The sequence below is a fragment of the Henckelia pumila genome, chromosome 3 (genome assembly GCF_033568475.1).
Source record: "Henckelia pumila isolate YLH828 chromosome 3, ASM3356847v2, whole genome shotgun sequence".
In the NCBI taxonomy this organism is placed as follows: Eukaryota; Viridiplantae; Streptophyta; class Magnoliopsida; order Lamiales; family Gesneriaceae; genus Henckelia; species Henckelia pumila.
The window spans coordinates 158,929,131-159,001,219 of record NC_133122.1 but is presented as its reverse complement, the minus strand read 5'-3'; the positions used below and the strand labels follow the sequence as shown (position 1 = coordinate 159,001,219).

General features: G+C 36.7%; 2 protein-coding genes and 1 long non-coding RNA gene across 3 annotated transcripts; all 3 read right to left on the bottom strand.

Moving 5' to 3' along the window:
* Window positions 1-41,327: 41,327 nt before the first annotated feature.
* Window positions 41,328-42,367, bottom strand: LOC140889839 (protein FAR-RED IMPAIRED RESPONSE 1-like). Its single transcript, XM_073297572.1, has 2 exons — window positions 42,185-42,367; window positions 41,328-42,074 (listed from the first exon to the last, which is right to left on the bottom strand). The coding sequence occupies exons 1-2, from the start codon at window positions 42,365-42,367 to the stop codon at window positions 41,328-41,330; spliced, it is 930 nt and encodes a 309-aa protein (XP_073153673.1).
* Window positions 42,368-42,549: 182 nt separating this feature from the next.
* Window positions 42,550-44,067, bottom strand: LOC140886593 (uncharacterized). Its single transcript, XR_012151613.1, has 3 exons — window positions 43,966-44,067; window positions 43,793-43,864; window positions 42,550-42,761 (listed from the first exon to the last, which is right to left on the bottom strand). It is a non-coding gene; the product is annotated as an uncharacterized lncRNA (long non-coding RNA).
* A 2,149-nt stretch (window positions 44,068-46,216) lies between these two features.
* On the bottom strand, window positions 46,217-46,906 carry LOC140886113 (metallothionein-like protein type 2). Its single transcript, XM_073292617.1, has 3 exons — window positions 46,831-46,906; window positions 46,567-46,641; window positions 46,217-46,421 (listed from the first exon to the last, which is right to left on the bottom strand). Exons 1-3 carry the CDS (start codon window positions 46,890-46,892, stop codon window positions 46,328-46,330), a joined length of 231 nt encoding a protein of 76 aa, XP_073148718.1. The 5' UTR covers window positions 46,893-46,906; the 3' UTR covers window positions 46,217-46,327.
* Between the last annotated feature and the right edge of the window lie 25,183 nt (window positions 46,907-72,089).

The window sequence follows — 72,089 nt, the reverse complement described above, 5'->3', positions numbered from 1 at the left end:
TAAAGGCTTGGAACCTAGGATCCTACTAAACTTGAACTAGCCTAGAGGTATGTACACATTGACTGAGATTTCCAACGAGTATTCATATTTATATGTTGCATTTACTTGGCATTATTATATGGCATGATATATGATTTACCGCTTTGCATATTCATATTTCATGTGCATATACACGTTGTGCCTATACCTTGTTATACCTGATTATAGAGCCGCTCAGCTCTATACTTGTTAGTCTGTCACTGAGAGTACCGCAACGGCAGGGACATGTATGTATGACTACTCTGGTGTTCTATACGAGTGTGGTTGTACCCAGAGGTTGATCCGCGAGGTTACAACACTCATGTGGCGCCTGTACTGAGCATGACTTATCAGATGACCCTTTACCAGTCATCACGGTTGCATCATATACATATGTTTATGTACTGGGCATTAGCGCTCACGTCCTAATTGTTATCTTGGACACCCTATTCCATGGGGTAGGTCGCAGGATGGATGGAGCCGGTAGTTCGAGGCAGGACTAGGGAGCCGGAGCTTTTCAGGGGATTTTATACAGCAGGATTTGTTTAGCTGTATAATGTTTTAGACAGTCGTATTTTAAGCTTTTTGATATGGTTGTATTACTACTATAATATGCATGAATATGTTTTACTAAGTTGATATGTAAATTATGGGTTATGTTTCCACACGTTTTACTCTGTTAAGAAATTTTGATTTATTAAGTTTAAGCATGTTATTAGTTGCCAGTTAGTATGTGATTCATTGCTGGGTCACTACATTTTTGGTATCAGATCATGCCTAGATTTTGGGATTAGTACTTGGGACTTAGTCTAGACGTGAGTAATTATTGCGCATTTGGGATATTAATGTGCAACTCTTTTCAGATAATGGCTGATGGAAACAAGATTCATGGTAATGTTGGCCAGGGAAGTGGTCATCATCATCATCACCATCGCCATCATCATGAGGTTCAACATCATCCTCACGAGGGTAGACGTCTCTACACTATCAATAAGTTTATGCAAGTAGGACCGAAATCCTTGTTAGGAGGTGAGAATCCAAAGGAAGCAAGGAACTGGATGTCCAAGTAGAGAGTTCTTTTCGTGCTTTTGAGTGTACTGAGGTGCAGAAGATAGAGGTTCTAGAATTTGTTCTAGATGGGCGTGCACGTTTATGGTGGAAGGGGATGAAGCGGAGTGTATATCAATTTGTTTCGAGATGTCTTATATGTCAACAGGTCAAGGCTGAACACCGACGACCAGGTGGATTACTGCAGAATCTTGAGATTCTTGAATGGAAGTGGGAGCACGTGACTATGGATTTTGTCACCCACTTGTCTATGACTTCACGTCAGTGTGATGCTATCTGGGTCGTTGTTAACCGTTTGATGAAATCAGCACACTTTATTTTTACAACCGGGAGTATTCTTATGATCGCATGACACACTTACATATCCAAGAGATAGTGCGATTGCATGGGATTCCAGTGAGCATAGTCAGTGATAGAGACCCGTGGTTTACCTCACGTTTCTGGGGTAGTTTTCAACAGGCGTTGGGTACCACTCTGAGTTTGAGCACTTCATATCATCCGGAGACTGATGGGGAGTCAGAACGGACGATTCGTACGTTGGAGGATATGCTACGTTCTTCTGTCATGGATTTTGGTTTATCTTGGCAGGATCAGTTACCTTTGATCGAGTTTGCCTACAATAACCGTTATCATCGCAGTATTGATATGGCACCTTTTGAGGCATTATATGGTCAAAAATGTCGTACTCCATTATTCTGGGATGAGATAGGAGAACGACAATTTAAGGGTCCCGAGTTGGTGCAGAAGATTGTAGACAAGGTAGATTTGATCAAAGAAGAATTAAAGCTACTCAAGATCGGCAAGTCGGTTATGCTAATATTCACCGCATGCCACTTCAGTTCGAGCCTGGTGAATATGTGTTCTTACGAGTGTCACCTTTCAGGAAGGTGATGAGGTTTGGGCTAAAAGGCAAGTTATCACCTCGATATATTGGGCCTTTCTAGATACTGGAAAATATCGGAGATGTTGCATATCGTTTGGCATTACCTCCATATCTTTCCAATATACATGATGTTTTTCATGTGTCGTTACTTCGACAGTACATAGCTGATGAATCTCATATTATCCAACCTACTGATATTCAGCTAGAGCCACATCTTTCGTATGTTGAACGACCACTCCGTATCCTAGACAGGAAGGAGAAAGTTTTTGGAATAAGACTATACCACTTGTGATGGTACAGTGGCAGAGCCGAGGTTCCGAAGAAGCAACTTGGGAAACAGAGATCCGTATTCGAGCAGGATATCCTGAGTTGTTTTCTTTATACTTTTGATTACCATGTAAAGATGTAATTACAGTTGTTGTAATAAAACATGGTTAATGTTTCATATTGTTATCTTGATTTGTATTTAGATTTTATTTCGCGGATGAAATATCTAAAGTGTTGGAAACGGTGTTCAGATCAATTAAGAATTGATACCCGGTGCAGCGGAAGTTTAAAAATTTTATTTTATTGTATGGAACGATTCCATATCATGGGTATCAAAACTTCTACGATTAAATTGTGCAAGTAAAAATAAAATCACAATTTAATTTTTACCTCGTCAAGCAAAGGCTTGATTGTGGACTCCAACAGAATTTAATCTGCTCTTCTTGTAAATCCCGGGAACCGATGACTGTCACGATCTATCTCCGGAATCAGGTCCACGAAAGAAAAACAGAAACCCTCTGATTGATTGCACTAGAAATCAATCAGAAGTTTTACGTAGAGAATAAACAGATATGATCTGTTAATTTGGATTGTAATTTTTCACAAAAATCACAGTCCGAATTTTTCTCAAAAAGGATAGAGGATTTCGAAAATCCCCTTGAAAATTCTAGAGTGTATTTTCGAAAATTGCAATATACAATACTTCGAATTTTTGAACCCAACACCTCTATTTATAGATAATTTCTAGACTAGATCAAGTTATAATTATATTAGGACTCTAACTCCTTAGGGCCCACAATCCATAACTTAAGCCCAACAAGCCAAGCCCGTTGTTATAGAAATTAATATAAAATTCATCGTGACTCCGATTGATAAACTGATTTTACCAATGTGCACAGAAACCATTTCTGCATCTTTTAAAGTCAAGATAATTTTTCTGAATCAGAATTCAGTGATTTCCAAAAATGTCCATCCCTATGTCATTTTAGGAAATCCCACTCCCTTTAGTTAAGAAGTCCAACTTCTCTTTCATTAAATTTAACTCTTTAAATTTAACTATCTCTACGGGATTTAGTAATCCATTACTTGTGTGACCCTCAATGGTTCAGGGATACAGCTAGCCGTGGGCTCACAACTCCTTGTGACTCGAAACAACAATTTTCGACTTGCCCAACGAATCATGGTAAGAGCGTCTAGCAACATCGCCCCATGATTTCCTAGGTATCACTGATAGTGCCTGCAAGAACCAGTAGATTTTGGTTAGCGTACAGTACGGTCCCTTCATCCATATATCCCAATCAAATCAGCAACCATTGGTGCATCGAGAGTCGTTCGAGATTCGATAACTATGCATTACATCTTGGAGATCAAATAGTGACATCGCATGTGTTACTAGGAAAACCGAGTAACCTAAAACACATCATGTACTCTGGCCAGAGATTCTTCACACTAATATCTCCTCAGATCGCATAGGATATCCACACTCGCAAGTATGTGGTGAATCCTTGACAACAAAGCATCGACTCCTATATGTGTCGTAACTGTACCCAATCCCGACACCTGATGACCCCAATAGAGTCGGTAAACGAGTCAAAGTACAGTACTAGCATATAGAGTCTCAATGATGTTTCAAGTAGTAAGGACTAATGGTGTACAACCAAAACCGCGGACTTTATCCACTCGATAAGTGATAACCACTTGGAAAGTCCGAATAGGGTAGTTCGATCATTCATCATATGAATATCCATTTGCATGCTTTGAACATCTCCATGTCCATTACCAATGAAACGTGGTACTTGGCATCACAAATGCTAGTCTCAATCTCGAGCGATCCTTATCCTTATTAGCGGACGGCTCAATTGACTAGGAACTGTTTAGAATATACAGTGACTATAAGATGTGTTTCATAATAGTGATCTCTCTTTATTCACTATATCATATTACTTACACTATAGTATATTCAAGGTCTTTATCAAAACAACAATAGTATATCACAATATAACAATATGAAAAAAGACAAAGATAATGCCATTAATGAATGTAAATTATATTAAACAAAGATTGTTTATGCATAGAGTCACAAAAGCCCTTAGCCACAAGTTGGCTAACCGGGCACCCACTCTTTCAATCTCCCACTTGCCCTAAAGCCAACTAGTCACACTACGCAATCCCATTGCTTCGCGATGTTTGTCAAACAATGGTCCTGGCAAGGGCTTAGTAAGTGGATCAGCGATATTGTCTGCAGAGGCCACTCTCTCGATAGTGATGTCTCCTCTTTCCACGATCTCCCGGATGATGTGGTATTTCCTCAGTACGTGTTTGGATCTTTGATGAGACCTTGGTTCCTTTGCCTGAGCAATGGCACCCGTGTTGTCACAGTACACCGGGACTGGACCAACAACTTCAGGAATGACGCCCAACTCTTGGACGAAATTCCTCATCCAAACGGCCTCTTTAGCAGCAGCTGATGCTGCAATGTATTCTGCCTCAGTGGTGGAATCCGCTGTGGTGTCCTGCTTGGAACTCTTCCAAGAGACAGCACCGCCATTGAGCATGAACACAAATCCAGAGGTTGACTTCGAGTCATCCACGTCACTTTGGAAGCTAGAGTCGGTATAGCCTTCCAATTTCAATTCTCTTCCTCCATAAACCATGAATATATTCTTAGTCCTTCTCAAGTACTTAAGAATATCCTTCACGGCTTTCCAATGCATTTGACCGGGGTAGGCCTGATATCTGCTCGTGACACTTAGAGCAAAGGCTACATCCGGTCTGGTAGATATCATCCCATACATAATACTACCTATGGCTGACGCATATGGTATGTGTGTCATTTTCTCTATCTCTTCGTCAGTCTTGGGACACATAGACTTGGATAGAGAAACTCCATGACACATAGGTAGATGTCCTCTCTTGGACTCATCCATAGAAAACCTTTTCAATATGGTGTCGATGTAGGTTGCTTGAGTGAGTCCTATCATTCTCTTAGATCTATCTCTATAGATCTGTATCCCTAGAATATAGGATGTCTCACCCAAATCCTTTATCGAGAATCTACCTGATAACTATATCTTTGTTGACTGCAACATCCCTAAGACATTCCCAATGAGTAGGATGTCATCAACATAAAGCACTAAGAACATCACCGCATCCTTAACTACTTTCTTGTACACGCACGGTTTCTCCGGGTTTTTGATGAAACCAAAGTCTTTTATTGTTTCATCAAATTTCTGGTTCCAACTTCTTGATACTTGTTTGAGACCATAAATTGATCTCTGAAGCTTGCATACCTTATGCTCGCTTCCCATGGATGTGAATCCCTCGGGCTGCATCATATAGATTTCTTCCTTAATGTTTCCATTAAGAAATGCAGTCTTCACACCATTTTCCATATCTCATAGTCATATCATGCTGCTATGGCAATAAGGATTCTTATGGACTTGAACATTGCGACTGGTAAAAAGGTTTCGTCATAGTCAACTCCTTGTCTTTGAGTATAACCTTTTGCTACCAATCGTGCCTTGTAGGTAAGTACCTTACCATCAGGCCCAAGTTTTCTCTTGTAGATCCATTTACACCCTATTGGAACAATTCCATCGGGAGGATCTACTAAAGACCAAACTTGGTTTGTATGTATCGAATCTATTTCCGACTGCATAGCTTCAAGCCATAAATTAGAATCCGCATCAGAAATTGCTTCCTTGAAGTTTCTTGGATCACATCCAATGTCGGGTTCACTTCGATCTCCTTCAAGAAGAAGACCATATCGAATAGGAGGTCTAGAAGTCCTTTCGGATCTCCTCGATATAGGCATGTCAATCAATGGTTTCTGAGGTGTAGGATCGTTATTTTGTATCTCGGGTTCTTCTCGAATTTCTTCGAGTTCCATCATCTTGCCTTTCTTATCTAATAAGAACTCCTTCTCTATGAAGGTGGCATTCCTTGAAACAAACACTTTTGTTTCAGTAGGATGATAGAAATAATATCCGATTGAATTCTTCGGATATCCTACAAAATAACATAAGGTGAATCGACTATCCAACTTATCTCCCACTATCTGCTTCACGTAAGCATGACATCCCCAAATCCTGAAGTACGAATACTTAGGAGATTTGCCATTCCATAACTCGTATGAAGTTTTATCTACAGCTTTAGTGTGGACATTGTTCAACAACAATACCGCCGTTTCAAGTGCATAGCTCCAAAACGAAGGTGGGAGCTCAGTGAAGCTCATCATAGATCAAACCCTGTCCAAAAAAGTTCGATTGCGACGCTCCAAGACACCATTCAGCTGAGGTGTCATAGGAGGAGTCCACTGAGAGAGAATCCCATTCTCTTTTAGATAGCTCAAAAACTCGGTACTTAAGTATTCTCCACCTCGATCCGATCGAAGTGCTTTAATACTTCTACCTTGTTTGTTTGTACTTCAGCCTTGAATTCTTTGAACTTTTCAAATGATTCAGACTTATATTTCATTAAATATAAATACCCATACCTCGAATAATCATCAGTAAAGGTAATGAAGTAGGTGTGACCAAATTTAGTACCGGTAATGAAGTAGGTGTGACCAAATTTAGTACCGATACTAAATGGTCCGCAAACATCTGTATGGATCAAATCCAACAGATTTTGACTACGTTCAGGCTTTCCTTTGAAATGAGATTTAGTCATTTTTCCTTTTAGGCAGGACTCACAAGTAGGTAGAGAGTTAATATCAGACATATCAAACATGCCCTCTCCCACTAGCCTGTTCATCCTCCTTGAGGAAATATGACCTAGCCTAGCATGCCAAAGGTTTGCCGGGTTTTGACTATCATTTTTCCTTTTATTTGTTGTTACCGGTTTATCAACATAATTAATTGGAACGTCTTTTAATTTTAAGTTATATAGATCGTTTTCAAGTTGTTCATTTCCAATCAAACATTCATTCTTGTAAATATTGCAAATCTCATTCACAAAATTACAAGAAAAACCATCTCTATCAAGCATAGAAACAGAAATAATGTTTTTAACTAAATCTGGCACAAATAAAACATCTCTCAAAAATAACTTAAAATTGTTCTGCAAAACTAAATAAACATCTCCCACTGCTTTGGCTTCAACTCTGGAACCATTCCCGAGCCTCAGCTGGGTCTCACCCATCCTAAGCTTACGACTTCTTGTCATCACCTGCAAATCATTGCAAATGTGAGATCCACATCCGGTATCCAATACCCAAGAAGTAGTATTAAGTGAAACATTTATTTCAATGTAAAACATACCTTTTGCAGTTCGCAACTGCTCGAAGTATTCCTTGCAGTTACGTTTCCAATGACCGGGTTTCTTGCAGTGATGGCAAACATCTCCGGATATGTTCACGTTTGAAGCTTTTGTCTTGGCCTTCTTTTGTGGTACAATTTTCTTGGGTGGGGCAGAACGTTTCTTACCCTTTCCACTTGGCCCCTTCTTGGAATAAGAAGAGGAGCCAACCAAGAGTACCGGTTTATCCTTCTTTAATGTGGCCTCATAAGATACAAGCATATTGGCCATCTCTTCAAGGGTGGCCTCTATCTTGTTCATATTGAAGTTCACCAAAAATCCGTCAAACGACGAAGGAAGTGAAAGAAGTAACAAGTCCGCGTTTAGTTCATGCTCCAATGTCAAATCGAGTGTTACCAATTTTTCAATGAGCTCAATCATGTGTACCCCATGCTCACGGACCGAATTCCCATCTCGCATGCGGCATTTCATGAGCTCTTTGACGGTGGCATACCTCTCCGACCTTGACTGAGCTCCAAAAAGTTCCTTGAGGTGCATGTGTATGTCAGCAGCATTCACGGCATCCTCAAATCGCCTCTGGAGTTCATCAGACATTGAAGCTTGCATATAGCATTTAGCCTTGATATCATGGTCCCACCATTGATCAAGTTTTGCCAATTCTTCCGAACTTATATTAGCCGGTGCTTTCTTTGGAGGATTCTTTTCTAACACGTAGAAAATTTTCTCCGAGTTTAGAACAATCTTTAATTTACGGAACCATTCCGTATAGTTTGCGCCAGTCAATTTGTTTTTTTTTTAGAATTGAGTATAGTGGTTTTCGCGAATTCATTGTAATGAAATACTGAAAAGAAACAGACAATAATGAGTGATTGTTTAATTAATTTACTAAGACATAAAATATGGCAAAATTTAATTTTATGAATTTCACTCCCACTATTTTAACGATTTCACTACCCTCTAATGAAAACGGGAATCTCCTTTCTTTAGTGGGAACATGGAGTCCAATTCACAAATCATAGTCTCGAATAATATCAGCCAACCATAATTTTCAAAAGGTAGAGCCCAATTACTTCCAAAGTAACCCCCATGTTTTTACCTCATGTCCAATAAGGGCCCAATAATATGACGCCGTTTATTGTGACATGTCAAGATAACCCATCAATATTAAGTTGTGATGGACGGTCGCCATGTGGATCCCCCAATAATATGAGCCAATCCCATGAGAGTTCCACCCAACTTACAACATGTGTCGATCCAATGTACAGCTTTCCGACGAACGGGCCCCCCCAATAATATGAGCCGGACCGTATTCACGGGTAGCATCTCATACATTTATCGTTGATGAAAGGTAGGAACATTTAAACAATATTTAAATTCCCTTTTATAAATCTTGATATCAATTTTAAATCATATTTAAAATGAGGGATTTTAATTTTTTTTTGAAAATTTGTCTCATCATGCAATTTATGTATGCTTGCGGGATTCATACAATTTTGTCTAAATATGCATACATCAATAATATCATATATTAGTTAAGGATGATCGATCCCATTATCTAATCGACCCGTGGTTGCCAATCACGAGTCCAGGTCCAATCCTAGGTGTTATGCAAGTATGCAATGCAATCCTATTATATTGAGCTTCCATTTACATTTCTTCGGTCTTTATCGTCTGCTGGGCCCACCATTGTCTTCAAATCTTTATCTCCCACTAAGTCTAACAAATTTACAATAAATTTCGATGACAAGTAGGGGATACATATTTAAGGGGTGGGAACGGGCCATAAACCAAGCCCACTTTTTATTACAAATGACAATTCAAATTGGGCTATAAACCAAGCCCATTAATAAAACCCAACAACAATAAAACCAAATGTAAATTACCTAACATACACCTAAAACATTGGTCATGACAATCGATCATCCTTTTATCCAATAATTAATTTAATAAATAAAACATTGAATAACATGCAATGGCATCATAATTTAAAAGATAAAATCATATTTTATCCAATACTTTCATAAGATCATATCTTATCATCAATTGTACCAAAATAATTAATTTTATAAAATCTAATTTAACGGATAAAATTTATAAATTTTCCAAAAATTCAAATTTATCCAAAAATCAATTTTAAAAATTTCGGACTCGAACAATTCGATCCGATGCCTCGTGGACCAATCAAAAACAATTTTCGATCGGGCCAAAAACTAAAATTCCAAAATATTAAAATTTTAATTAAAAATTAATTTTAATTTTTCCCGGGCTACCCGGGACAATATCGGGCAGCCCGCGCCCCAAAATGGGCCCGGGCTGGGCAGCGATCAAATTGCTGCCTATGGGCAGCACCGTGCGCTGCCCGATGTGCCCTTTAAATTTCAATTTTTAAAAATTCATTTCGTTTCAAAAACCGAGGCCAAAAATTTTGTACAATCGATTAATTTAATCGTTTGATCTGAGCAACCTGGCTCTGATACCACTGTTGAAAACGGTGTTCAGATCAATTAAGAATTGATACCCGGTGCAGCGGAAGTTTAAAAATTTTATTTTATTGTATGAAACGATTCCATATCATGGGTATCAAAACTTCTACGATTAAATTGTGCAAGTAAAAATAAAATCACAATTTAACTTTTACCTCGTCAAGCAAAGGCTTGATTGTGGACTCCAACAGAATTTAATCTGCTCTTCTTGTAAATCCCGGGAACCGATGACTGTCACGATCTATCTCCGGAATCAGGTCCACGAACGAAAAACAGAAACCCTCTGATTGATTGCACTAGAAATCAATCAGAAGTTTTACGTAGAGAATAAACAGATGTGATCTGTTAATTCGGATTGTAATTTTTCACAAAAATCACAGTCCGAATTTTTCTCAAAAAGGATAGAGGATTTCGAAAATCCCTTTGAAAATTCTAGAGTGTATTTTCAAAAATTGCAATATACAATTCTTCGAATTTTCGAACCCAACACCTCTATTTATAGATAATTTTTAGACTAGATCAAGTTATAATTGTATTAGGACTCTAAATCCTTAGGGCCCACAATCCATAACTTAAGCCCAACAAGCCAAGCCCGTTGTTATAGAAATTAATATAAAATTCATCGTGACTCCGATTGATAAACTGATTTTACCAATGTGCACAAAAACCATTTCTGTATCTTTTAAAGTCAAGATAATTTTTTTGAATCAGAATTCAGTGATTTCCAAAAATATCCATCCCTATGTCATTTTAGGAAATCTCACTCCCTTTAGTTAAGAAGTCCAACTTCTCTTTCATTAAATTTAACTCTTTAAATTTAACTATCTCTACGGGGTTTAGTAATTCATTACTTGTGTGACCCTCAATGGTTCAGGGATACAGCTAGCCGTGGGCTCACAACTCCTTGTGACTCGGAATAACAATTTCCGACTTGCCCAACGAATCATTGTAAGAGCGTCTAGAAACATTGCCCCATGATTCCCTAGGTATCACTGATAGTGCCTGTGTAACGCCCTGTTTTTATCTTAAATGAGTTTATTTGAGTTAATCGGAGATTGCAGAGTTCACGAGCCGACTTGATTTTGATCAGGGTCCTTTTTGCAAATTTTGGAAATTTCAGGGACTAAAGTGCAAATTTGGAGTTTAATATATTATCTACACTTAGATTTGTAATGAAATCACTTCTCCTCCTCCACACAACCGAGCTCCACCATTGAAGACGCCTCCAACTTCTTCCAAGCTTTCTGATTTCAGTCCGAGCTCGATCCGGCCGTTGGAATTTATTTCTGAAGGCAGATTAGTGATCACTGCAGTGAGAGCTCTGTTATATCGTAAGTTCTTCTTCGATCCGATACATTATAGTTTTTGGATGTTGTTAGAATCATTTGAGATTCGAGTATGTTGTTCTCTACAGAGTTCTGATCGTTTATTATCTGTCGGTTTTGAATTAGAGCGACGTTCGGAATTGTTATGATTTTTGGAAGTATTATTCGAAAATGTGGGTTTTGAGATTTGTTGGGTTTGTCTTGTTGTTGTTGTTTTGGGCATTGAATTGAGTTGTTATCAGTATTGAACTGCTGTCTGCATTGCCGGTTTGTTCAGTTTATAGCCGTTATGCCGTCGGTTTGAGTTTTGGTTTTTCGAATCGTTTTTGTAATGATTGAAGTCTTGGTGTGTGAGTGATCGTGGTTGTTGATCATCTCTTGTATCTGAACAGATTCGTTTGGAGTTGTCAAGCCCTGAGTTAGCAGCTGATTGATCGTTTCAGAGTTGGACGAAGATCGGTAATGAGATTTACCTTGATCCGTAGTTGTTGTTTAGATTGTTTAGTTGTTGATACAATCTTTTGTTGTAGCTTTCCTGGAGTTGGAACTACTGCATTGAAAGATAAAAGCAGTCATCGTAGCGGGATAGCATACTCGGGACTGTTGGTTCTCGAGTTTCCCTTTTTAAATCACATATTACATTGATACTTGTTCTAGCACGTGGAACTTGTAATTGTTGATTGATTGAGTTTTTGTTATGTGGCTTATGTTTATGTTTCTGTTATGCATTCATCTTGAGCCTACTTTGATTTCAGCGGGCAGAACCGCCCTTTTTGTTAGACGTTTGGGAACTATGATTGAGTGGCCTAGGTTGTAGTATTTCGCCTAGTGCTAGCATACTCATTATGGTTGCTCAAAGTCTAGAGGAGTGGGATACGTGGCACCACCTCGATTGGGAGAGTCGGTGAGTTGTTACGTGATCTCATCCTCGGGATCCCAAAAGCAGAGCAATACTCTCGTGTTTATCAGAATCGATATCCTGGTTTTAAAGACATGCATATCATTAACTTCGACTTGAATATGTGTTTTGATAGCATGTTGTATATTCATTACTTGATATGTTGTTTTTACTGGGATTATCTTTCTCACCGGTTATCCGGCTGTTGCTTTGTTTTGTATGTGTACTTGGCAACAGGTGGGGCAGGAACAAGTCAGAAGAGGCATGGTTAGCTTCGAGGGCAAGTAGTAGAAGTGAGACTCGGTTTAGAAGTCGAATTAGCATGTAGATTGAAGCATGTTAGAACTCGAACTTGATATGTTTTGTTATTCGAATTAGTTTGTATTCGGATTGTAATCTGAAATCGAAGTATGTTGTTGTTGTATCGATTTAGACTTGTGGTTGTTTTTAGGCCTTCTGAAAGCATGACTTGTTATGCCATGTTTCCCTACACCTTGTTATTGTAATTGTATTTGAAGGCATGTCGGACCAAGCGCGGAGATCCCTTTTCCTTTTTCTGCAGCCTGAGCATTTCTGCCCAGGCCTTCCGCGCGCGGGCGAGGCGTTCCTCGCGCGCGCGCGAGGCCTCCGTTGGGCCTCTGAATGGTTTGCCCGCGCGCGCGCGAGCTTGGTACCTCGCGCGGGCGCGAGCCTTTGGTTGGTCTCGGGATCGTTTGCCCGCGCGCGCGCGAGCTTGGTTCCTCGCGCGGGCGCGGGCGTTTTAAAAAAAAAAAAAAAAAAAAACTTTTGATTTGTTTTACTCTTGGATTCTTGTTCGCTTACTTGTTGTTTAATCCGAGATTAGTGGTTTAGAATCGAAGTCTCACATTAAGTGGTATCAGAGCCTTAAGAATCTTGGTCGAACTAGAGTGAGCGGGGTAGATCGAGTCGGTGTGTAATGACTCATCGCATGGGTTTGAATTATTTAATTGTGTACTTAATTCCATGCGAGCATGCTTTATTGTTTGAGCATTATTTGAATTACATGGTTGTGTGATTTAAATTAATAAAGCATGATCTACTTGAGATATAACTGTTTCTGTTCTCGACTGGTATTCGGTATTCCAAGCGGTTGTAAGGGCACTGATGGTAGCGATTGAGATATCTCGTGTGCTAACCTTTGATTATCAGATGGGTCCTCGTCGAGTGATAAACAGAAACACACCACCAGTTATCCCTGCGACTGAACAAGCTAGCACTGAGGTTGATCAGTTGGATGCTTCAGCAACTCCTATGGAAACCTTGCTGAAGAGATTTCAGTCGTTCAATCCACCATTGTTGATGGGTTCAGAAAATCCAGTTGACTGTGAGAGTTGGTTGGATGATATGGATCAGTTGTTTGATTCCATTGACTACACAGATGATCGCCGAATCAGGTTAGTAATTCATCAGCTGCGTGGTGGTGCTAAGAGCTGGTGGATCATGACAAAGAAAGCATTTGAGAGTAGAGGTACAGAGGTTACTTGGACTCTTTTTAAATCTGAGTTTTATAAGCGGTTTTTCCCTATCTCGTATCGTAAGGATAAGGGAGCAGAGTTTGCAAATCTGAGACAAGGGAATCTGAACATTGAAGAGTACGTGGCTAAGTTCGATAGTCTGTTGCGTTTTGCACCGCTAATTTCCGGAGATGAAGAAGCTAAGGCAGATCAGTTCATCAACGGGTTGAACCCCGATGTCTTCACGTTGGTTAACACCAACAGGCCTAGCAACTTTGCGGATGCCATGAATTACGCAAAGGGAGCAGAAGCAGGCTTGTGGAGGCAAAGAGGTAATCAGGGGGCACCTCAGCAGCAGAGGCAGTATCAGAACCAACCATCTCAGTACCAGAATCAGCCACCTCAACATCAGAACCAGCAGCAGAGGTATGAAGGTGGAAACAGTGGGGGAAACAGAAAGGATCAGTACAAGGCAAGAGGTAAACAGTTCAAGAGACAGGGGAACAGTTCGTCCAGTTCCAGTGGTTCGAAGCAATTCGGTTCAGGACCGAGTTCTGGGTCATCATCCTTGTACTGCAGCAAGTGTGGAGGAAGACACTCACCGAATCAGTGTGTGGGAGTCTTCGGCAATTGTAACACATGTCAGCAACCGGGACACTTCTCTAAAGTGTGCCCTCAACGTAATAGAGATAGAGCTCAGAGTGCGAGTTCGTCTAGACCTGCAGCTCAGCCGGAGAGGCAGTCGTCTGCAGTGCACTCTTTCCAACCCCAGCAACAGCAGAACAAACAGGGAGGTAGCTCTAGTGCAAATCAGCCTCCGAGACAGCAAGCACGAGTCTTTGCATTGACAGAGGATCAGGCTCAGGCAGCACCTGACGATGTCATAGCAGGTAACTGTTCGATTTTCGGTCATTCTGCTCATGTCTTGATAGATACAGGTGCTTCCCATTCCTTTATCTCTGAGAAATATGTGTTATTGCATGCTTTGCCAACTGAATTGTTGCCTACAGTAGTAGCTGTTACTTCACCTTTGGGTGGAGGAATTGTTTCTGTCCAACTAGTCAGGAACTGTGAACTTTGTTTTGAGGGGAATTTGTTGGAATTCGACTGTATTGTGCTTGGGTTGTCAGATTTTGATTGTATTGTCGGGATAGATGCTTTAACCAAGTACAGGGCGACAGTTGATTGTTTTCTGAAGGTTGTCAGGTTCAGACCTGAAATGGCAGACGAGTGGAAATGCTTTGGTAAGGGTTCTCGATCTAGAATTCCTTTGATTTCAGTGTTATCTATGACTCGTTTCTTACAGAGAGGTGCAGAAGGATTTTTGGTTTATGCGGTTGATGTACTTAAATCTAGCCCAGCTTTGGTTGACTTACCAGTGGTTAGAGATTTTGCTGATGTGTTTCCGGAAGATGTTCCTGGATTGCCACCCATTAGAGAGGTTGAATTCAGCATTGAGTTAGTGCCAGGTACTCAACCTATTTCAAAAGCTCCTTATCGTATGGCACTTGTTGAATTGAGAGAGTTGAAGGAGCAGCTTGAGGATTTGATTGCCAAGGGATACATCAGACCTAGTGTATCGCCTTGGGGTGCTCCTGTTCTATTCGTTCGGAAGAAGGATGGTTCTATGCGGCTCTGTATCGACTACCGCCAATTGAATCAGGCTACAGTTAAGAACAGATATCCTTTACCCCGAATAGATGACTTGTTCGATCAACTGCAGGGTTCTTCTGTCTACTCTAAGATTGATCTGAGGTCAGGCTACCATCAGCTGAGAGTGCGAGAGGAAGATGTTCCTAACACCGCATTCAGAACGAGGTATGGTCACTTTGAGTTTATAGTCATGCCGTTCGGTTTGACTAACGCTCCAGCTGTTTTTATGGGTTTGATGAACCGTATCTTTCAGTGTTATTTAGATGAGTTCGTCATTATTTTCATCGATGATATTCTTATCTACTCGAAGAACCGTACTGACCATGCAGAGCACTTGAGAATCGTCTTGCAGATTTTACGAGTTGAGCAGTTGTTTGCCAAGCTATCGAAATGCGAATTCTGGTTAGATCGAGTTGTCTTTCTCGGTCATATTATTTCTGAAGCTGGGATTTCTGTCGATCCCAGCAAAATCGAAGCGGTTATGAATTGGCCTAGACCAACATCAGTACCTGAGATCCGAAGCTTCATGGGTTTAGCTGGTTATTACCGTCGTTTCATCGAGGGTTTCTCGTCTATTGCCAAGCCTATTACCCAGCTGACTCAGAAGAATGCGCCTTTTGTCTGGACTTCAGATTGTGAGGCTAGCTTTGTTGATCTGAAGAGGAGACTGACCAGTGCTCCAATTATTTCTATTCCGAAGGGTACTGGAGGTTTCACAGTGTATTGTGATGCTTCTAACCGAGGTTTGGGTTGTGTTCTTATGCAGCATAAGCATGTGGTGGCGTATGCATCAAGGCAGCTGAAACCGCATGAGACTCGTTATCCTGTTCATGATCTTGAACTTGCAGCGATTGTATTTGCTTTGAAGATCTGGCGTCACTATCTTTATGGTGAGTCTTTCGAGATCTTTTCTAATCATAAGAGTCTTAAGTACTTGTTTTCACAGGCAGAGCTGAATATGAGACAGAGAAGATGGTTAGATCTGTTGAAGGATTTCGACTGTGAGATCAAGTATTATCCAGGGAAGTCGAATGCAGTTGCAGATGCCTTGAGCCGAAAGCTTTGTTCGTTATCTCTTTCAACTATCGATGTTTCTCAGTTGGTCGATGATTGTTGCACTTCTGGTTTAGAGTTTGAAACAGATAGGGAGACTATCAGAGTGTTTGCTATTCAAGCCGAGCCGGAGTTGTTTGTTGCAATCAGAGAAGCACAGAAGTCTGAGCCGAGCATTCAGGTTTCGATAGAGAAAGTCAGAACTGGGCATCAGTCAGAATTCCAAATTAGAGATGACGTTTTTTTTGCGAATAACCGTATTGTTGTGCCTGATATTTCGGAGTTGAGACAGCGTATTCTCCGAGAGGCTCATTGCAGTCGGTTTAGCGTTCATCCTGGAGGTCGTAAAATGTACAACGATCTGAAGAGTCAGTTCTGGTGGAAGAGAATGAAGGACGATGTTGCGAGATTTGTATCTCGGTGTTTGAATTGTCAGCAAGTGAAAGCAGAGCGGAAGCGACCAGGTGGTCTTTTGCACAGCCTATCTGTTCCTGAATGGAAATGGGATCACATTTCTATGGATTTTGTCACGAAGCTACCACGATCCGTTCGAGGATGCGATGCTATTTGGGTAGTGATCGACCGATTGACGAAGTCTGCGTGTTTTATTCCTTACAGGATGACGTATCGTCATGATCAGATGGCTGAGTTGTATGTTAGCAATGTTGTGAGATTGCATGGTGTGCCGAAGTCGATCGTTTCAGACAGAGATCCTAGATTCACTTCCCACTTCTGGCACAGTCTTCAGGGGGCACTTGGTACTCGATTGCATCTGAGTATAGCTTATCATCCTCAGACAGATGGACAGTCAGAACGGACCATCCAGACGTTGGAGGATATGCTGCGAGCGGTAGTGCTAGACTTTGGCACTAGTTGGCAGGATTCTTTGCCTCTTGTCGAGTTTTCTTACAACAACAGCTTCCAAGCGAGTATCGGTATGGCGCCTTTTGAGGCTTTGTATGGTAGAAAGTGCCGATCTCCGTTGTTTTGGGATGAATTGTCCGAGTCACCAGATTTGGGACCGGAGATGCTTAGAGATATGGCAGAGCAGGTTAAGATCATTCAGACCAGAATGAAGTCAGCTCAAGATAGACAGGCGAAGTATGCGAATGTCAGACGTCGACCTCTGAGTTTTGAGCAGGGAGACCGTGTATTCCTTAAGATTTCTCCGTTCAGAGGCACCGTCAGATTCGGTAAGAGAGGAAAGTTATCTCCGAGATTCATCGGTCCGTACGAGATTCTCGAGAAGATAGGCGATCTTGCCTACAGACTTGCACTTCCTCCGTCTTTATCTGGTATTCACGACGTTTTTCACGTCTCTATGCTGCGAAAGTATCAACCAGATATTTCTCATATCCTTCAGCCGGACGAAGCCGAGTTAGACGAGACCCTGAGCTATTTTGAGCGACCGATTCAGATCCTTGATCGGAAAGAAAAGCAACTCAAGACCAAGTTGATTCCGTTAGTGAAGGTGCAGTGGAGCCGTCACGGTGTTGAGGAAGCGACTTGGGAGACAGAGTCTGACATGAGACAGCGTTTTCCAGAGCTATTCGGATGACGTGAGTTCTTCTTATTGTCTTTAGTTCTTTACTCTATCTTTGAGTTGTGGTTCTCGTTGATTTCGAGGACGAAATCTCTTCTTAGTGGGGGAGAATTGTAACGCCCTGTTTTTATCTTAAATGAGTTTATTTGAGTTAATCGGAGATTGCAGAGTTCACGAGCCGACTTGATTTTGATCAGGGTCCTTTTTGCAAATTTTGGAAATTTCAGGGACTAAAGTGCAAATTTGGAGTTTAATATATTATCTACATTTAGATTTGTAATGAAATCACTTCTCCTCCTCCACACAACCGAGCTCCACCATTGAAGACGCCTCCAACTTCTTCCAAGCTTTCTGATTTCAGTCCGAGCTCGATCCGGCCGTTGGAATTTATTTCTGAAGGCAGATTAGTGATCACTGCAGTGAGAGCTCTGTTATATCGTAAGTTCTTCTTCGATCCGATACATTCTAGTTTTTGGATGTTGTTAGAATCGTTTGAGATTCGAGTATGTTGTTCTCTACAGAGTTCTGATCGTTTATTATCTGTCGGTTTTGAATTAGAGCGACGTTCGGAATTGTTATGATTTTTGGAAGTATTATTCGAAAATGTGGGTTTTGAGATTTGTTGGGTTTGTCTTGTTGTTGTTGTTTTGGGCATTGAATTGAGTTGTTATCAGTATTGAACTGCTGTCTGCGTTGCCGGTTTGTTCAGTTTATAGTCGTTATGCCGTCGGTTTGAGTTTTGGGTTTTCGAATCGTTTTTGTAATGATTGAAGTCTTGGTGTGTGAGTGATCGTGGTTGTTGATCATCTCTTGTATCTGAACAGATTCGTTTGGAGTTGTCAAGCCCTGAGTTAGCAGCTGATTGATCGTTTCAGAGTTGGACGAAGATTGGTAATGAGATTTACCTTGATCCGTAGTTGTTGTTTAGATTGTTTAGTTGTTGATACAATCTTTTGTTGTAGCTTTCCTGGAGTTGGAACTACTGCATTGAAAGGTAAAAGCAGTCATCGTAGCGGGATAGCATACTCGGGACTGTTGGTTCTCGAGTTTCCCTTTTTAAATCACATATTGCATTGATACTTGTTCTAGCACGTGGAACTTGTAATTGTTGATTGATTGAGTTTTTGTTATGTGGCTTATGTTTATGTTTCTGTTATGCATTCATCTTGAGCCTACTTTGATTTCAGCGGGCAGAACCACCCTTTTTGTTAGACGTTTGGGAACTATGATTGAGTGGCCTAGGTTGTAGTATTTCGCCTAGTGCTAGCATACTCATTATGGTTGCTCAAAGTCTAGAGGAGTGGGATACGTGGCACCACCTCGATTGGGAGAGTCGGTGAGTCGTTACGTGATCTCATCCTCGGGATCCCAAAAGCAGAGCAATACTCCCGTGTTTATCAGAATCGATATCCTGGTTTTAAAGACATGCATATCATTAACTTCGACTTGAATATGTGGTTTGATAGCATGTTGTATATTCATTACTTGAAATGTTGTTTTTACTGGGATTATCTTTCTCACCGGTTATCCGGCTGTTGCTTTGTTTTGTATGTGTACTTGGCAACAGGTGGGGCAGGAACAAGTCAGAAGAGACATGGTTAGCTTCGAGGGCAAGTAGTAGAAGTGAGACTCGGTTTAGAAGTCAAATTAGCATGTTTATCTAGTTTAAGATTGAAGCATGTTAGAACTCGAACTTGATATGTTTTGTTATTCGAATTAGTTTGTATTCGGATTGTAATCTGAAATCGAAGTATGTTGTTGTTGTATCGATTTAGACTTGTGGTTGTTTTTAGGCCTTCTGAAAGCATGACTTGTTATGCCATGTTTCCCTACACCTTGTTATTGTAATTGTATTTGAAGGCATGTCGGACCAAGCGCGGAGATCCCTTTTCCTTTTTCTGCAGCCTGAGCATTTCTGCCCAGGCCTTCCGCGCGCGGGCGAGGCGTTTCGCGCGCGCGCGCGAGCTTTGTACCTCGCGCGGGCGCGAGCCTTTGGTTGGTCTCGGGATCGTTTGCCCGCGCGCGCGCGAGCTTGGTTCCTCGCGCGGGCGCGGGCGTTTTAAAAAAAAAAAAAAAAAAAAAAAAAAAACTTTTGATTTGTTTTACTCTTGGATTCTTGTTCGCTTACTTGTTGTTTAATCCGAGATTAGTGGTTTAGAATCGAGGTCTCACAGCCTGCAAGAACCAGTAGATTTTGGTTAGCGTACAGTACGGTCCCTTCATCCATATATCCCGATCGAATCAACAACCATTGGTGCATCGAGAGTCGTTCGAGATTCGATAACTATGCATTACATCTTGGAGATCAAATAATGACATCGCATGTGTTACTAGGAAAACCGAGTAACCTAAAACACATCATGTACTCTAGCCAAAGATTCATCACACTAATATCTCCTCAGATCGCATAAGATATCCACACTCGCAAGTATGTGGTGAATCCTTGACAACAAAGCATCGACTCCTATATGTGTCATAACTGTACCCAATCCCGACACCTGATGACCCCAATAGAGTCGGTAAACGAGTCAAAGTACAGTGCTAGCATATAGAGTCTCAATGATGTTTCAAGTAGTAAGGACTAATAGTGTACAACCAAAACTGCGGACTTTATCCACTCGATAAGTGATAACCACTTGGAAAGTCCGAATAGGATAGTTCGATCATTCATCATATGAATATCCATTTGCATGCTTTGAACATCTCCATGTCCATTACCAATGAAACGTGGTACTTGGCATCACAAATGCTAGCCTCAATCTCGAGCGATCCTTATCCTTATTAGCGGACGGCTCAATTGACTAGGAACTGTTTAGAATATACAGTGACTATAAGATGTGTTTCATAATAGTGATCTCTCTTTATTCACTATATCATCTTACTTACACTATAGTATATTCAAGGTCTTTATCAAAACAACAATAGTATATCACAATATAACAATATGAAGAAATACAAAGATAATGCCATTAATGAATGTAAATTATATTAAACAAAGATTGTTTATACATAGAGTCACAAAAGCCCTTAGCCACAAGTTGGCTAACCGGGCACCCACTCTTTCATAAAGGTGAGGAGAATGTAGTAACCCAGATTCAATTTTAAGATAATAATATGTTAAACTTGATTAAGGGTTAGTAATTAACCAATTCCAGGGTTCAATCGGACTTCAGAATCAAGAATTCGGATTCAAATATTTGATTCAGTTCGAACGGTCCGAAGAGGACTTTGGACGATCCGAACTCAGCAACCCAGGGGCTCCGAAGAGGGCATGTTGACTTTGGAGTTAAGACACGTTCGGACGGTCCGAACCAGGATCGGACGGCCAGAACTCCCTTATGCCAAGCAGGCAGGATTACTCAGCCATGGATTTTGACAAGTGTCGGACTTTGAACACTTCGGATGACCCGAAGTGGCGATCGGACGGTCGGAACTCGACGTGTATTGCATTAAGACAGTAAGTTGGATCGGACGATCCGAACCCGAGTTCGGAGGATCCGAACTTGACCGACTTTGGGGTTTATAAATAGGGCTCATTCGAATTCATTTTGAAATACAAATTCCGATTTTCCTTCTTTAGTTATATAGTATGAGTTATACACTTGAGGGCCCTATCGGTTATTATAGAAGTTTTGGAATAATCAAGGTGTGGTTATAGTCATCCGGGACTAGCGACTCCAAAGGGATACTACGGATGAAGGTATGGTCCAAGAATCTATTTAAGTTTTGAGAGTACTTATTAGCTTAGTTAAGGTTTATAGAACTTGTGTGGTGATATGATGAACTTTTGAATATAGGCTTGGAACCTAGGATCCTACTAGACTTGAACTAGCCTAGAGGTATGAACACATTGACTGAGATTGCCAACGAGTATTCATATTTATATGTTGCATTTACTTGGAATTAATATATGGCCTGATATATGATTTACCGTTTTCCATATTCATATGTCATGAGCATATACACATTGAGCATATACCTTGTTATACCTGATTATAGAGCCGCTCATCTCTATACTTGTTATTCTGTCACTGAGAGTACCACGACGGAGGGGACATGTATGTCTGACTACTCTGGTGTTCTAGACGAGTGTGGTTGTACCCAGAGATTGATCCGCGAGGTTACAATACTCATGTGGCGCCTGTACTGAGCATGACTTATCAGATGACCCTTTACCAGTCATTACGGTTGCATCATATACATATGTTTACTCATGTTTATGTACTGGGCGTTAGCGCTCACGTTCTAGTTGTTATCTTGGACACCCTATTCCATGGAACAGGTCTCAGGATGGACGGAGTCGGTAGTTTGAGGCAGGACTAGGGAGCCGGAGCTTTTCAAGGGATTTTATACAACAGGATTTGTTTAGCTGTATAATGTTTTAGATAGTCGTATTTTAAGCTTTTCGATATGGTTGTATCACTATTATAATAAGCCTGAATATATTTTACTAAGCTTATATGTAAATTATGGGTTATGTTTCCGCATGTTTTACTATATTAAGAAATTTTGCTTTATTAAGTTTAATGCATGATATTAGTTGCCAGTTAGTAGGTGATTCAATGATGGGTCACTACATGGGACAAGTTCGAGTCAGAGGAAGCATGACTAGATCGAGTTGGGAATGATAGAAGTGAGGACTTGGTTTTAGAAGTCGAACTTTGTAATCGGACTTGGCTTGTTCTATGTATTATAACTTATCGAAGCATGCTTAGTTTCGTATTTGAATTATATTATGTGGAATTGGTTATATCTTGAAGCATGTTTTAGAAATTGTATTATGTTAATCTTGTTTGGATGATGTTCAAACCCCTTTTATTTCAAGTTATGGGATTTTGTATTGTATTAGCATTATCCCGGTTTTTTGAGCGAGGAAACGAGATCGAAATTGTAGAGTTTGGCATGAAATTTCGAAGGCCATGCGCGGGCGTGCTGTTGAAGGCGCGGGAGCGCAGCCCTTGTGCGAGACGCATGCGCGGGCGCGTAGTTTAGTGTGAACCCCATGCGCGGGCGTGCCTTGTTTAGGGCGCGGGTGCGCGTCCCCTTTAAAAAAAATTTCCTTGAATCCTTTTGAGCTTTTTAGTTTGTTGTCTGATGTTTTATTCATGTTTAGATGTTTATAACTGTGGTCCTCATATTGATTGTGTCTTGTGTTCTGCATGAATGCCCCTTTTATATGCTGGTTTCCGAGTCAGTTCCTCAACTGCTCACCTCCATTAGCCCACTACTTGCAGCACTAACAGCCCCACTAACAGCTCTACTAACTCATAACTATTTTGACTTGGTCTTCTCATCTTTCTCTGCTTGGTTTCTCGAGAGTCGATCCGGTTTCCCGAGTGCTCAACTGCACCATCCCACTACTTGCATTGTGGGTCTTGGAATTTGTTGACCAATTTTTTGCAGTTCCTATTACTTTATTTGGCTTAAATTCATCGAGACCTATTATTAAAATTCTTAATTGATTAAATGATAAATTAATGGCACAAATTAATTTATGGGTCAAACAAATAATAATAATAATAATAATAATAATAATAATAGTAATAATAATAATAATAATAATAATAATAATAATAAAGCTTCCAACAATGTTTTCATGGTTGCAAATTAAAAATAAGCGTCATTTGATATTTCGCGGGGAACTTCCGTAAGTTTTTTGAGCACGAAATAAAATCCGCATGGCGGAATTGTCCAGTTGGTGATGATAGCTTTCTAACATATTTGTGTTTGTATTCATAATTAATATTTTCATAATCAAACCGGAGATCGAACTGGTTTACCTTAAAAAAATGGTCCAACCAACAGGGACGGAGCTAGAATTTTTAAGTGAGGGGGGGTGGGGCGAATTTAGTGTTATGTAATTATTGATTATTAAAAAATTTTAAAAATATAAATATACATAATAATATATAAAAAAAAAAATTTGACTCATATCATTGAGAAAATTTATTAAAATTTTGAAAAAAAAATTGAATTTCTTATAAAGAAAATAAAAATAAAAATTAAATATGTGGTTTAATATTAAATTATGTAAAAGGTAAAAAACAACTATTTCAAAGTTTTTTAATATTTAAAATACTAAAATTAAAATTTTAATAACTGCAAAGAAAATATTTAACATGCAGATTAAAAATTAATGTAATATGTAATTTTTTTATTTACATGTATATTATATTTAGATAAATTATTATACTCGATTTTTTACATACAATTTCAAACTAAGTAATGATTAAATTTATTGAAAAAATTTTGAACAAAATATGTATAAGTGTAATATCAATGAATAAATGCTAAAGCATAAATCTTCCATATTTAATTACAAATTTTACACATAAAACTCCACGCTCTATGAAATTTTAAATTAAAATAGTTAAATTAATCTAATTAATATATCTATGACATACTAACATTTATATTATTTTCAGTTTTTTAGAATACTGATTATAATTTTTGTAGTTTGATATATTCAAAAATTGATGATTATACAAGAAATCAGATTAAAAAATATAAATATTTATTTAAAGGTAACTGTTTTTTATCTGTTAAATCATTGAATATATTTGTTTCAAAAAATATTTGCAATTAAATGTGATTCATATTATTTGAATTTTTGTATTAGAGTTTATTCTTGTGGGACTAATGAAAAATATACATTGATCTCACAAATATAAAAAAAGTTTTTAATTTTTTTTATTTAATCAATTATATATATGATATATAACACATATATATAATATACAAAAAAAAATTTGGAAAAATTGTGTACGGCCCCCACCGCCCCCTCTAGCTCTGTCTCTGCCAACCAGTCAGACCGTTTTAACCGGACGGTCGGACCAAAAACCGTTTATATAATATAATATAATTAATAATATATTTTAAATTTTTAAAAACCTAAAGGATTTATATAAATAAAAATATATATATATATTTATCAGAGTTTGAAAACTAAATAATCATATAAATATATTCAAAATATTAATTATAGTTATATATATATTTAAAATAAATAAATTAATTAAAAAACTCTAATATTACTAAAATAATATTTTTAATGAAGTACATATTCCAAATAATCTTGTATAAATATATTAAAATATTAAATTAAGGTTTAAAATTAAAAAAAAACTAATTTTTTTTAAAAAATAAAAAAATCCAAAAAATCGGCGGAACCTGTTCGACCGGTATTCTTGACCGGTTCTGACCGTAAAAATGGTTTTTTGAATTAATTCGGACCTGACCAGTGACCGGTTCTCGGTCGAACCGGCCGATCCGGTTTTGAAAACATGGTTCATAATATATTAAGTGGCCTGGAAACTCGGGTGTTTAAGAGGCTTTATGGTGATTTGAAAACATGCACACTACAAGAATTATGGTAATTTGCGATGCATAGAGCGGGTTGCGTCGCGGAATGTAACTATTTAGTGGCGACCGCGCTCCACGTCACCGAAAGATCTCGGATCATTTGGCGACACAACAAAGTTAATGCGTCGTAAAAAGATAACCCGAGAAGAGATTTTTTTGGCAGTTTCGGTATTGGGTAATTGAGGCACGTCGCAAAAAAATGTTATGTCATTCAGCAACGTGAGGCAAGCGTCGCTGAAACGTTTTAATTAAAAAAAATATTTCATTGATCTTATTTTATCTTCATTTCTTTCAATCAATTTTTCCTTCCAACATTTAAATATTATAATTAAAAATAATTATATTTAAAAGTTATGTGTCTCCACATTATGTATCTGTTTGAAAATTAGTTATATAAATATTATATATTATTATTAGTTTTATATAAATTATGATAAATGTAAATATTATTTATTTAATAGATATATAATATGTAAAACTTGGGGAAAATTGTGTCAAATACCCTTGTAAAATTCATGATGAGCTAATATCCCACTCTGTAATGAGTTTGAGCATCTCAGTCTTTCTCTTAAATTTTTTTTGAGCATGTAGACTCCTATCCATATAATTGTGAAGATATGTGCATAATGATTTAACTTCTTGATGTTTTTTAGATGATAAATTTCCAATAAAGCCCCTCGTCTCTTTATTTTTGGTATTTATTTTTTTTAATCAATTGTTCATGCAATTAATTTATACAATACACAATTTAAGTACAAAATAAAAATCCACAAATAAAAAACCGCATCTTTTTATTTACTTTTATGGGTAGAATAGATTAAACATATATTATTCTTTAATATTTTTAATGAAAAATAATTTTTTTTATCAAATATCTATTCTTTTTTTTTGGTATCATTGTTTTTAGATATTTTTATGGATTATGCTTTGACATAATGTCATTTATAATGAATTTTTTTTCTATCTATTAATACTTTTTAGATAGAATATATTAAATGTACATTATCTATAACTATACATTAACTAAAATTATTAATTAATGAATCGGCAATTGCATAATATTCATTTCATTATTGTAATTTTTTTTATTTTATCACTTAAAAAGAATATAAATTCTCACCGATGATATGAATTTTTTTTTAGATAAAAAAAAATTCATATCATCGGTGAGAATTTATATTCTTTTTAAGTGATAAAATAAAAATATATCATCATATTTTAAAAAAGAATTAATGAGAGTGATTGTTGTTAGATTGAGGGATTTTTTTTCATTTGATAAATTTATGAGACAAAATGTTAATTTTGGGAAGAGTGAGCTAAAAAAATTATTACACAAAGACTGAAATACTTAAAACTGTTATAGAAAATTATATTTGCTCATGGAGAATTTCAACTTGGACTAAAAAACCTAGCCCAAAAGTGAAATTTTCCCACCCTCTTTTGACATCTCGCGCCCATCTGTCTTCTCTTCTCTCTCTATTGCCGAAATTTTGAGCCCAAAAAAACACTAAACAGGGATTTGGCGCATCTTCACGGGCGTAATCAGCATTGCAGGTATGGAATCTAAGTCCACTACTATTGCCAACACTTCATCTGTACCAAACGACAAGAACTAAAATTCTCTAATGGCCAAGGAGAAGATTGCACATAAAGAAGATAATTCTGATAAATTTTATTATTGATATTGTTCTCTATCCCTTCCAATTACAATGCTATGCATATATAAGAAAATAAGAAACATTCAAATCAGATTTTTGATCAAGGCCTGATATCAAGGTGACAAAACGGAAAGTCTCAACAAAATAAAGTACTTAAATAAAATTAGCGGTGCCCGGTTAGCCAACTTGTGGCTAAGGCCTTTTGTGACTCTATGTGTAAATAATCTTTGTTTAATATAATTTACACTTTTATATTGGCATTTACTTTATCTTTTATCATATTATTATGTTGTGACGTACTATACGATTTTTAGATAAAGACCTTGAATATACTAGAGTGCATGTAAGATGTGATAGTAGAATTGAATGACTATCATGAAATACATCTTATAATCACTGTATATTCTAAACAGTTCCTAGTCAATTGAGCCGTCCGCAAATAAGGATAAGGATCGCTCGAGATTGAGACTAGCATTTGTGATGCCTAGTACCATGTTTCATTGGTATAGAACATAGAGATGTTCGAAGCATGCAAATGAATATTCATATGATGGATGATCGAACTACCCTATTCGGACTTTTCAAGTGGTTATCATTAATTGAGTGGATAAGTCCGCGATTTTGGTTGTACACCATTAGTCCTTACTACTTGAAATATCATGGAGACTCTATATACTAGTACTGTACTTTGACTCGTTTACCGACTCTATGAGATTCATCAGGTGTCGAGATTGGGTATAGTTACGACACATATAGGAGTCGATGCTTTGTTGTCAAAGATTCACCACACGCTTGCGAGTGTGGATATCCTATGCGATCTGAGGAGATATTAGTGTGACAAATCTCTGGCCAGAGTACATGATGTGTTTTAGGTTACTTGGTTTCCTAGTAGCACATGCGATGTCACTATTTGATCTTCAAGATGTATTGCATAGTTATCGAATCTCGAACGTCTCTCGATGTACCAATGGTTGTTGATTCGATCGGGATATATGGTTGAAGGGACCGTACTGTACGCTAACCAAAACCTACTGGCTCTTGCAGGCACTATCAGTGATACCTAGGGAATCATGGGGCGATGTTGCTAGGCGCTCTTACCATGATTCAATGTGTAAGTCGGAAATTGTTGTTCCGAGTCACAAGGAGTTGTGAGCCCACGGCTAGCTGTATCCCTGAACCATTGAGGGTTACACAAGTAATGGATTACTAATCCTCGTTGAGATAGTTAAATTTAAAGAGTTAAATTTAGCGAAAGAGAAGTTGGACTTCTTAAGTAAAGGGAGTGGAATTTCCTAAAATGACATAGGGATGGGCATTTTTGGAAATCACTGAAGTCGGATTCAAAAAAATTATCTTGAATTTAAAAGGTGCAGAAATGATTTCTGTGTACATTGGTGAAATCGGTTTATCAATCGGAGTCAAGATGAATTTTATATTAATTTCTATAATAACAGGCTTGGCTTGTTGGGCTTAAGTTATGACTAATGGGCCCTAAGGAGTTAGTGTCCTATTAGACATATAATTAATCAAGTACAGAAATTATATATAGTAGATGTAGGGGATTTCGAAACACAATTCATTCCAAGTTGCAATTTTCGAAAATCTCATATAATTCTAAGATTGGAATTTTCGAATTCCTACTCCCCTTTTGTGAGAGAATTCGGTCTGTGATTTTTCTGAAAAGTTACATTCTGAATTGACAGATCAAATCTGTAAATCTTTTCGATAAACATCTGATTGATTTCTAGTGCAATCAATCAGAGGGTTTCTGTTTTCTATTCGTAGACCTAATTCAGGAGTTGATCGAGCAAGTCATCAGTTCCTAGGATTTACAAGAAGAACAGATTTAATCTGTTGGAGTCCATTAATCAAGCCATAGCTTGAAGAGGTAAAATATTAATTGTTATTATTATTTTACTTGTAGATTTTAATTGTAAGAATTTGATACCCATGATATGGAATCTCTTTGCTCTGATACCACGGTTGTTCTCAGATCAAACGATTAAAATTTATCGATTGTACAAAATTTTGGCCTCGGTTTTTTGGAAAACAAAACAAAATTTTTAAAATAAATTTGAAGGGAAACACGGGCACGGGAAGCGATCAAGGGCAGCGACGGGTTGCCCATGCCCCACGTGGGTTGCCCTGTCCCACGTGGAGGCGGGGCTGCCCAGGAACGTCCCGGGCAGCCCGAAAAAATTGAAATTGTTATTTTAATAGAATTTTAAATTTTTGAAATTTTAGTTTTTGGTCCGATCGAAAATTGTTTTGATTAGACCACGAGGCATCGGGTCAAATTGTTTGATTCTTAAATTTTTAAAATTGATTTTTGGATAATTTGAATTTTTGAAAAATTTATAAATTTTATCCGTTAAATTAGATTTTACAAAATTAATTATTTTGGTACAATTGATGATAAGATATGATCTTATGATTATATTAGATAAAATTTGATTTTATCTTTTTAATTATGTTGTCATTGCATGTTATCCAATGATTTAATTATTGAATAAATTATTGGATAAGAGGATAATCGATTTCCATGATCAATTTTGTAGGTGTATGTTAGGTTGTTTACATTTGGTTTCTGTTGTTGGGTTTTATTAATGAGCTTGGTTTATAGCCCAAATTGATTTATCATTTGTAATAAAAGTAGGTCTGGTTTATGGCCCGTTCCCACCCTTAAATATGTATTCCCTACTTGTCATCGAAATTTATTGTAAATTTATTAGACTTAGTGGGAGATAAAGATTTGAAGACAATGGTGGGCCCAGCAGACAATAAAGACCGAAGAAATGTAAATTGGAAGCTCAATTTAATAGGATTGCATTGCATACTTGCATATCACCTAGAATTGGACTTAGACTCGTGATTGGCAACCACGAGTCAATAAGATCTAGGCATCGATCATCCTTTATATAATATTTTATATTATTATTTTATGCATGTTTAGACTAAATTACATGAATCCCGCAAGCATATAAATTATTAAATGATAAGACAATTTTTCAAAATTAAAATCCCTCATTTTAAATATGATTTAAAATTGATATCAAGATTAACAAAAGGGAATTTAAATATTGTTTAAATGTTCCTACCTTCCATCAACGATCAATGTATGAGATGCTACCCGTGGGCATGGTCCGGCTCATATTATTGGGGGGGCCGTTCGTCGAAAAGTTGTACATTGGATCGACACATGTTGTAAGTTGGGTGGAACTCCCATGGGCTTGGCTCATATTATTGGGGATCCACATGGCGACCGTCCATCACAACTTAATATTGATGGGTCATCTCGACATGTCCCAATAAACGGCGTCATATTATTGGGCTCTTATTGGACATGAGGTAAAAACATGGGGGTTGCTTTGAAAGCAATTGGGCTCTACCTTTTGAAAATTATGGTTGGTTGATATTATTCGGGACTTTGGTTTGTCAATTGGACTCCATGTTCCCACTAAGGAAACCAGTTTTTCGTTTTCATTAGAGGATAGTGAAATCATTAAAATAGTGGGAGTGTGATTCATAAAATTAATATCGCCTTATTTTATGTCTTAGTAAATTAATTAAGAAATCACTGATTATTGTCTGTTTCTTTTCAGTATTTCATTATGATGAATTCGCGAAATCCACTATACTCTATTCTCGAACAAAACAAACTGACTGGCGCAAACTATACGGAATGGTTCCGTAAGTTAAAGATTGTTTTAAGTTCGGAAAAGGCTTTCTACGTGTTAAAAAAGTCTCCTCCGAAGGAGGCCCCGGCTGATGTGAGTCCGGAAGAGTTGGCTAAACTTGATAAATGGTGGGACCATGAAATCAAGGCCAAAAGCTACATGCAGGCTTCGATGTCTGATGAACTTCAGAGGCGATTTGAGGATGCAGTGAATGCTGCTGACATTCACAAGGCCCTCAAGGAACTTTTTGGAGCTCAGTCGAGATTCGAGAGGTATGCGACTGTCAAAGGGCTCATGACATGCCGCATGCGAGATGGGACTTCGGTCTGTGAGCATGGGATACACATGATTGGGCTCATTGAAAAGTTGGTAACACTCGATCTGACATTGGAGAACGAACTGAATGCGGACTTGTTACTTTTATCTCTTCCTTCATTGTTTGACGGTTTTGTGATGAACTTCAATATGAACAAGATAGAGGTCACCCTTGAAGATATGGTCAATATGCTTGTCACATATGACGCCACATTAAAGAAGGATAAACCGGTACTCTTGGTAGGCTCATCTTCTAACTCTAAGAAGGGACCAAGTGCAAAGGGTAAGAAACGTTCTGCCCCATCCAAGAAAACTGAACCCAAGAAGAAGAACAAGACAAAGGCTTCAAACGTGATCAAATATGAAGATGTTTGCCATCACTGCAAGAAACTCGGTCATTGGAAACGTAACTGCAAAGAATATCTCGAGCAGTTGCGAACTGCAAAGGGTATGTTTTTACATTGAAATAAATGTTTCACTTAATATATACTACTTCTTGGGTATTGGATACCGGATATGGATCTCACATTTGCAATGATTTGCAGGTGATGACAAGAAGTCGTAAGCTTAGGATGGGTGAGACCCAGTTGAGGCTCGGAAATGGTTCTAGAGTTGAAGCCAAAACTATGGGAGACGTTTATTTAGTTTTGCAGAACGATTTTAAGTTATTTTTTAGAGATGTTTTATTTGTGCCAGATTTGGTTAAAAACATTATTTCTGTTTCTATGCTTGATAGAGATGGTTTTTCTTGCAATTTTGTGAATGAGATTTGCAATATTTACAAGAATGAATGTTTGATTGGAAATGGACAACTTGAAAACGATCTATATAACTTAAAATTAAAAGACGTACCAATTAATTATGTTGATAAACCGGCAACAAAAAATAAAAGGAAAAATGATAGTCAAAACCCGGCAAACCTTTGGCATGCTAGGCTAGGTCATATTTTCTCAAGGAGGATGAACAAGCTAGTGGGTGAGGGCATGTTTGATATGTCTGATATTAACTCTCTACCAACTTGTGAGTCCTGCCTAAAAGGAAAAATGACTAAAACTCCTTTCAAAGGAAAACCTGAGCGTAGTCAAAATTGGTTGGATTTGATCCATACAGATGTTTGCGGCCCATTTAGTATTGGTACTAAATATGGTCACACCTACTTCATTACCTTTACTGATGATTATTCTAGGTACGGGTATTTATATTTGATGAAATATAAGTCTGAATCATTTGAAAAGTTCAAAGAATTCAAGGTTGAAGTAGAAAACAAACTAGGTAGAAGTATTAAAGCACTTCGATCAGATCGAGGTGGAGAATACTTAAGTATCGAGTTTTTAGGCCATCTAAAAGAGAATGAGATTCTCTCTCAGTGGACTCCTCCTATGACACCTCAGCTAAATGGCTTTTTGGAGCGTCGCAATCGAACTTTGTTGGACATGGTTCGATCTATGATGAGCTTCACAGAGCTCCCACCTTCGTTTTGGGGCTATGCACTTGAAACGACGGTATTGTTGTTAAATAATGTCAACACTAAAGCAGTGAACAAAACTCCATATGAATTATGGAATGGCAAAACTCCTAAGTATTCGTACTTGAGGATTTGGGGATGTCCTGCTTACGTGAAGAAGACAGTGGGAGATAAGTTGGATAGTCGATCCACCCTATGTTATTTTGTAGGGTATCCGAAGAATTCAATCGGATATTATTTCTATCATCCTACTGAAACAAAAGTGTTTGTTTTGAGGAATGCCACCTTCATGGAGAAGGAGTTCTTACTAAATAAGAAAGGCAAGATGATGGAACTCGAAGAAATACGAGAAGAACCCGAGATACAAAATAATGATCCCGCACCTTTGGAACCAATACTTGACATGCCTCTTCCTAGAAGATCCGAGAGGACTTCTAGACCTCCTATTCGACATGGTCTGCTTCTTGAAGGGGATCAAAGTAAACCCGACATTGGATGTGATCCAAGAAACTTCAAGGAAGCAATTTCTGATGCTGATTCGAACTTATGGCTTGAAGCTATGCAGTCGAAAATAGACTCGATGCATACAAACCAAGTTTGGTCTTTAGTAGATCCTCCCGATGGAATTGTTCCAATAGGGTGTAAATGGATCTACAAGAGAAAACTTGGGTCTGATGGTAAGGTACTGACCTACAAGGCACGATTGGTCGCAAAAGGTTATACTCAAAGACAAGGTGTTGACTATGATGAAACTTTTTCACCAGTCACAATGTTCAAGTCCATAAGAATCCTTATTGCCATAGCAGCTTGGTATGACTATGAGATATGACAAATAGATGTGAAGACTGCATTTCTTAATGGAAACATTAAAGAAGAGATCTATATGATGCAGCCCGAGGGATTCACATCCATGGGAAGCGAGCATAAGGTATGCAAGCTTCAAAGATCAATTTATGGTCTCAAACAGGCATCAAGAAGTTGGAACCAGAAATTTGATGAAATAATAAAGGACTTTTGTTTCAACAAGAACCCGGAGGAATCGTGCGTATACAAGAAAGTAGTTAAGGATGCTGTGACATTCTTAGTGCTTTACGTTGATGACATCCTACTCATTGGGAATGATGTAGGGATGTTGTAGTCAACAAAGATATGGTCGTCACGTAGATTCTCGATGAAGGACTTAGGTGAGGCATCCTATATTCTAGGAATACAGATCTATAGAGATAGATCTAAGAGAATGATAGGACTCACTCAAGCAACCTACATTGACACCATATTGAAAAGGTTTTCTATGGATGAGTCCGAGAGAGGACATCTACCTATGTGCCATGGAGTTTCTCTATCCAAGTCTATGTCTCCCAAGACTGAAGAAGAGATAGAGAAAATGACACACATACTATATGCGTCAGCCATAGAGAGTATCATGTATGGGATGATATCTATCAGACCGGATGTGGCCTATGCTCTGAGTGTCACGAGCAGATATCAAGCCAATCCCGGTCAAATGCATTGGAAAGCTGTGAAGGATATTCTTAAGTACTTAAGAAGGACTAAGAATGTATTCATGGTTTATGGGGGAAGAGAATTGAAATTGGAAGGCTATACCGACTCTAGCTTCCAAAGCGACGTGGATGACTCGAAATCATCCTCTGGATTTGTATTCATGCTCAATGGCGGTGCTTTCTCTTGGAAAAATTCCAAGCAGGACACCACATCGGATTTCACCACTGAGGCAGAATACATTGCAGCATCAGCTGCTGCTAAAGATGTCATTTGGATGAGGAATTTCGTCCAAGAGTTGGGGGTTATTCCTGAAGCTGTTGGTCCAGTCCCGGTGTACTGTGACAACACTGGTGTTGTTTCTCAGGCAAAGGAAACAAGGTCTCATCAAAGATCCAAACACATACTGAGGAAATACCACATCATCCGGAAGATCGTGGAAAGAAGAGACATCACTGTCGAGAGAGTGGCCTCTGCAGACAAAATCGCTGATCCACTTACTAAGCCCTTGTCAGGACCATTATTTGACAAACATCGCGAAGCAATGGGACTACGTAGTATAACTAGTTGGCTTTAGGGCAAGTGGGAGATTGAAAGAGTGGGTGCCCGGTTAGCCAACTTGTGGCTAAGGGCTTTTGTGACTCTATGTGTAAACAATCTTTGTTTAATATAATTTACAATTTTATATTGACATTTACTTTATCTTTTATCATATTATTATGTTGTGACGTACTGTACGATGTTTAGATAAAGACCTTGAATATACTAGAGTTCATGTAAGATGTGATAGTAGAATTGAATGACTATCATGAAACACATCTTATAATCAATATATATTCTAAACAATTTCTAGTCAATTGAACCGTCCTCTAATAAGGATAAGGATCGCTCGAGATTGAGACTAGCATTTGCGATTCCTAGTACCACATTTCATTGGTATAGAACATAGAGATGTTCGAAGCATGCAAATGGATATTCATATGATGGATGATCGAACTACCCTATTCGGACTTTCCAAGTGGTTATCATTAATTGAGTGGATAAGTCCGCGGTTTTGGTTGTACACCATTAGTCCTTACTACTTGAAACATCATGGAGACTCTATATGCTAGTACTGTACTTTGACTCGTTTACCGACTTTATGAGGGTCATCAGGTGTCGAGATTGGATACAGTTACGACACATATAGGAGTCGATGCTTTGTTGTCAAGGATTCACCACACGCTTGCGAGTGTGGATATCCTATGCGATCTGAGGAGATATTAGTGTGATAAATCTCTGGCCAGAGTACATGATGTGCTTTAGGTTACTTGGATTCCTAGTAGCACATGCGATGTCACTATTTGATCTTCAAGATGTATTGCATAGTTATCGAATCTCGAACGACTCTCGATGTACCAATGGTTGTTGATTCGATCGGGATATATGGTTGAAGGGATCGTACTGTACGCTAACCAAAACCTACTGGTTCTTGCAGGCACTATCAGTGATACCTAGGAAATCATGGGGCGATGTTGTTAGGCGCTCTTACCATGATTCGATGGGTAAGTTGGAAATTGTTGTTCCGTGTCACAAGGAGTTGTGAGCCCACGACTAGCTGTATCCCTGAACCATTGAGGGTTATACAAGTAATGGATTACTAATCCCCGTTGAGATAGTTAAATTTAAAGAGTTAAATTTAGCGAAAGAGAAGTTGGACTTCTTAAGTAAAGAGAGTGGAATTTCCTAAAATGACATAGGGATGGGCATTTTTGGAAATCACTGAATTCGGATTCAGAAAAATTATCTTGACTTTAAAAGGTGCAGAAATGGTTTTTTGTGCACATTGGTGAAATCGGTTTATCAATCGGAGTCAAGATGAATTTTATATTAATTTCTATAATAACAGGTTTGGCTTGTTGAGCTTAAGTTATGACAAATGGGCCCTAAGGAGTTAGTGTCCTATTAGACATATAATTAATCCAGTACAGAAATTATATATAGTAGATGTAGGGGATTTTGAAACACAATTCATTCCAAGTTGCAATTTTCGAAAATCTCATATAATTCTAAGATTGGAATTTTTGAATTCCTACTCCCCTTTTGTGAGAGAATTCGGTCTATGATTTTTCTGAAAAATTACATTCTGAATTGACAGATCAAATCTGTAAATCTCTTCAATAAACATCTGATTGATTTCTAGTGCAATCAATCAGAGGGTTTCTGTTTTCTATTCGTGGACCTAATTCAGGAGTTGATCGAGCAAGTCATCAGATCCTGGGATTTACAAGAAGAGCAGATTTAATCTGTTGGAGTCCATTAATCAAGCCATAGATTGAAGAGGTAAAATATTAATTGTTATTATTATTTTACTTGTAGATTTTAATCTTAAGGATTTGATACCCAATGATATGGAATCGTTCCATATCAGAAAAAAAAAATTTTTAAACTTCCGCTGCTCCGGGTATCAGATCTGACTGATCTGAAAACGTGTTCCAGCATGTACTGCTATGACAGCAGTCAACATTTCTTTTTCGTAAGCCAAGTGACCCAAATTCTTTGGAGTTAAAGCCTTGCTAAGATAGGCAATTGGTCGTCCTTCCTGCAACAACACAGCTCCCACTCTATTCCCTGAGGCATCACATTCAATCATAAAGTCTTTTTGAAAATTGGGCATTGCTAAGACTGGTGCAGTACACATAATCTGTTTGAGTTGCTCAAAGGCATTATCAGTGGACGTGTCCCATTGAAAGTTGTCCTTTTTCAGCAAAGAGGTGAGTGGGTGAGTAACCTTGCCATAATCTTTGATAAAACTCCGGTAGTAACCCGTCAAGCCTAAAAATCCTCGAAAGGATTTCAGGGAAGTTGGTTTAGGCCATTTGATCATACTTTCGATCTTTGCGGGATCTGTGGCTACCCCGTATTTGGAAATTATGTGCCCCAAGTATTCAATTTTCTGTTTCCCAAAAGCGCATTTGGACTTTTTAACAAACAAGAAATGTTGTTGCAAAACCAGAGACACCTTATGTAGATGTTGCAAATGGTTTTCCCAATCTCCACTGTAAATTAAGATGTCGTCAAGACAAATTTCCGCAAGAATGGGCGAAAAACCTCGTTCATCAAGCTCGGAAATGTGGATGGATCATTAGTTAGACCAAAAGTCATAACTAAGAATTCATAGTGTCCTTCATGAGTACAGAATGCCGTTTTCTGAATATCCGAGCTGTGCACCCTAATTTGATGGTAGCCGGATCGAAGGTCTAACTTAGAAAAGTATTTTGCTCCAAACAATTCATCCAACAACTCATCAATGATGGGAATAGGAAACTTATCCTTGATAGTAATGGAGTTCAGAGCCCTATAATCGATGCACATTCGCCAAGTATTATCCTTTTTCTTAACCAACAATACAGGAGATGAAAAGGGACTCACACTGTGTTGTATGGTTCCAGCTTCAAGCATGGGTTGAATATTGGGCGGAGAGGATCCAGGTATAAGTGGTATGAATGATCTTGGTCTCTTTGAGGGGGAAGGCCAGTTGGGTCAGCGAAGATTCCAGAGTAGCTCTTCAATAGCGCAGAAAACTCCTCAGATTCCCCTTCCTCTTTTACCTCAGTCTGTTCTTGCAATTGTAGGGAAAAAATTTGAGCCGTGGATGCATAAGGTTTATGCCTCAATTCTTTTTGAATTCGATCTGCGGAAACCAATTTTATAGGGGCAGAAGTAGCTCCTCGAAGAACAAATCTGCGGCCATCGACAGTAAACTCCATTTTGGGATTTCTGAAATCCCATATGATCGGTCCAAGTTCAGCTAACCATTGGATCCCTAAAACCATATCACAGCCTCCTAATGGTATGAGCCTTAGATCTGTCTGAAATTCTTTTCCTTGCATATTCCACTTTAAGTGCTTGCAGATTGAATTTTTGTGCCATCAGCCACCATTACTCTCATTGGACTGGTGCTTTGGATTGTACAACCAATCCGTTTTGCCACCACTGGGTCAAGAAAATTGTGAGTGCTTCCTGAATCAATGAGAATCGTGATGGCCTTATTTTTTATATTCCCTCGTATCCTCATGGTTTGATGGCTGAGCCAGATAATGCATGAACCGAAACAATAGGGTCCTCTGTTTCAGTACAGTTGGCATCAATTAATTCTTCTTTGCTTTCTTCTCCTTTCAATAAAAATATTTGTCTTTTTTTTACACTTATGGCCAGGCTCATATTTGTCATCACAATAGTAACAAAGTTTCTTGTCTCTTCTTTCTTTCATTTCAGCTGCCGAAATTCTTTTAATTGGAGGAAATTGTGTATTATTACCTTTTCTTGCTTCTGAAAAACCAGCTGGAGTTGTGGTGTTCCGAGTTGGACCCTTCACCTCCTTCAGAATCGCTTCCATTGTTCCTTCTTGCAGCAACGCTAACCCTATTGCTTGTGGCAAGGTGGTAGGTCAAAACATGGTGACTTGGTTCTTGATTACTTATTTCAGGCCACTGACAAAATAGTGCACAAAAAACTCATCTGGTAGGCCATCAGCGTCTCGAACTGTTCTTGATAGTTTCTTACAGTTGAAGTTTTCTTAAGTTTGGAGAGTTGCCCCATAGGACTGTCGTAAAGTGCTGGGACCAAATCTCGAAATCACGTCTTGAGAAAATTGATCTCACGTGAACTCCTTATTTCCAGCCTCATATCCTTGGAACCATTCCAATGCCTTACCTTCCAAGATGGAAGCGAGCCCAACCTTTTCCTCATCAACAATTCCGTTTGCACTAAAGAATCGACCACATTTGTAAATCCACCCACTGGGATTGTCACCGTCGAACATCGGAAAATATAATTTGGAAAATCTGGTTTGAATAGGATTTCCTCCGCCAGACAGAAAATTTACACCACTACGAGGCCCCGAGCTATAACTCCCATGTCTCGATTCTGAATTCTCTCCTTTAGAGGTGAATTGCTTAAATTTCATGTTCATAGATAATTCTTGTAAAGTTACCGCTTGTTTGTCAGATGATTCTTTCAGATGTTTGACAGTGTCTTCCAACTTTTGTTGTTCCTGCCCTCTAGTCCCATCCGCCATGACTGGTTGCCAAGATCGTGCTTTGATACCAATTCTAATGGCCAAGGAGAAGATTGCACATGAAGAAGATAATTCTGATAAATTTTATTATTGATATTGTTCTCTATCCCTTCCAATTACAATGCTATGCATATATAAGAAAATAAGAAACATTCCAAATCAGATCTTTGATCAAGGCCTGATATCAAGGTGACAAAACGGAAAGTCTCAACAAAATAAAGTACTTAAATAAAATTAGCGTAACAAATTCATTGTTTTTTAATGCGATTTGGGTGAATAATTGAAATCACATTTTAATTAGTGTTCGATTTTAATGTTCCTGTAGGTGATTCATTCACTTGTAGATTAAAAAAAAAAAAAAAAAAAAGAGCCAAGGTTGCGGAGGTAAGTGACAGTGATGGTTGCTCGATTTCTAAGTTTGATTTTCATTTGTTGATTGATCGAATTTCGTATAAAAATAATTGAAATGTCGTAGAGCTTTTATACATGTTTTTCCTTCAATTCAAGTTTTTTTTAAATGTTCATTCAGCTTGCTCAAGCCATTTAATGTGGTTTAGTATTGTATTTTTGTTACCCAAATTATCTAGAGAATTATAATTGGTGATTTTAAAGAGAAATTTAATTTGGTGAATATAGTTGGCTAAACTTGCTTGTGAAAATTGAATTTCTTTTAGATTTCATTGGTAGGAACTAAATTTAAGATATCTATTTTATCGATCAGATGGGTAGTTCAATAATCTTCATGGAAGTTGAGATTTGAGGATGTTAATTTTTTAAGGATCATGCAAATTTGCCGATTTTTTATTTATATATTTTTTAACTAGTTTCTTTAAATTTTAATCTTCTATCACAAACTATTATTTATTTCTCATAGAGTCGGTAGTACACTAGTACTTTGGGAAATTAAATTGTAGGTGCCATTTATTTTGATTTTTAGCATGCCAATATTAGTTTATCTCCAAACACAGAATAATAATAATTTTTGTGATTTTTCGTTGGTTTTTTGGTTTTTATTTCTCAAATTTCATGATCTTAGTTAGAATTGATGAGAGTTACGCCATTTTCTTGATTTGTGTAAAGTTTGTGATGCATATAAAATGTTACTGCATCGTTTTTTTTTTTTTCTTTTCAGACGTTGATAATTTTTTTCCTGAGTTACTAATATTGAGGTAGACAATAATGTATGGAATTTGGTTGATTTTCATGGCATGTACTGTAATTCAATGTATATTTTTTTGGATTTAGTTTTACAAATGACGATTGACAAAAGTTGAATGAGTGCGACGAATCGAATCTCTTCTGAATATAAAAATGATGTTCAGATGTTTGTAGCACAAGCTATCGAGTATGTCAATGAAGAGGGGAAAACAAGATGTCCGTGTAATAATTATTTGAATAATGGGTATCAGCCAATATTTTCATAACTGTACCAGCAATCAAACCGACAAACCTTTAAAAAATGGTTCAACTGATCCGAAACGGAGTACTGTTATTATATAAAAAATAATAATATAATATAATAACTGATGAGCATAACGTTGTTGATGCCTGATCAATTCCGTAGTTGGATACTAAATGTACGCCACAATCGATATTCCAAGGAATTAAGATGATGAACACCCTAGAATTATTATGCAAATATAAGAAACAAACACAAACATTATTAAGGACTTGAAACATGAAGATCATAATATTATACCGTTAATTTTTGTGAGAAAGAGAGCGAAGTCATCATAGAATTTTGATCAGGTGGTTGAATAAACGCATTGCTATATTCAATATTTTCTGGTTGTGAGTTTTTTTGCCTTTGCTTCATTTCACCGATACCTACAACCCAACATATGTATGAATAGAATGTCAGATATTGATAATTCATAAAAAAAAAATTATTAGGAATATCTTGTACCTTTGATTTCTTGAAACACTTCTTCAATGGACATTTTTTCAAAGTTTCTTAGGGGATCCTTTTGTTTTAGTATATTTTGGATCAAGAACTTTGCAAGTAGAATCTTGGTATATATTATCAATATGATCAGATTATACTTGCATGCTTAGCTTTGATATAAAAGTACGACCACAATCTAATCGTAACTTTGAAATAACAAGATCACTTGTTTTACTTTCAATCCACTCGAGGAGCTTTTGAGTTTCATCATCATTATCTGCACCCAAATCTGCAACATTTTTAAATGCGTCACACAACTTCTCATAATTTAACTGACCAGGAGTAGTTATCTATCCATTGTAACTGATCTTCACCCTCGTATACAATCTACGCACGTCCTTCCTCCAATGCCGAAATATATATTTCTCGGGAACGACCAAAAACTTATTGCGGATCAAAAATATAATAGAATGCCTACAAATTATTCCCCTAAACTCAAATAGGTGACAACAGAAAATGTGCATTTGTCTCTCTCAAACATAATTTCAAATATTTTTTGCTTAACTTTCTCATGCACGGTAAAATCTTCAGTAACCACATATCTCATTCCAAAAGACCCCTCGTCAGTGGATTCAAGGTCACAATACATCTTTCCTGTCAATTCTTGTTGAAATTCTTTAAATTTTACAATTGTATAATCAGTTTGAAATTGCCTCTCCATATCGAATCGAGTAACGCAAGGGACAACTTGGGAGAAAGACTTAAATCTGGCTTGGAACTCTTTCTCGACTTTACTTCTTAGAGCTTGCTCATATTGCTCCACAAATTGTTTTAAAGTTGTTTTTGAAGGCACATACCCGTCAAAAAAACCATTCATACTCTCAATCCGTTGAGTTGTTGACATTCCGGCCCAAAATGATGTTATGAGAAAACAAGGAACCAAGCGACTTCTCTCCCTAAAAAGCTCTATCAACCAATCGTTATATTGCAATTCATACATATCAAGCATAGAAAACCAGCCCTGTTCGTACTCATCTGCACTTTGTGATTCATACACAAATTCGTGTACAGACCAGAGTATGGAAGCCTTTTGAGAATGATATCCAAATTTTTCAGGTAATCTCTTAAGTATATGCCATAAACACCACCTATGTTTTGTGTTAGGAAATACGATTTCTATGGCATTCTGCATTGCCTTGTCCTGATCAGTGATTATCCCTTGAGGTGTCTGAAATTTCATGCACTCTAGCCATATCCTAAACAACCATACAAATATCTTTGTATCCTCATTAGAAAGTATACTACATCTAAGTAGTGTCGAATGTCCATGATGATTACATCGATGAAAAGAGCAAATGGCATATCATACTTATTAGTCAAATATGTTGTATCAAAAGTCACTACATCCCCAAATTCCTTATAAGCTTTCCTACTCCTATTATCTGCACAAAATACATTCTTTAATCGACCATCATCATCCAAATCTAAGCTAAAGAAAAAACCAGGACAAACAAACTGCATTTTTGAGAAATAAGCTCGAATAGCAGCTGCATCTCCCTCTCCAAGTCTTAATTTTCTGACCTTATCGATATAATTACAATCTTTTTTCAATAAAATTCATATTCTCATATCCACTTTTTTCAACAACAACCGAGTTAAAACACTTATGAAGAGGAATACCTGCTATATCATTCACCTCTAGTTGTCGTTACACATGAGCATTCAACTGACGATAGCATCGAAATACTCTGGATTTGGATGGGCTAATTTCATGATTGTGCTCGAGATAGACACTAGTAATTTCCATACTCCAGTAGCATCTGAACAAGCTGACAACCTAGCTTTGCAACCTGTTTGACTGGTTGGTTGGGGCTTCAATGTAGTGCTTGTATTACTACTTCTGCAACCTTCTTGACTACATGTGAACATAACAAATGTAACAAATCCTTTGTTATTCTTCTGTGAAGTTTTTTTTTTAACTAGAAAACCAACACGTTAGGCATATCTCGTGTAGAAATAAAAAACTTCATTCTCATTTTTATACTTCATTCCCACCTTGAGCTCAATCTCACTATCTTCCCCAAGTAAATTAGGTGTATCATTCATTAAACCACTATTTACTGAATTTACAACACCTACACAAAAAAATATTTTGCAAACTTACAATTACATTATTTTATGAAATCCAAACTCCTCAAAATTCAATTTCCATTTCATATTAATAGAAATGAGATGAGATATGAAATTACCTATTTCAGACATGATCAAGCTTTTCCAACTACAAGAAAATGACAACACTCCACTTATTCTTGGTTAATCAATTGAGCAACACAAATACAAAAATTCTGAAAGGAAAAAAAAAAACACACACACACACACACAAAAGATAATCCACCGATTCTTTGGTTGAATTCACAAGACACATCCATAAATAAACAACTTATTCCTACACCACATGATCCTTAATATTAGATAAATGATCATCGATTTCTGTATAAATTTAGAGCAGTATATATTGTTCACATGTATTTATTTATTATTCGATCAGATATGTATAATCTAAATTAGACTAGAAATATATGATGTTAACGTAATAGAGTCTGAAATAATGCCCAGAACTTATAAAAGCATTAGTTGAAAAGCCAAAAAAAATTCCAAATCTTTTTTTTTTAAAGAAAAAAGTCCAAATGTTAAGAGAAGTTAATTAACATTTTTCGTCGTTTCTTCTCGTCACACAAAATTAATACTCCTAGTATAAGCTTGTACCGTGTTTCGTTAACGTGGACAACCAATATCATAATTGATGGTTTTGTCTTTTTTGAATTAATATGCAGGCGATGACTATAAGCATACAAAATTAGAGCAAAAAATCCTATATCATCAACGAGCAAGAGAGATAAAATTTGTCGTTACGACTTTCGAATTGATGAAAGTTAATAAGCTTACACTTCTGCAGTGTGACCGAAGACTTCAGAGAGAAATTCCCCTTATTTGAACAAAATACAGAAGCCAAGAACCCTAAAATCACCCATGCACAAATTCATGTACAAAAACTAACTAAACTAAATAAAACAAATTCAAATTAAGCGTATTTCAAAAATACGGTGGAATATACTTACTGAAACTACTATAGTTGTCTGCTCCGTCCTTCACGGAAAGAGAAGAGGGAGGAAGGCGATCATGTATAATTATGGTTAAAGATATTTTTTTCACCCCCTATCAATAATGGGCCTTGTCAAGAGTAGTAAAAAAATTGTAAAAATTCAAATTATCGCGAGAAATTGATTATAATTCAATTGATGAGATTTTGATGAGAAAACTTGTAATCCTATTTGTAATTCTATTTGTACATAGCATTATCCATGTTGTCAAGTTAAGTTGATCAAAAAGTGACTAATTTATTTGGTGGGTCTAACTAATAGCTAGTTTTTTTCCTTATCTATCTCAAACTAATAATAAACTTTACAAAAATATCCATATTGTGTTTCATGATGTACACATAAAAGTGTGTATACAAGATATTGTTAATTCATAATTAAAAAACAATGTCTTCTATCCACACTTTTATAATATATATATATATATATATAGCCGTCAAAACGGGTCGGGCTTCCAAGAAAAAATGGCGGGTCGAGTTAGGGTTTTACTGGTCCGTTTTGAGTGGGCCTAAACGGGACAACCCAAACGAGCCGTGGGTTGAGGCGGGCGAGGCGACCCGCCTGTTTTTTCAAAAAAAAATTTTTTTAATTTTTTTGAATTATGGACATAAAAACACTATTGTTAAATAATGTGATTTTAAAATTTTAAAACTAGCATTTGATAGATTTTTCATATCCTACATAATTATTTTTTATTCTATTTATATTATTCATATTATTTTGAAATGTGATTTTTTATCCAAAATATAATAGTTAACATCAAAATTTTATATGATTTTTTTGATTATGACATTTATTATTTCTTATTGTATAGCATTATTGATATATTTTTTCCAATCTCAAATACTAATTTTGTTTTTTGAAATTTTTTTATTTTTTTTATATTTTTTTAAAAATTTTGGCTGGTTGGCTTGCCTAGCCCGCAACCCGTGACGAGTCGGGGGGGTTGGGGTTTTATGGCCCGTTTGGAGGCGGGCCTAAACGGAGCCGCGGGTCGTGACGGGCTGAGGCAGGCCGGCTCGTCTGACAGCTCTATATATATAATATAATAATATATAATAATATATAATTTCAACTAAATAGATTATTGATCATTTTTTATGTTTGGATAGCGTCAATATTATCCCTTCAGGCATGCATTACCTGGAAGGTACGTGATCCAAGTGTCCCATATTTGTTACAGTTGAGATATTTACATGAACATTCCAAATGTAAAATAATTAAAAATAAAAAAGGCCTGAAGGGTTAGGATCGAATTGCCCTTTTGTTTGAGATGTCATCTTGCAAAATCTTTATAATAATTTTTCGTATTGGAAATTTATTATTTCTTTCTTTCTTAATCAATTTCTTTAAGTTACTTATCCGCAATATAATAATTTCTTAAAGACTCAATATATATATCTATATATATATATATATATATATTAATTATCATGTGTGATAAGCTTGAGTATTTCCATGATTGAGGATATTGATTTTTGAAAAATAAAAATTTATTCTATCAGTTAGCATCAACAAAGGGTTGTTGTTGGATTAAATTAAGCTAATAGGATTGGCAAAGCGAAATTTCAAGTTCTAACTACTTAATTAATATAATTGCACAAAGTTCCGTGGAATTTTTATATGGAGCTGCGTTTTGCTTTTGGTTTATGTTTTTGTAAATTTGTCGCTCAAGAACAGATTATTATAGGTATTGTTTGTAATATCTAAAAAAAGTTATTATGGATTCTTTTTTTACAAATTTGTGAAGAAAATTTTCATATCAACTTATGAGAAAACATTTAATTTTTCAATATCTAAAGATGTATATATCGATCAATGTTAATTTATTTTATTTTTAGACCCGGGTTTCCAAAAATCATGAACTTTGCATAAAATAATGGTCTCTCAACAATCGGCGTCTAACTATTTTATAAGACTCAAACTCGAGACGTTGTTTAAATTAGGAAAGAGTTACGGCCATTCATGGGCAGTACTGTACGAATTGTCCTGTTTAATTATCTACTTTGTAATCAGTAGTGTGTATATATATGTATGTACCAATAGGAGTTGTAATACGTAGTGAGCTTTGTTAAACTTAATGCAATATAGTTCCAGGCAAGTCAAATCTTCTTTGGCACAATTAAAGAAGCACAGTAACCACAATTGATCAAGACACCAAATACAGTTTACAAATACACAAAGATGCAATCTAGCTAGCTTCGGGTAATGATTCACTATAATGGTGGGTTTTATTATAATAATATATATTATAGCTTCATAACACACTTGTCATGTATTTATTGGGAGTCGTGGTTACTTTTCTTGGAGCTCACTTTTGGGATCAACAGGTGCAAGAGTCGCAAGTGCAGTTGGATCCACACTTGCAAGTCTGCCCTCCCTCACTGCCAAAGCTTTGCCCACATGCCTCAGAATACCTGCAAATCATTCATTTATTAATGTTCCTTTATTCATTCCACAATCAACATTGAATTTATATATATATATATATAATGCATGTACTTTGGACTAAAATTACATTTGAATTTAAGCTAAGAAAATCAAATATTATGCAAGTCTTACATCTTTAATGGTGCAACCCCTCCAATGTTGATGGTAAAACTTGTGTCTTTCTCCACATCAGGATACATGCTACATCTGAAAAATGGTATCGATCAACAAAGAAAATCAGTCTCCGATATATATACTCATACACAAATGTATACGTACATATACATCGGGTGGATCGATTTTAGAATATTAACAATATGTGTGCGTGCTAATACGGTATATATGTAAAAATGATTTGTACAAAAAAAAAAAAAGAATCGAATTGATGGAATTTACCCGCAGCCATTTCCACACTTGCAGCTTGAGCCACATCCACAGTTTCCTCCGCAGTTGGACATTTTCGATAATAATATTGTTAGTTATATATATTATATGTTTGGAAATTTGAGTGAGTTACGTTGTTGCTGGAATTCTCAGCTGCTATTTATAGTACAATGGAAGTTGAGGTTAGGAATATTTCCACTATAAAAAAAGGTAGAGGTAATTAATCTTTGTAATTTCATCGATGAAATCAATGTGGGCATGTAAGCAATGACATCTTTTTTTTCAACTTTTTGTATGAGAAAGAAACAAGAACAATGAAATTGAGAAATTTTTTTTTTGGGGGGAAAAACAAGAAGAAGAATGAAAAATTAGAATATTATTATTGCTAGGTAAATGAAATGAAAATTTATTTTTGATTGAAAACTTTGAAATAATATTGGCATGTTTGTTGTGTTTCCGAAAAAAATGAGAATATTTTTGGAGAAGATAAACAAAGACAGCCATAATGTTTTCAGAGTATATAAAAATCAAATATTAAATTTTAATTTTTCTTAATCCATGAAGTCAATTTTTCTTATTTAACCTCGACCAGTTTGGATTCAATGGCTTTTTTTTTCTTTCAATCTTTTTTTTTTTTTTTTCTGTTTGTTGTAATTTTCATAATAGCTCATTTTCTTAGGTATAGCTCATTTGTCGTTATTATGTGTCATATATGTTTGCTACCACCAAGAATGCTCTAAATAATGTTTAAAAAAAATACTCCGAAATTCTTTGTCTATGCAGGTATAGATACAAGATCAGGGCCGCACTTGATATTTTTTAGGCTTGAAACGAGTTTTAGAAAATGGGCCCTCAAATAATACAATGCAATTTTTTAGTTAATGAGATGTTTCTCTAAATCAAACACCTAAAATTATAAAGTAAAATATAAACACCAAATAACATATAATATTCAAAATGTATGTAAAATAATCAAATAATATAAAATTTAAGTTTTTTTTTTCACCTAATATCGTTTTTAAGCCTTAAATATTGCTGAAGCCTAAAATAACTTATTGGGCCAATCAATATAGTTGGATTCCTTAAGAGTCAAATAAATTAAAACTATTTTTTGGACCTATACTTAATACTTAGTATAATTTTTTTGGGCCCTCTAATTACATGGGCCTGAGGCGGAGGCCTCTTGGGGCCAGCCTTAATTAAAACTATTTTTTGGACCTATACTTGATTTTTGATGAAAACTAAGATTATTATATACCTCATGACATTGTAGTAAAACATATTGAAAATAACAAAATAACGTGGTGGTCATTTTAAAAGAGCAAATTGGTGATAAATCCCCAAACCCAAACTTGACTTTGCCTTAACTCCCTACCCATAAGATTCTTTGCAATAGCTCCCTAGGACCACAAAACTTGAATATTTAATTGTTTAATTCTTGTACTAAATTTATGCTTTTTTATGATTAAAATATAAAGACTTTATGCTAAAATCTGAATATTTTGTGCTTATTCATGTTACAAAGAATTATCCGTAAAAATGGTATCAGAGTCTTAGGTTAATTATTCAGACATAATATTATTCGATAATTCATGCTTTTCTTTGTTGAGGAAAAGATTTTTTTAAAAAAAAGATGACTTCAAACGAAGGTTTGAATCAAGAGGATTTTATTCATATGAAATCCTATAAACAAGTTAATCTATTCACAATAGATTACTTACAACAGGTTGTGATTAATGATCTTAATTTTGAAGAAATAAAGAAAAATGATTTCTAACTCTCAATTTTTAGAGATTACCCCAGATTCCTCTAAACTCTCCGAAGATCTTAGAGAAATTCAAAAGACGGTACAATATTACAGCAATCAGCTGTATGAAATACCTCGACAAATTGAAGAAATCCTTAAGAAACAAGAAGAAATTCTTGGAAACCTAAAAGATCTTCAAAATAAAATCATAAATCTAGAACACACTTCGGGTTCTAGAAAAGGAAATACAGGAGGAAGGTTACCACTCTCATTTGGTACCGAACCTTTGTTACATCAGAAAGGTAAAACCAAAATGGTCCAAAAACTTTTAACCAATGATTAAATGATGATTAATCTTATAAAAGCAGTATAAGAGAAAAATACTATCTGATGACTACTTTAAAAAGATTAAATCTTGAGGATCTACAAGATCTTGCGGATTCTTTTGCAAATCTCAAAGTAGTAGATCTAAAAATAAATTTCCCTGAGGGTGAACAACCCATAGGGAATCCCCCAAGATATGTGGTTAAAACAGAAGAACCACATAGTGAGTTCCAGGTTGGAGAAAATTCGCATCCAGCAGGAACCAGATCAAGAAGGAGTAAAATCCCACTCCATCAAACTCCTTACGGAAAAACTTTTTTAGATCCAATGCATCCTTACGGGGTTATGTTAAACCTTGATGTTTTGGACTTCAAAAACAGAGAAGATCTTATAGATCATTGGACGTCAGCTATGAGAATAGCAGCAGGGAAATTAGATCTCAATAAAGAAGGATTCATTAAACTTCTAGAAATGAGTCTAATGGGATCTGTTAAGATCGCATGGGAGATGACTATGCCAGAAACTAAGGAATCAATCTTAGCAGGAGAATCCCTCAGCGAGATTGGAGAAAGAATGTCCACCCTATTTAAAGCACAATTCATAGGGGTAGACTATTTCAATAATCAAGATACAGAGAAAAAGTGAAGATATACTCAAGCTCTTTATAGCCTCGAGTTACATGATATCTGAAAGAGTGAGTGCCTGGTTAGCCAACTTGTGGCTAAGGGATTTTATGACTCTATGTAAAACAATCTTTTGTTTAATATAATTTACACTTTTATAATGGCATTGACTTTATCTTTCTTCATAATGTTATATTATGATATACTATTGTTGTTTTGATAAAAACCTTGAATATACTATAGTGTATGTAAGATATGGTAGCACATGGGGATGGCTATCATGAAATACATCTTATAGTCACTGTATATTCTAAACTATTCCTAGTCAATTGAGCTGTCCGCAAATAAGGATAAGGATTGCTCAAGATTGAGACTAGCATTTGCGATGCCGAGTACCACGTTTTATTGGTATGGAACATAGAGATGTTCAAAGCATGCAAATGGATATTCATATGATGAATGATCGAACTACCCTATTCGGACTTTCCAAGTGGTTATCACTTATCGAGTGGATAAAGTCCGCGGTTTTGGTTGTACACCATTAGTCCTTATTACTTGAAACATCATTGAGACTCTATATGCTAGTACTGTACTTTGACTCGTTTACCGACTCTATTGGGGTCATCAGGTATCGGGATTGGGTACAGTTACGACACATATAGGAGTCGATGCTTTGTTGTCAAAGATTCACCACATACTTGCGAGTGTGGATATCCTATGCGATCTGAGGAGATATTAGTGTGACGAATCTCTGGCCAGAGTACATGATGTGTTTTAGGTTACTTGGTGTTCCTAGTAACACATGCGATGTCACTAATAGATCTCCAAGATGTTATGCATAGTTATCGAATCTCGAACGACTCTCGATGTACCAATGGTTGTTGATTCGATCGGGATATTTGGTTGAAGGGACCGTACTGTACGCTAACCAGAATCTACTGGTTCTTGCAGGCACTATCAGTAATACCTAGGGAATCATGGGGCGATGTTGCTAGGCGCTCTTACCATGATTCGATGGGTAAGTCGGAAATTGTTGTTTCGAGTCACAAGGAGTTGTGAGCCCACGGCTAGCTATATTCCTGAACCATTGAGGGTTACACAAGTAATGGATTACTAAAACCCCGTAGAGATAGTTAAATTTAAAGAGTTAAATTTAATGAAAGAGAAGTTGGACTTCTTAACTAAAGGGAGTGGGATTTCCTAAAATGACATAGGGATGGGCATTTTTGGAAATCACTGAATTCGGATTCGGAAAAATTATCTTGACTTTAAAAGATGCAGAAATGGTTTCTGTGCACATTGGTAAAATCAGTTTATCAATCGGAGTCACGATGAATTTTATATTAATTTTTAGAACAACGGGCTTGGCTTGTTGGGCTTAAGTTATGGATTATGGGCCCTAAGGAGTTAGAGTCCAAATATAATTATAACTTAATCCAGTCTAGAAATTATCTATAAATAGGACTGCAGTGTTCGAAAATCATATAGCATTCAGTCCTGAATTTTCGAAATTTCAGTCTATATTATTAAAGAGGATTTTCGAATTCTCTGTCCCTTTCGGAGAAAATTCGGTCTTGTGATTTTTGTAAAAATTACAATCCGGATTAACAGATCATATCTGTTTATTCTCTACGCAAACTTCTGATTGATTTCTAGTGCAGTCAATCAGAGGGTTTTGTTTTCTATTCGTGGACCTGATTGAAGAAACGTTCGTTCATCAGTTCCGGGGATATACAACAAGAGCAGATTAAATTTTGTTGGTGTCCATAATCTCGCTTCGAGATTTTAAGGTAAAATATTTAATTGTGATTATTTATTTTACTTACACAAATTTAATCGTAAAAGTTTTGATACCCAGATATGGAATCGTTCCATATTAATAAAATAAAATTTTTAAACTTCCGCTGCACCTGGTATCAATTCTAATTGATCTGAACAGCGTTTTCCAACAATATCTGCTTAGTTGATGAATACATTATGTTATTCACTAAATATAGATGGAATTCGGGAGTTGAGGAAAATATAGCTATTCAGCTATTTTTTGCAAAAATGCCAAGTCCCTGGAGAGAAATGCTGATTAAAGAATATGTTCCAGGCAATCTTGATACATTGGCAAGACATGCCTCCTTTTTGAAAGGAAAATTAGCAGAATGGTGCCATATGGCAGCATTACAGAAGAACTACAAGAAAATAAGGGGTATAGATAAGCGTACACCTTTGTGTTGTAGAAAAAATGATCTTCCAACGATCATTGAAAACAGATCACAGGGATTTAAAAGGAAGAAATTCAGAAATAATCCCTATAATAAAAGAATGAAAAGTTCTTGGAAACCAAGAACATTTTGGTCCAAACAAAAGGCCAGATCCTATAGATCAGGTAAAAGAAGTGGACCTACAAGAACATCCCCAGCAACAGGCTCATCACAAAGCATGGGAAGAACATCATCAAGAAAAACTTTCAGAAGAACTCATACAAGAGCAAGTGAAAGTTTCAAGGATTGCAACTGCTGGACATGTGGAGCAAGAGGACATATATCTATAAATTGTCCAGAAAATGAGAAAAAAAGAGTTAAACTCTTTGAAGCAACACCAGATATGGATGATGCGGTCTTCTTTCAAGATCTAGTCCAAGTATATCAATTTGAGGATATCCCCTCAGATGAAAGCATATACGAAGAAGAGATATTGTTTAGTCGAGAAGTTTCTGAACATGAATCAGAATCAGAATCAGAGTAAAGAGGAAGTGTTTCACCATGAAACACATGAAAGTTTGGCTAGGTTCTTTAGTCAAACCACGATATCTCATAATATGGTCCAAAGGATTATGAGAGAAAATCCAACATTACAGAAGTACCAAGGATTTTTGGCAGGACAAGTTGAAAGAGTCTTAGGAAACCTAGGGCTAAGACAAAGAAGACATAATTTGATTTATAAGGTATCCAGAAGGGAAATGGCGATCCCTATGGAACTAACCAGTAATCAAATTGAAATGCAGATAATTCCCTTTGAAGAAATTCGAGAAGAATTACAGAAATTAAAAGCAGAAGTAGCAAAGACAATGTCTTGGATTCATATTGGAGCAATCCAGATTATGATCAAGGCTACTTTTAAATAGGGAATAGATTCACCCATAGATATCGTAGTATGCGATAAAAGAATGGGAAATATACAAGATGCGATTCTAGGAACTATCTCGGGAAATTTATGTGCAGGAAAAATTGTGGGAGTTATTTATCCAAGAATAGCCTACAATTTAGCTGATAGAGATTTTAGTTGAGCCTTGACTTTGCATCAAAACTTCAAGGAAAAAAGACTAATGAAAGAAGGTAATAGGCCATATTCTATTACGTATCAAATTTCATATGCTCTTTTTAATACTCACCATTCTGAATTATTTATTAGAAATGAGTTCATTGAAATTCCAGAGATCTTTGGGAAAGTTGCTCAAGCAATATATCCGGAAAGAATCGAGTTTCCTTTAATTTAGGAAACAGACATTCAAATTCAAGACAGACTGGTTCTATACAGAGACCTTAAAATAGAACCCCAAAGTTTATCTTTCCAAGGAGACAGAATGACAAGCAGGAGATGGGACAAATCTCCTATTCAAGAAATTCCACCAGAAGAAAAAGAGTTTTCTATAATAGGAAAACTTAGATCTCCAGAAGGATTGAAAGAAGTGAAAATAGTATTCGAAATTACAAGTCATCGGAACTTGTTCCCTTGTAACTCGATTTACTATTTGGAACAACAGGAAAAAGAAACTTACCAAGGAGTGATAAATATTGGAGAATTGGAAGTTCAAATCTAGGGAATTCCAGGAAAAGAAATAGATCAACGCATTCTTGGTCTAGAATTCCTGGAGGACCATAAACCATGGGAACGCCTTGAAAAATGAATAGAGTTCATGGCAAAAAAAAAAGACTTGGAGAATTCAATAAGAATTCTACGAAATGGAAAACCAAGAGAATTGGATAAGGGACAATCCCTTAATCAGATTCGAGAACTCTGTTCACAGATAGAGGAAGAAGCAACAGTTGAAATTAGTAAGTCATGAACATGATTTACTAGAACGCATTGAAGAAGTAGAAAGGAGTAACCATACTCTACCTTCTGAGGTCTTAGGGAAACTAAAGGTAAATAGTCTTAATCGGATTACTGAGTTACAACACAGTCTGTTAAAAATGGCGGGGCCATTTAGTAATCCCTTTAAAAAATGACAACAAGTCCTTTCTCCATATACATTCGGATAGGGATGTTATATGAACAATATAAGGCTGAGTATTTTGCAGCTTATATTGACTCGGGAGCAGGAATTTGTACAGCAAAAAGAGAAGTCTTCCCTGAAGAATGTGAAGAGGAATTGCCAAAAATTACTGGACGAGATTTCTATCGAAAAATTTTAATTCTTTGCAAAGGAATAAAACAAGCAGAGATCCTTATGGGAGGTGTAGGTCAAACACCTTGGTACAAGGTAAAAACACCACCAATCTATTTCCATGATACAGGAGCTGATATCCTATTAAAAAATAACTTCTTACAAATGTTTAAGAAGTACACACAAGACAATGAGTCAAGAAGACTTATGTTCACTACAATTTGTGAGAATAAAATTATCGTTCAAAGACTCAAGGTTGCTTTTTATCGACAATTGCCGATAATATTTCGCAGCCAGCATGGTGATAAAGGACAACTTTTTCACCCAAAAATGAAAGATCCAAGAAGGTTTGGAGAAACCATGTTGAAAATAACAACAGAACAAGAACTCCAAACAGAGGATATGGAGTTTTTCAAGGTAACTCTAAATCACAGAGATATAGAGTTAGAGAATAAAGTATCCCTTGAAGATGTCAAAAAGAGGCTCAAAGAAAGTTACAACGAGCATCCATTGGCATGGTGGGATAGAAATCAACTCAAAGCCAGTCTTACTCTAAAGGAAGGCAAAGAGTATGAATTCGTCAGATATAAGCCTATCCCGATGAACATAGCAGATCAAAAGGATATGAAAATGATTATCAAGAAACATTTGGACCTTGGTTTAATCAAAGAAGGAGTTTCACCATATAGCAGCCCAGGTTTTCTGGTTAGAAATCATGGTGAAATAAAAAGAGGGAAACCCAGGCTAGTTATTAACTACCAAGGTATTAATAAAATCCTGGATTTTGATGGGTACTTCATACCGAGTAGAGAACACCTAATTAGCTGTGTACGAAATGCTAGAGTGTTCTCAAAATTTGATTGTAAGTCTGGATTTTACCAGATTCGAATGGAAGAAGGAAGTAAGAAATTCACAGCCTTCTCTACTCCACAAGGACACTATATTTGGAAAGTTATGCCTATGGGATTAGCTAATGCACCCCAGATATTTCAAAGAAAGATGGATAACCTTTTTAAAGATTATTTCAACTTTATGTTTGTTTATATTGATGATATTCTTATAGCATCAAAAAATATAGACGAACACGTTAAACACTTAGAGATTTTCTCTAAAATTTGTAAACAAGAAGGACTGGTTTTATCTGAAAAGAAAGCATTCATATCAACGAGGAAAATTGAATTCCTCGGTATTGAGATTGATGAAACTGGAATAATTCTACAACCCCATATTGTGGAAAAGGTAAAGAATTTTCCAGATAAACTCAAAGATGTAAAACAACTCCAGAGTTTTCTTGGAGTAGTTAATTTTGCAGGGATGTTCATTAACAATCTAGCAATGTACAGAAAGGTGTTCAGTCCTTTGTTAAAAAAAGGATGCTAGGTTTATATGGACCGATGACCATACTAAAGGGGTAAACCAATTAAAAGAGATATGTAAGAATCTCCCAAAAATGGCTATACCCGTAGATGAAGATGATCTGGTATTATTTACGGATGCCAGCAACGATTGGTGGGCAGCAGTCCTTACCAAAATCACTCCAGATGGGGAAATACCATGCAGATACTATAGCGGTCTTTTTTCAAAATCTGAGGCCATTAGATGGCATATCAACGAGAAGGAATTTTATGCAGTTAAAAGGGCTTTTGAAAAATGGCCATTATTTTTACTTGCTGAAAAATTCACTCTGAAGGTTGATAACACCCAGGTAAAAGCTTTTCTAAAAAATAAGATTGAATCTAAACCTGAGAAAGCTAGGTTATTAAGATGGCAAGCATTATGTCAAAATTATATTTTTGATATTGTTATTATTAAATCTCATGAAAATATTCTTACAGATTTCTTAACAAGAGATAAAAGGCAGTGACGTGGATTCCATCATGAAAATGCAGAGGCATCTCAGGGAACACCTTGGGTTGCTTCAAAACGAGTTCAACCAGTTAGCCATTAATGCTGAAATGGCCGGCAGGTTACAACAAGCTGATCGGATCAAATTATCTAATCGAATTACAGGATGTATGCAAGCTCAAACACAACTATGGGCTGCTATTCAAGGGCCAATTGTGAAGGCTATAGAAAAACCATTGGTTTTACAAGAACAAGAAATACAACCACCGGTTGTGAAACAAGATGTTGAGGAATCCAAAACTCAAGAAACAAGTGCTAATATATCATCAGCCTTTGATGATCTGGATGAAGCAACAATTGATGAGGATAACTCATCAAGTCAACCCTCCGCCTCTGGGATAAAAGAGGAAGAGATCAATCTTAGGCCCAACACTGACATGGGCAAATCTAAGATTGATAATAATCCATCTATTATTTCTCCATTCCAGGTTTATCAACAAAGGTGGGAGAAATTGAATACAAGGAATGAAATCAACCCGAACACTTGCAGGGTTGATTTTGCAGGAATATATCCAAGGGTTTGGCTAAAAAATAATGTCAATCCTAAAGATGTAAAACTCTGGTATGAATTTGGAGCTTTGGCCTCAGTTTATACAACGTCACCAAGCTTCCCGGAGATATCACAGTTACCAAAATGGATCCAGGAAGCAGTCCAAGAAACATGGGCAAATAATGATCATTTGTCCAGAGGAGATGTGCTTGAGTTATACTTTTTTAGTGCAGCTCCAGAACCAACAGTGAAAGGATCACACGAACCCTTTCATTTCATCAAGCTGAGTAGACCTGATATAAACAGTCATAAATTTATCAAGAATCCTAAAACAGAAGAAATACCCTTGGTGTCCACTTTCGGGGAAAATGAGATCTCAACCAGAAGGGCATGGGGTATTTGGGTCTGTCTTACTGAGATAGACAAAGTCAAGTTTCCATTCAATTTTTATCAGAATTCTATGAATGGATCGTTCCTGTTGAACACAATGACAGGAAAAACTACAGCATTTGCGGAAGAACTCTTCGAAAAGAAGAGAAATCTTTTGTGGAATAGCAAGCTGCCGGGGAGTAAAGAAACTCGCCGAAAATTTTGTAACATGGCTCATATTGGACGATGGTCAGAGAATATCTGCCCAGAATAACCAAATCAGAAGAAGCCAGAATTTGGAAAAACCTTTAGACCCCGAACGGATCGAAAGGATTTTTCCGAGACAAGCAAAGGTGGACAAGGACCACCGAAGATGCGTTTTCACAGGGGCCTACTTCAAAAGCAAAAGATGCCCCGAAAACAATAAAGCAGGCATGTGAGGAGAATAAAGCCAAAAGAAAGTGGCAGGCATGTGATTCTTCCATTAATAAAAGATGCCATCAATAATGGCATAAAAAATTCCAGACAGCTGCCTTCTCCACTAGTAAAAGATGTAATCAATAATGGCATAAAGAAATACAAGACAGCAGTGAGATTCCCTGAAGTTTTTCGGTGAAACGAGTAGAACTACAACTATAAATACAGGCATTTGAGGAAGCTGAAGATATCGATCATTCCCTTCGGTTTTCTTACAAATAAATTGTTGTAATATTTCTCTTTCTATTGTATTAAGTTTTATTTTATGTATTTCAAGAACAAGGCTACTATGAGTAGCTAAACAAGTTGTCTTCTCCTCTTCAAAGGAGTTGATTTATGTAATAATATTATGTCTGAATAAATTTCCTAAATCTCTCGTTCTTCATGCTCATATTTTATAATTAAATTTATATACCATACGCCTTAAGGTAGAAAACGAATTAAGGCTGTACTGGGTGTCGTTGAAGGAGCTTGTGCAGAAACCATCTGTTGCGACTGCGTGGTTGGAGTGTGAGGAGCACTTCGTAAAATTCGGCAGGTATGACCCGACGACATTATGGTCAAAGAGGTATTTAAATTTAATTCATCTTACGGAAGCATGTTGGACCCTAATCTGGAGTATATCGGCTGGAAACCTTGCGTAACTAATAGTCTTGCATGGTCGGGACTGGTTCGATAGGTATAACAAAGCCACATACAAAAGATTAGTTTTAATTATATTTTAATTCAAATATGGGGACCACTAGGGAGTGAAAATAAAGAAAAAGGTGGGTAGAGAGTTAAGTTAAAGAAAATTTTGGTAGTGGGAAGTTTAAAATAATTTGCCCATTTTAAAATTCGAGCGAGACATAAAAAAAACTAAATGAGGGTCATTTTAAATTTATATCTGGTTTTGTATGGAGATAATAGGGGGAAAGTTTGTCCTCCTCCAAGATTAATAGGATACAGTTTTTTTCAAGCCATGATTGTATGTTGTTGCTTGTACTTAGATCATCTCCAACCACAAACATCATTTTGGTGCAAGTTCTGCACTAAATAGTGCAATTTTTGCACCAAACAATACATCCATCTCCAATCCATTTATATGAAATCTTACACCAAAAGGAATATTCTTGAAATATTCTCTTTATTTTACATATATTATTCTAATTTGGTATTTGTAACCCAATTTACATTTTTATTTTAATTATTTAGTATTTATTTAAATAAATATTAAATTTCATTAATAATTAAATATTTATTGATAAAATTAATTAATTATTATATTAAATATTTTTGTTCTAATATTTAATTTTTAAAACAATAAATTAAATATTAAATTATTATTCAAGAAAATAAAATTTAATAATTAAAAATTAATAAAAAAAAAGAGGCTGCGCCAAATTTCCTGCGCCATATTTGGCGCATGATTAGTGGGGGCGCTATTTTGGTGCTGAAAATAGCGCCCCCGTTGGACTTCAATTCTGCACCAAAATGGTGCATTTGATGCTCTTATATGTAACAAAATCTCTTAACGTACGTATCAAGTTTGATAATGCAAAGGGTTGGAAAATAATAAAATAATTAAATAAATAAAATTTAGTTTAGTACTTGTTTCACACGACATTGACAAACACAGATCGTGTTATAATTACTTTTAAGAATAAGCTCACGTATATTAATTTTGTGAGATATATTTTTTATTTGACTCGATCCATGATTATGAAAAAATATTATTTTTTTATGTCAAAAATATTACTTTTCACTCTGCATGTGGATCAGGTTGACCCGTTTAAGAGATATAGATAAGTGAGATCGTTTTACACGAGAGCTATCATAGAAAAAAAATACAATGTTTGTGATCCTTAGAAAAAATAGAGGAGATAACCTTTTTAAATTATTTTAAAATTAAATTATAATTTTTTTGAAAATGAAATGTTAAGAAAGAAAATTGTATGTAAAGATAAATGTGGATTATGGAGTTGGGTGGTTAAATGATATTTTTGGAATTATAAAAAAAAATTAGTACATATCAAAATTTGATTATTTTAGGTTATATTTGGATTTAACTTTCAAGGACTTGAGTGCATGTGAATTTGATAACCATAATGTTGGATCCTTCCATTTTGGTGATAATAAAATAATATATTATTGTTATAGTGTTTGTCGCCTTATTCATTATACAACAGGTATCGACCGCTTACAGTGAAGACTCACATCGACCGCTTAAAAGGAGAATCGACCGTTCAAGATTACAAGCATTCAGTTTTCTATACCGGTCTTAGCACAAATTTTACATTTACCGGTTACTTGCTCAAGATCTTGTCTACCGTTCACATAAGAAGTCTACCGCTCATATGATATGTCTACCGATCTCGATAAGTATCAACTGCTTGAAGGTTTTTCAACCGATCAGTACTTCAACAGGCTCTGCTCAACGGCTATCTAATAAGACATCTTTAATGCAAAAGTCATGAGGATTTATTAGCCGTCTGAAGCATTAATGAAGAGAGATGAGACGAATGGACAGAATTGCAACAAACAGATATTGCAAGTACTATTATTCAAATTCCAGCAGTCATTGCCTCTGAAAAATGAGAAAAATGTCTCAATCAAGCATTTATTAATAGAATAAAATATTGGACTTCTAAACATCTAAAGGCCAGCCGTATTTAATGAACAATAAAGACGTTGAATATCATGGTGCTATAAATATTTGAATATTGCTCAAAGAATCAAGAAGAACGAAGATTACTATCTGAAAAACCTTAGCAATCTCTTTGAGCACTTTTACTTGAAGATATTCATCCTGCTCATATCAACCCTCACTTATCAGAAAAAGTATTTGATCATCTAAGGATCTTTCAAGGTTACTCAAATCCAGCCATTGATTGAAAAACACAAGAATATTCAAGGGATTTGAGAATCTGAGTTTGAAGAACTCAGTCAGAATCATGGTATCAAAAAAAGTTTGATAAGATCTTAGAATCTTATCTTTGAAAATCTAGGAGTTCCATTATAGGCAGTGTCTAAGTTCTATTTTCGGATTGGGTGAATTACAAGACGTTGTAGTTACCAAAGTTTTTTAGTGAATTCCTTTCTGTGTGGAAGAAGGGGAGATATAGAAGAAGATTACCTTCGAATTTCCATAAACTCTTGACTCATTTACTTTACTGCATTGTACTTCTTTACCGGTCGATATCACCTATGTTTGTGAGCTCTTTCTACACTTATTTTCTAGTTGCTCACACAACCTAGGAAGTTGAGAAAAACGGTTGAGTGAATTAACATTCACTCAACTCTTATCATTTTAAGCAAAATATTTTAAAGTGTGCATTCAACCCCTTCCCCTCTACATACACCCGATCCCCAACAAGTGGTATAAGAGAGTGTATTTTCTCAACTGATGATATCTACTTCTTAATCATGACTTCTTTCAACAAAATACATATGTTTTCAAAATAAGAATATGATGATTGAAAGATTCGCATGCAGTTACATCTGACCGCTCAAGATGGTGACATGTGGTATGTCATTACTGATGGACCAGTGAAGATCCTTAAAGACAACACTGCTGTAGCGATTTCAAGTGGAGAACCACAGATGGTGGAGAAATACAGATCTGAATGGACAACCGAAGATAATAAGAAATCCTACCTTGAAAACGTCGCAAAAGATATCATTTACAAGACGCTGGACAAAAACATGTTTAGCAAAATCAAGACGTGCTCAATAGCCAAAGAGATCTGGGAGAAGCTTACTCAAATCTGTGACGGCAATGACCAGACCAAGGAAAATAAACTCACAGTTGCCATTTAGAAATTCTATAATGCCAGGATGAAGCCAGGAGAAACCATGGCTGAGTTTGATGAAAGATTTATTAGTATTATTTGTGAACTTATTTCTTTGGGCAAAACATATTCTTATCGTGAAATTGCTTTGAAGGTGATTAGAGTGTTACCCAAAGAGTGGGAAGTCAAGATGATAGCAATGAGGAAATGCAAAGACATTAGAAAACTTGAGCTTCACGACTTATTAGGAGACCTTAAAGCTTACGAGTTTGAGCTAGGGATTAGAACAGAAGAGGAGCCTTCAACCTCTCATCCCAGCAAGGTACTAGCCACGATCGTCGCTTGTCAACAAGTTGAAGAAACCTTAGAAAGAAGACAACCGAGCAACTAAGCAACGAGGCGATGTCACTCTTCATCTCTAGGTTTGGTAAATTTATGCGCAAAAATCAAACAAAATTTTCTAAACCCTATTATAAAAAGGACCATACAAACGATGGTCCTGCTTGTTTTAAATGTGTGAAGAAAGGCCATTTTATTGCAGATTGTACCGAGCCAAGGACTGATGAAAAGAAACCACATTTTGAGAAGAATAAAGGAAAGGAGGAAAGGAGAAATTTCATAAAGAGAAGGGAATGAAAGGTACTATTAGCTGATGACAACAAAATTAAATAGGCAGAGACTGACTCAGAATCATCCAGCTCTGCTAGTTCATCAGAAGACAGTGATGATGATGAGAAGGTGCAGTGTCTGATGGCTAATTCTCAACATGGAGACGAAGCATATAAGGTATTTGACTTTAGCTCTTTTGAATTCACACGCGTGGACCTAGTCACTGCACTTCACGAAATGGCCAATGAGTACCAGAAGCTCTCTATATCATTTGAGGATGTGAAAGAAAAAAAAGCAAGTCTTATTGATAAGTCAAGTGGTTCTAGCTGCTCGCAGGGAAACAAAACTTGACAGTCTAAGGGCAAAGCTAAGTCTTCTAGCAACTGAGAATGATAACATGAGACGAGTGTTCCAAGCCACTTTGAATGAAAATCAAAAGTTGCTTAAGACAATCAAATCTTGGAACCAGTTTTCTACCTCATTAAGTAAGATGCATGAGAATAAAAAACAAGCAGGTGACAGGACCAGCTTGGGATATGATTCAAATGATTGCAATCCTATTAAGTACTCAATCGAATTTGGGCAAAGTGAAAAGAACCTAACTCGTAATTTTTTTTTTAAATATTGCATATACCATACATATATGCATCTATACTTAAAATAGTTTTCATAAAATTTAATGCATAATAAAAAGCGTTTTCATGTCAAAATTTAAATTCTCGAACACATTATATATCCACGTGTAAGTATTCAAAAACGTTAAATGCGGAAAATAGTTTGATACAATTTTAAATCCTTGAAACATAAAAGCGCGAAGGTCACGGGTGTGCTAGCTTGCCACGAATGCTCAGAGGTCCTCGCCGCCAGTTGGGACCACAACCTCTTGACTAACATCATACTCACCTGCACAACATTTAGATCTAGTGAGCCTAAAGGCCCAGCATGCTCTACCTTTAATAACAAGTACTGCTAAATAAAACCATATGTAGCACATAACATATATAAAAATAACCTGAGGATTCTAATGCATGCATGATCGTAAAATCGTATGCATAAACTGCGTCGTAATCTAAATCATAACATAATATGTAAAATAATACATATTATAAGCATTGACATGTCATAAACATAAAAATAATTTTCTGTGGGTCATATCAGTGAAGTGTAACCTAATTCGATTGATAATCTAAATCCATCGTACGTGGTGGAGGCCTGTGGGGTATACCCCTAACGCCCTATGCCACTTCACCCAACCTTTGGGGATCCATAGACTCATAATCGTAAGTGGAAAGGTCATCGGACTATTTTTTTTTGTCACTGGCTAGTACGAGTTGTTGCCCCTTAACTAAAGCCATAAACTTGGACTGACTCATTAACATTTATACTGGCCCAAAAATACTTAGACTAGCTCAATCACATTTAAAATGACCCAATCAGACTTAGATTGACACAATAGTACTTAGTCCAACTTAAAACTTAGCCCAACCAAATAATTAAACAACTTAGGCTCATTAACAAATTTAGTTCAATTATTAAATTAAACCTCCAATAAATATCTTAAGCCCAATAAGCTTGGCTCAATAACTAAATCAATTCATTCAAGCTCAAATAACACTTTATCCCAAATAAACAACTAAGCCCAATAAATAAATTAAACCCAATAAATATTTTACACCCAATAACTAAATTAAGCCCAATGAACATCTTAGGCCCAATAATAAATTTGACCCAATAAATAAACTAAACACTTAGGCTCTTAAATAAATTACGCGGCCCAACATAAAAGAATCCAGAATCAAACCATAACATATGACCCTAATACACTTTATCCGACCCGGACAACCCACTCGACCGAGCCCTGCCTGAGCTGCCCGCTAGATAGACTACCCTTACAACCATCCAACTGTTCACCTAGTCGACACTAGTTCAAGACATCTTAAACCAACACCTAAAGGGACCTAATCCAACCATCAACCATTGAACAACAACTAAGACCTAGCCATGGTAGAAAAATCATCCACAATACATAAAAACGTGAATAATGCATGAGTTAAAATTTGAGCTATCATATCCACATATAAATGCAAAAAAAAAAATTTAATCATCGAAACAGTGAATATATTGATCTAAACGGTGTGAGTAAGGAAGCGTATAACATGAATTTGCATTTAAAATGCACGAAAAATTTATATGATTGCGGTTGCGTTTATCGAGACTCAAAAATCTCTTAATCATCCAATTTTGGAAGCTCAAATACCTAAACTGTTGATTTCTGCCCCTAAATATCCTCAACTAGCTTTCGATCTGCGAAAAATCATACAATGGTCAAAAGTCAACCCTGATCAACTCTGGTCAAAATTTGACCAAAAATTACCGAACTTTATTGCGCTCTCACCGCTTAAAGATTTCAAATCTCGAATCGAAACTTGGATATTCGGATCTACTACGTCGAGGCGATAAAAAATGGTTAACATGTTGCAGGTCGCTGGAAAAGTGGGGGAGACGGCGGCGCGGCGGTGGTGATCCAAACGTGCTCCAAAAATTATGAAATTTTCCATATATGTAAAGCTTGACGAGACGATTCCAACCATCAAAGCCACGCCCAGAACGGAGGTCCAACGCGCCGGCGATTGGAGAAAAACCAGGCGACCGTGATATACTTTCCGGGCTCCGATCTACGCCATTTCTGCACCAAAATTCTCCCATGAGCTAGGGAAATACTCTCCACAATTCAAAGAATCGATTACTAGCTTTAGAACCAACAAAAACGAGCTCAAAACATCAAAATCTCACCGAAGAAGACGATGAACAGTGCCGACAAAATTTTGTGCAAAACCTGTCTGTTCTAACTCGATTTCCCAACGATCCAACCGTCCGATCTTCAATTTCTTGGTACCAAAAGACTCGCCTTGATGTTGGCTACAAAGTGATTGTTCGGATCTTTGATCGGAGTTCCGGTGAATGGCCGGAAAAATCTAAAATATGGACTGCTACAGTGGATCCGAAAATTTGGGAAAAATTTGGAAAAAATCTATAATCTGTGTTTTCTTTTATGAGGTTCCCGTGCTTGTTTTTCTATTTATAGTAATAAAATATTTTCGGGTCTTGGACTAATTTATTTTATATACAACTGGTAAAAATTAGTCATAAATCTGATATTTTTAGTTACACACACTCAACATCTATTAACACCAGTTTCTGAAATTATTGACTTTGACCAGTCGATTGGACTCATAATTTTTCAAATTAATTACTAAGTCCAACTTAGACTCTGACCAATCATATCAGTCAATATTTCTCCAAATTAAAAATATCTAGCATAATTAATTATTTTTATTTTCATTATCTCAATAATTATCTCAAAATGCCAATATTATCAGATATTCAGAAATAGTCAAACTCATTGACTAACTAGCACGTGTATTTTGTAAATACACTCAATAAATCATTTGGTAGTAATAATTATTTTTCCAACTCAATAATTATTTTAATTGCCAATTAATTCGATAATAAATTTTTGGGGCGTTACAACTCTCCCCCCCTTAAATGAAATTTCGTCCTCGAAATTGGAGTAAGTATCGATAAGCTCTGGAAAATACGTTCGCATAATGACCCGGGCCTCACAGAGATCCTCCTCCTCTGACTGATTCTAACACCGAACCTTGACCAAGGGAAAAACTCGCGTTCTAAGTCTCTGCTCCTCCCGTGCTAAGATCTGCTCTAGTCGTTCCTCGGACATCAAGTCTGACGCCAACTGCAGAGGCTCATATCCATAACGCATCACGCCCTTCATGGGCGCAATCCTCACAAACACATGGTCTCCAACAGCAAACTCGAGGTCTCGTAGTCGTCGGTCAGCATAACTCTTCTGACGACTCTGTGTGGCCCTCATATTGTCCCAAATTCAAACAACGGTATCTGCAGTCTCCTGAACTAACTCGAAATCTAAGAGAATCCTCTCGCCAACAACGTCCCAATGCACGGGAGATCTACACCTTTTTTCGAAAAAGTCTTGTATGGAGCCATACATATAGACGCCTGGAAACTGATGCTATAGGTGAACTCCACTAAAGGTAGTATCGACTCCTAAGATCACTGAAATTCAATCATATTAGGCTCTCAACAAAACCTCGATATCAACACTCCCACGATTCTATTTGGTGCCCGCCAAACACTAAATTCTAATGGTGCTAACAATCACCATCAGTTATGAGCCAAAACAGTGTCAAGAAGACGTTCAGTATAACTCAGCTCAATAAATAAATTGCTGGGTCATAATCAAATCAAAATCGAAGAGACATGGTTCAGAACAATATCAAAATACAATAATCGGGAAAACAAATCTGCTAAAAGGAAACAACTCGTTTGCAGTCTAATACAAGGGGTGAGCGAATCAATTCAAGGCTCCATGAACAAGGGATACGAGTCAATCAATAAATATCAAATCAGGTAATCACCTGTCAACAAGTATGAAATCATGTCCATCATCAATACAAATCAAAATCAAGGTTGTCAGTGTGGCTTACACACGAGGAAATCCGCACGCACTCAACGAAAATGAAATAAAATCCCAAGGTGTAATCCGATGTCGACAAAATAAAATCGAGATCCCAATGGAATAGAATAACAATACTCACCCAAATCAATATACATGTCCAAATTTAAAATTCAAGTTCTCAAGAAATACGAATTTACGAAATTCATAACCGAAATATCATTCGAAGCCAAATTTACTGAATCTTCAATGAACAATTTCATGCGAATCAAGGAATGCATGAACTACAAGAAGGATTCCAATATTTTCAGAAAGAATTGATAAAATGGCTCGCGTAACTGATTTTTCTTTATCCCAAAATTACCTTTCCAATCCCTCACAAAATCAACTAAATGTCAATCAATACTTAATTACTCAATTAGAACTATCACCAAATTCCCAAATTTTATATCTGCAACTAACTAATTCATCTCTCAATAGTACCCTTCACCCGAATCATTTGGCTCAACGATTCCTGAGAAAAATGAAATTTGTATTCCTCAATAGCAATCAATCAAATATCTAAGAGAATTCTCAAAACATTCTCTCCGACCCAACATTCGCATCTAACATATAGCAAAAAATTACTAAAAATCCTCAAAAACTACTGAGAGATAAAAGAATGCGTAGCTCCAGAATCTAGCAACACAAACGTAGTAATACCTCTAATGCTAACTTTCCCTGCACGCAAAATATTTCCCAACAAATATAGACCGTTCTTCAAGAGCAACCAATTAACATCTAAAGTTCAATCCTAAGAATGCTAATTTCACCAATTCAGAATTCTCATCCTACACATGCATTTCTAAAACACAAGTACAACATTCAAGAAATTTCCAATACAAATCTTAATTAAGCATCCCATTAACTGAAATTTAAGAACGCAAATTAGGACTATCTGCGATAAGAAAAGTATCATGATATGCATACACAGCATGCACCACAAACAAGCGCCCTATAGTTTGCCTCGCCCTGTGATAGTTCCTCGAAATTGTTCCGGATCCTCGCAATTGTAGCACCTGCCTGAGCCAACCAAACACTTTTCAGAATGAGGCCTCTGAGGCTGTCTATATAAAGGTAACCCTCCAGTTCTAGGAGAAACTGTCCCCTAATGCTGCTGTCTTTGCTGGCCCTGCGGCCTCTGCTGCTGCGGTCTAAGAGAACCTGAGCCCTTAGATGACCCAAGATGAGACTTCTATGCTGGCTGCTGCAAGGAATGTCCTCTAAATGACTGCTGGAACTGCCTCTTATTCTGGAAGTCAGCCTGCATCTCCTTCCTCCCCTTCTCAGACCGGTACGCTCGATTAACCGCTACCTTGTATGTTGTCACGTCTGTCATGGAAGCATCATGCTTGATGTCAGACCTCAAGACATCAGTGAAATGTCGCAGCCTCTCGTTCTCCATTGTAGCAATTGTGAACACGAAGTGACAACCCCACTCGAACTTCCTCAGATACTCGGCCACCGTCCTGTCTCCCTTTCGGAGGTTCATGAAGTCACAAATCAGCTGGCCTTGCACATCCTCTGTGAAGCACTTCTCAAGGAAAGACGTCTTGAAATCCCTTCAAATCATCTTAGCCAGATCAAGACCAGTCACTGCGTCTTCCCACCAGAGAGCTGCATCATCCTTCAACATGTAGATTGCGCATCTGACCCAATTGGCATCCCGGGTCCCCATGTAGGCAAAGATCGTCTCCAACGCTAGAATCTACTCCTCAGCCACAAGTGGATCATGGGTCCACGCAAAATCCTTTGGTCCCTGCTTGCAGAACTTCTCAGTGATTTCCTCCTCGTGCACCCTCCTAAGCTGTCCCGCCTGATGCTCAAGTAAACTCGTGATGCCAGCTAGCATGCCCATGTTGGCCCTCTCAAAAGTTGCGAGCGGTAGAGCTGTAGGTGAAGGTAGAGGCGAAAGTGGATCCTGATTACCCGCATCGCAAACTACGCGACTCGAAGGCATACTGCAATTCCCAATAACCCCTCACGCAATCGTATTGCATAGCTATGTATTTTAATTTAAAGTCTTATAACATAAATTTCACTGAAAACTCTAACTCATGGGTCCCATTTGTAAAACATAATTAAAAGCATTTAAAACTCACAGACTGGCAGTGCGACTTCTGAGCTCCGCGTAGCAGGCTAGCTAACCCTCCAAGGACCTTGCTCTGATACCAAATGAAATGAACCTAACTCGTAATTTTTTTTTAAAATAATTCATATATGCCCATACATATATGCATTTATACTTAAAATAGATTTTCATAAAATTTAATACATAATAAAAAGCATTTTCATGTCAAAATTTAAATTCTCGAACACATTATAAATTCATGTGTAAGTATTCAAAAACGTAAAATGCGGAAAATAGTTTGATACAATTTCATTATCCTTGAAACATAAAAGCGCGAAGGTCATGAGTGTGCTAACTTGCCACGAATGCTCAGAGGTCCTTGCCGCCAGTCGGGACCACAACCTCCTGACTAACATCATACTCACCTGCACACCATTTAGATCTAGTGAGCCTAAAGGCCCAACATGCTCTACCTTTAATAACAAGTACCACTAAATAAAACCACAAGCAAGCACATAACGTATATAAAAATAACCTGAGGATTCTAATGCATGCATGATCGTAAAATCGTATGCATAAATTGCATCGTAATCTAAATTGTAACATAATACGTAACATAATACATAACATAAGAATTGACATGTCATAAACATAAAAATCATTTTCTGTGGGTCATATCAGTGAAGTATAACCTAATTCGATTGATCAATCTAAATCCATCGTACGTGGTGGCAGCCTGTGGGGTGTACCCCTAATGCCCTATGCCACTTCACCCAATCTTTGGGGATCCATAGGCTCATAATCATAAGTGGAAAGGTCATCGGGCCCGGTATCCCGACCTCCAGTCCCGTGTTTGTCACAAATCACTTCAACTTCCCAAAAATATTTTCTTTACATGCTCCTTATCTCTTCATAAAATACATGAATGAATCATGAACTTAGAAATATCATTTTCTTAAAATTTTTCCCATAAATATATATTTAATTCATTTTTCATAATAAAAATCATACTTATATCAAAATATACATATACATCTATTAAATATATATTTACGGACTATTTTGTTTGTCACTGGTTAGTTCGAGTTGCTGCCCCTTAACTAAAGCCCATAAACTTAGACTGGCTCATTGACATTTATACTGGCCCAAAAATACTTAGACTAGCTCAATCACACTTAAAATGTCCCAATCAGACTTAGATTGAAACAATAGTACCTAGTCCAACTTAAAACTTAGCCCAACCAAATAATTAAACAACTTAGGCTCATTAACAAATTTAGCTCAATTATTAAATTAAAACTTCAATAAATATCTTAAGCCCAATAAGCTTGGCTCAATAACTAAATCAATTTATTCAAGCCCAAATAACACTTTATTCCAAATAAACAACTAAGCCCAATAAATAAATTAAACTCAATAAACATTTTAGACCCAATAACTAAATTAAGCCCACTGAACATCTTAGGCCCAATAACAAAATTGACCCAATAAATAAACTAAACACTTAGACTCTTAAATAAATTACCCGGCCCAACATAAAAGAATCCGGAACCAAACCATAACATATGAACCTAATACACTTTACCCGACCCGGACAACCCACTCGCCCGAGCCCTGCCTGAGCTACCCGCTAGATAGACCACCCTTACAACCATCCAACTGTTCACCTAGCCGACACTAGTTCAAGACATCTTAAACCAACACCCAAAGGGAACTAATCCAACCATCAACCATTGAACAAAAACTAAAACCTAGCCATGGCAGAAAAATCATCCACAATACATAAAAACGTGAATAATGCATGAGTTAAAATTTGAGCTATCATATCCACATACAAATGCAACAACACAATTTAATCATCGAAACAGTGAATATACTGATCTAAACGGTGTGAGCAAGGAAGGGTATACACGCCTTTACGTTTAAAATGCACGAAAAACTTATACGGTTGCGGTTGCGTTTATCCGGACTCGGAAATCTCATAATCATCCAATTTTGGAAGCTCAAATCCCTAAACTGCTGATTTCTGCCCCTAAATATCCTCAACTAGCTTTCGATCTGCGAAAAATCACACAATGGTCAAAAGTCAACCCTGGTCAACTCTGGTCAAACTTTGACCAAAAATTACCGAACTTTATTGCGTTCTCACCTCTTAACGATTACAAATCTCGAATTGAAACTTGGATATTCAGATCTACCACGTCGAGGCGATCAAAAATGGTTAACATGTCGAAGGTCACCGGAAAAGTGGGGGAGACGGCGGCGGTGATCCAAACGTGCTCCAAAAATTATGAAATTTTCCAGATATGTAGAGCTCGACAAGACTATTCCAACCATCTAAGCCACGCTCGGAACGGAGGTCTGACGCGCCGGCGATTGGAGAAAAACCAGGCGACGGCGATATACTTTCCGGGCTCCGATCTACGCCATTTCTGCACCAAAATGCTCCCATGAGCTAGGGAAATACTCTCAACTCAAAGAATCGATTACTAGCTTTAGAACCAACAAAAACGAGCTCAAAACATCAAAATATCATCGAAGAAGAAGATGAACAGTGCCGACAAAATTCTGTGCAAAACCGTCTGTTCTAACTCGATTTCCTGACAATCCAACCGTCCGATCTTTGATTTCTTGGTACCAAAAGACTTGTATTGATGTTGGCTACAAATTGACCGTTTGGATCTTCGATCGGAGATCCAATTAATGGGCAGAAAAATCAAAAACTTGGACTGCTACAATGAATCCAAAAATTGGGGGAAAATTGGGAAAAAATCTATAATCCGTGTTTTCTTTTATGAGGTTCCCGTGCTTGTTTTTCTATTTATAGTAATTCAATATTTTTGGGTCTCGGACTAATTTATTTGATACACAACTGGTAAAAATTAGTCATAAATCTGATATTTTCCGTTACACACACTCAACATCTATTAACATCAGTTTCTGAAATTATTGACTTTGAGCAGTCGATTGGAATCATAATTTTTCAAATTAATTACTAAGTCCAACTTAGACTGACCACTCATCTCAGTCAATATTTCTCCAAATTAAAAATATCTGGAATAATTAATTATTTTTATTTTCATTATCTCAATAATTATCTCAAAATGTCAATATTATCAGATATTCAGAAATAGTCAAACTCATTGACTAATTGACACGTGTATTTTGTAAATACACTCTATAACTCATTTGGCAGTAATAATTATTTTTCCAACTCAATAATTATTTTAATTGTCAATTAATTCGATAATAAATTTTTGGGGCGTTACACAAAGACAATCTTAATACCATAAGATTTTTCAGGTCCACTACGATATATGAACATGATAAGCCCAAGATTAATGTAGATCAACAAACATGCTATGAGAACAAGGTCAAGCATAGAGGACTGGGGTACATGGAACCTTGAGACTCTAAGCTAGGAAGGACTTGGATCAGACCAACAGTGAATGAATATAGAGAGGGTAACCAATCTAGATTCGGATAGTCGAGGAATGAGCATGGTCAATCTAGGTATAGGGGTTATCAGGTAACATCGAGACACTACTTTAATATCAAGAATGTTCAAAAGCGTTACAAGCTGAATAACAATGATCAAAAACCCAAACAATACACTGTAAAACCAAGAGCACACACAAGTACACACTGAGCTCCTTGACCGCTAATGTTTCAGGACACACACTGGTAGGATCATTAGGGTTATTCAGGTTTGGGTCCTGAAAGGGCTAATTCATTCGGACCCAAATAGATAAGGGTACCAAAAGTTATATTAATTTTTGCAGGTACTCACAGTACAACCAGTCAAGAAGTCAATAGCAGTCGAAAGAACTACATGGTATTTGGATAGTGAATGCTTCCGGCACATGACAGGAAACAAAGATCTACTAATTGAATCGTGCATTACAAAGGACCAAAAATCATATCTGGTGATAATTCAAAAGGTAGAACCGTGGGTAAGGGTAAGATTATTCATA

Excerpts from the sequence above, each read along its gene's own strand:
- LOC140889839 (XM_073297572.1), bottom strand. The coding sequence starts at position 42,367 with ATGCAGTTTGTTTGTCCTGGTTTTTTCTTTAGCTTAGATTTGGATGAT. Across the intron at positions 42,075-42,184 it reads CATTTGCTCTTTTCATCGAT|ACACCTCAAGGGATAATCAC; the intron begins GTAATCATCATG and ends ATGAAATTTCAG.
- LOC140886113 (XM_073292617.1), bottom strand. The coding sequence starts at position 46,892 with ATGTCCAACTGCGGAGGAAACTGTGGATGTGGCTCAAGCTGCAAGTGT. Across the intron at positions 46,642-46,830 it reads AAGTGTGGAAATGGCTGCGG|ATGTAGCATGTATCCTGATG; the intron begins GTAAATTCCATC and ends ACCATTTTTCAG. Across the intron at positions 46,422-46,566 it reads GGGGTTGCACCATTAAAGAT|GTATTCTGAGGCATGTGGGC; the intron begins GTAAGACTTGCA and ends AATGATTTGCAG.